At 39.7% G+C, this 72,089-nt stretch overlaps 1 protein-coding gene and 1 long non-coding RNA gene across 2 annotated transcripts; one reads left to right on the top strand and one right to left on the bottom strand.

The window, feature by feature from the left end:
- Positions 1-23,223: 23,223 nt before the first annotated feature.
- Positions 23,224-24,069, bottom strand: LOC114256851 (uncharacterized). Its single transcript, XM_028196537.2, has one exon. It carries the CDS (start codon positions 24,067-24,069, stop codon positions 23,224-23,226), a length of 846 nt encoding a protein of 281 aa, XP_028052338.2.
- A 19,246-nt stretch (positions 24,070-43,315) lies between these two features.
- Positions 43,316-50,376, top strand: LOC145806240 (uncharacterized). Its single transcript, XR_014349168.1, has 2 exons — positions 43,316-43,491; positions 50,148-50,376. It is a non-coding gene; the product is annotated as an uncharacterized LOC145806240 (long non-coding RNA).
- The last annotated feature ends 21,713 nt before the right edge of the window (positions 50,377-72,089 follow it).

Raw genomic sequence — 72,089 nt, 5'->3', positions numbered from 1 at the left:
CATGAAATGCAACTAAGATACAACCTAACATACACGATGCTATGAAATGGCATACACGATGCACGAGGTAACATGGCATACACAATGCGCTAACATACAACCTAGCATACGCAATGCTATGAAATGAAATGGCATCCACAATACAATATGGGCTTACACTAACATGAGTGGACCTCAGCCACACTCACATAAGAGGCCATGAGATGAAAATGAGACACTCGAGATGCGTACACGCATGCATGCAAACCGAGGACCGACCCTAAGGCACGAAATGCCACTCTAACAAGACATGGAAAGGCATGGAATATGGCATACAAGAATGCAAATTTCAGTGCTAAAATATGACTCAAAACAGTCCCGAATCATGGAAACATGGCTCCCGATGCATGAAATGAAACCGAAATACAAAACTAGGCCTATGCATTGGCCTATAGCTATGCAAAACATGCACTATTTGAACATGGAATGTAAAGACATAGTCAAGACAGCCCAAAAATAAGCACATTCGAAGTTCTAAGAAAGGTCAAACAATAAACACAAATAGGGAAAAACCAACATGCAAAAATAGCCCTAAATGTGAGATAAAGAAGCAAGTCACAGCTTCAGGCCTCAAACAGATGAGGGCCCTTCAACAATGTTGAAGAGGGGCCCAAAATATGATATTTTACAGTTTACAACAAACTACAAAAACCAACACAGGTATGGCTAAGCTCTCATGCAATAAATGGGCCAAAAGAGGGACAAAGAAGCAAGTGGTGGTTTCTGGCCTCAAACACAAAGGGGCCCTTCAACAATGTCAAATAGGGGCCCAAAATATTACACTTTACAGTTGATGGCCAGACCCAAAACAGTATGCATGCAAGCCTAAAATACTACGCAAAATAAGGCCAAAAAGAGAGATATAACACAAAGTATATAAAGGATGCCTCAAAAAGTGAAAGACACTTAATGAAACATGAAGAGAGGGTCAAAATAAGACCACTTATAGTTCGGACCAGAGCCCAAAAATAGAAGCAAAAGAGGCTAACAAATCATCCAAAAATATGGCCAAAAGAGAGATATAAAGGCAAGTGATAAATGAAAGCCTCAAACAGAAATGAGCCCTTCAAAAATGTTGAAGAAGGGCTCAAAATAAGCCACTTTTTAGTTCATGACAGAGCTCAAAACAGTTTATAAATAGGCCAAAAATACTATACAAGAAAATGGCATACAAGGGAGATAATGAAGCAAGTGCAACAAGGAGACCTCAAACAGGTAAATACCCTTAAACAAATATGAAAAATAGCTCAAAATAAGCCTAGTTCCAGTTAGGGTCGGAGCCCAAAACAGCAAGAAAGTATGGTTAAGAAAGCATGCAAAATATGGACCAAAAAGGGGGAAATGGAGCTTACCCTTGTAGACCAATCTTTTGGCAATTCTTGGCTTGAGTTTGGTGGCCCTTTAGCTTTGGAGAACAACCTCAAGCTGCTGCAATGGAGGTTGGAGGTATGGTGCTATGGGTTGGTGAAGAAATGGGTGAAGGACTTGAAGGTTTGGAGCTTGGAAGAGAGGGAGAAGAAGGTGTATGTATGCAAAGCTCTTAGGTAATTTTTCCAACCCCTAAACCAGAGCTGGGAGGCTGGTTATATAGGAAAGAGAAGGGGAAAAAGGGGGGAAAATATGGAGGGAAAACAATCCAAGTTTCCCTCCAAAAATGCACCCCCCCGGATACACAATCTAGGGGGAAAAGAGATGCACATTTGGAATGTGCCTGCAGCAAGGAGCATGGCCGGCCGGTTATCTAGGTTGCAGGTGGCCGGCCGGTTACCTCCCATGGCCGGCTGGCCAAGGGTCAAAAGGTTCAATGAGAATTAGTGGTCGGCCACCCCAAAAAGAGAGCCTCTAATGTGTGCACAACACAACCCTGTGGTTAAACACTGGAAATAGTGAACCAGGAGAGAGAATAACCCACTTTTCAAAGGGGTTCAAAAGGTTCAACAATAATTATTGGCCGGCCACCAAATATTGATGGCCTCCCAGATGTGTACATCACAAATATGGGGTTTAGGGTGCAAGAAAATGGCCCAAGGATGGTCAACATTGGTTTTGAAGTGAGGAAAATCGGGCGACAGAGGGCGATGACGGGATAAAGTTGGCTGACAGGAAAATTACTGGCCTCCTGCCCTTCTACGACCTTCTCAGCAATGAAACAGAGGTCCCTGCCAAAAGCAAATCAAAACCGATGCAAAACGAAGGTTCGGGGGCTGAAACGCGCAGCCCGAGGCCCCGAAAACTGGCTGTTAGGCACCGGGAGTGGTGTTCGACCACGAAGTTGGTTTCTCGGGCCACAATGTCCCTCAAAAGGGACCAAACAAGATGTATGCCAAAAGTCGGAGCAAACGGAGGTGGTTAAGCGGTCCCGAACCGAGGTACACGGCCAATGACTCCGAAAAACCGGAAACCGGACTTCAAACGGGCAAAAATGGCCTACGACCACGAAACGTAGCCTACGGCCACTGAGAGATGATCTACGAGACCTCTCCCTCCCTTCGGGAAGAGAAACAGAGAAAACTGAGCTTGGTTCGCAAACCGAGGTAAGACGTGAAAGAGTCCGAAAGTCCGAAAGTCCTAGATTTTGATCTCTAGCCTTACGGATCCCAAGACCCCCATGTTTTTTCATTTTGCAAACCTGATCCCAATTAACAAGATGAACTTTCTTTTTCTCAAGACTGTCACCCCAAAGAAAGTTTCTATTGATTTTATCAATCTCATCACAAACTTTCCTCGGGAGCTCCATAGTTTGCATGGTATAACTGGGCATAGCACTAGTGACAGATTGTATCAGTGTTGCTCTCCCTGCCAAAGACAACATCCCAGATTTCCACCCCACAAGTTTATTCTTCATTGTAGACGTCCCCGAACGCCCCGGGAGGAACGAGTCCCCCGTTCCGTTCGATATTGGGCTCACTACAGCTCAGGACTTTAAAATTGTCACGGTTCGTAATCTGAACCAAAGAGTCCAAATCTGGCAAATCGTTTTGAGAAAACAGATTTTGAAAGAAGTGCCAAACATGGACTGCTTTGCCAGATACAGAGTCGCCACCAAAATATTTTATTTTGGGGAAATTTAGGAAACCCTGACTCGTTGCCTAAGGCCACGTGTCCGTCATCACCAAAGTTGTCTCGGCTCGGGAACTTGGGTACGATTGGGAAAGGTCACTTCGTGAGCACCCCCCGCTCGCCCGATCAAAGATCGGCCTCTACTAACCATGATATCAAGTTTTGAAAACATTGTGTGTTCTTATTCCGGTTATTAGCCTAGATTTACTATGTGATGCGCACAGCATACAAGTATAGACTGGATCGCCTGAATTGGAACAAAACATTTCATGTTTGTTTATTTGAAAATGGTTTGATGGTGCTACTCGCAAGTAGGCTAAGACGTGGATTTGCCACTCTCGGGTGGGCTTAGAAAAACATGATTTTGCCACTATCTAGTGGGCTTAAAACACACATTTGATGAATTGTTCCAATTCAAATAACCCAACCTTCACCCACAGGCATTCAGGCAGTTATATCACATATGCATATAGCCTCATGGTAAGCATGCTATTCATGGCAGTCACTCACACGCATGCAAGGATGCTAAAGCATAAAACTTACCGAGTACTCCAAGCCAAAACATAAGCTAATTAGAAATCCATGCATGATCCTAATTATACAGAAATGCCTAATGCAACACATGCAAAAGTGCAACTATAGCAGGCTCGGCTATTCTAAACATGGCATATGAAATGCTACAGCTAACATGTATTCAACTTGGAATTGAAAATACAATGCAGTTAGTATGATGCGCCGAGCCCGGTGCATGCAAAACGGATGAATGAATGCAAACATGCTATCATACTGTATGCTAATTGAAACACGCCCTAATCTAACCATCATAAGCGGGTAAATAAAAGGGAGAAAGACGTGGGGTTAGAAGACATACATCACACACACGCACACTTATTACAGTTGTGCCCTCGGACGGAGGGTCCGAATAAAATAATATACAGTCCCAAATAAATAGTACAGTCCAAATAAATATTACAGTCCAAATATGTACAAAAATCCTAATTAATTACCAAATTAACTAAGAAAGCTGTAAACTGGCATGCAAGCCAGGGACTGCCTTGACTCTTCTTCAGATGATGGATGATGCATGTCCGGGTCGCCTTTGCACGGAAATCTACTGTGATGCCCCAATTAGCCTCTGTTTTGCAATATTTTTTTGGAAAGCGCGCCAAGCCTCGGAAGACTGCTGATTCTTGATTTGCTGCAACAGAGAGCAGGAAAAGGGCATGGCAATGTATTTTCACAAATGTATGCATGCCTCGATCCTCGTGCCACCAATCACGCATCTCGATGCATAATGGCTGAGGAGTCGAATTGCACGACTCAATATGAAATAAATGCACATATAAACACAACAAAACCTAAACTCCATCATGGATAATCCGGAGTGTCGGTGACTGGGAATTGAGACACGTTCCGTCACTCGAAGTACGAAACGTCCCTCGTTTCCCGTGCTCGGGCTAACTCCTATCCCAAGCACAATGCAATATGCATGACATGCATGAAATGCAACTAAGATACAACATAACATACACAATGCTATGAAGTGGCATACACGATGCACGAGGTAACATGACATACACAATGCGCTAACATACAACCTAGCATACGTAATGCTATGAAATAAAATGGCATACACAATGCATAAATGGACTTACACTAACACAAGTGGACCTTAGTCGCACTCACATGAGAGGCCATGAGATGAAAATGAGACGCTCGAAATGCGTGCACACATGCACGCAAACCAAGGGCCAATCCTAAGGCACAAATGCCACTCTAACAAGACATGGCAAGGCATGGAATGTGGTATACTAACATGCAAATTTCAATATCAAAACATGATGCAAAACAGCCCCGAAACATGGCAATACGACACCCGATACATGGAATGAAACGGAAACACGAAACTAGGCATATGCATTGGCCTATAGCTATACAAAACATGCATTATTTGAATATGAAATGTGAAGAAAGATTCAAGGCAGCCCTAAAACAAGCATGTTTACAGTTTTAAGCAAGGCCAAACAGTGAACACAAATGGGGCTAAGCTAGCACGCGAAAATGGCCCTAAATGTGAGATAAAGAAGCAAGTCACAGCTTCTGACCCCAAACAAGAGAGGGCTCTTTAACAAAGTTGAAGAGGGGCCCAAAACATGATATTTTCAAGTTGGTGGCCAGACCCAAAACAGTGTACAAGAATGATCAAAATACTATGCAAAATAAGGCCAAAAAGAGAGTTATAACACAAAGTATAAAAAGGATGCCTCAAACAGTGAAATACCCTGAATGAAACATTAAGAGGGGGTCAAAATAAGGTCATTTGTAGTTCGGACCAGAGCCCAAAAACAGAAGCATAAGAGGCTAACAAATCATGCAAAAATGGAGCCAAAAGAGAAATATAAAGGCAAGTGGCAAATTGAAGCCACAAACAGTGATGAGCCCTTCAACAATGTTGAAAAAGGGCTCACAATAAGCTTCTTTACAGTTTATGACATGCCTCAAAACAATTTATACATAGGCCAAAAATACTACACAAGAAAATGGCATACAAGGGAGCTAATGAAGCAAGTGTAACAAGGAGGCCTCAAACAGTAAGAGTCCCTTAAACAAACATGAAAAATACCTCAAAATAATGCTATTCCCAGTTAGGGTCGGAGCCCAAAACAACAAGAAAGTATGACTTATAAATAAATCAAGAAAAGGCTAGAAAGGGAAAAAAGGAAGCTCACCCCTGAAGACTATGCCTTGACAGCCTCTTGGCTTGAGTTTGGTGGCTCCTTAGCTCTGGAAAACAGCTTCAAGTGGCTGCAATGGAGGTTGGAGGTATGGTGCTATGGGTTGGTGAAGAAATGGGTGTAGGACTTGAGAGGTTTGAACCTTGGAAGTGTAGAGGGAGAGAGATATAATATGGGAGCTCAAAGGTGATTTTTCTAACCCTTATTACAGAGCTGGGAGGATGGTTATATTGGCAAGAGAGGGGGAAAAAGGGGGGGGGGAAATGGAGCGAAATGAAGCCAAGTTTTCCTCTAAAAGTTGGCCCCCCCGGATACAGAATCTGGAGGGAAAAGGAGGGTGTATCTGCACTGTACTTGATGCAAGGATTCTGGCCGGCCAGTTATCTAGGGTTTAGGTGGCCGGCCGGCTACCTCCCATGGCCGGCCGGCCAAGGGTCAAAAGGTTCAATGAGAATTAGTGGCCGGCCATACAAAAAAGGTAGCCTCTCAGGTGTGCATAACACAATCAAGTGGTTAAAAACTGGAGATAGTGAACCAGGAGGGAGAACAACCCACTTTTCAAAGGGGTTCAAAAGGTTCAAAAGCAATTACTGGCCGGCCACCAAATATTGGTGGCCTTCCAGGTGTGTACATCACAAATATGGGATTTATGGTTCAAGAAAATGGCCCAAGGGTGGTCAACATTGGCTTTGAAGTAAGAAAAAATCGGGCGACGGAGGGCGATGAAGGGATAAAGTTGGCTGACAGAACAATTGTTGGCCTCCCACCCTTCTACGACCTTCTTACCAATGAAACAGAGGTCCCTGCCAAAAATAAACTCAAACCGATGCAAAACGAAGGTTCGGGGGGCGAAACGCGCAGCCCGAGGCCCCGAAAACTGACTGTTAGGCATCGGGAGTGGTGCTCGACCACGAAGTCGGTTTCTCGGGCCACAGTGTCCCTCAAAAGGGAGCAAACAAGATGTATGCCAAAAGCCGAAGAAAACGGAGGTGGTTAAGCAGTCCCGAACCGAGGCACACGGCCAACGGCTCCGAAAAATCGGAAACCGGACTCCAAACGGGCAAAATGGCCTACGACCACGAAACGTAGCCTACGGCCACTGAGAGATGATCTACGAGACCTCTCCCTCCCTTCGGGAAGAGAAAATAGAGAAAATAGAGCCTGATTCGCAAACCGAGGCAAAGCACAAAAGAGTCCGGAAGTCCGGAGGCAAGGCTTGCAGCCGAGACTCTGAAACTTCTGAACGAGCATGATATGCAACATCACCAAGCGCTCAATCGGTGACGTCTGAGTCTTAAGATCGGTCAAAAATGGGGTGTCTACAGTTGCCCCTGTTTGACAGAACTCGAAAGTCACAAGTGACGGGAGTGAATGTCAAAGCCCAGAGACGACCCATTTTTGACAAGGCCGAAGACTTAGACAAACAGGCGAAATAAACAGAGATGTGCCCGCAGACATGCCCGCAGGCAGGGGCAAAATGCAACTGATAATGCAAGAAGCCAAAAGTAACTCAAGGTCATGCAAATGCAGCAAGCTGTAATGGAGCACATATTCACAATAGATGCAACAGTTTTAAGCAAGAATGCAAAGCAACAACTATATGCAGTTAAGAATGTAGAGAATTATTCAATTCTCGTCGCGTCTCACACGGAGAAAATACGATACCTGCGCGATTCGTTTGGTCGCACCAGCTCAAATGAACCGTATATACAATATCGTGCCTGATGGTGCTGGGGATCTCTCGCTTCTTCTTGGTTGAACCACAGGTACTACTTTTCTCCCTGACTATGGTCGCAGCTTTCCCTATTCTCCAACAGGGTGACAGACTAGGTTGGATCAGTATCCAGAATTGAGGTGCATACACATGCTATCTCAATTTATGGGGCTGCCATACAGATTTCAAGCCGAGGATATACCTTTGGGTATTTAAACCAGACTTTAGTCTCGGAAATCCCGAACCTTTGCGTTCTAGGCATAAGCCATTCGAACTCTAGTTTCCACCGTCTCAGTTGGTCTCCTAGGAACTCACCGCAAACACAGGCAGGTGGCTATACCAGACCACTGGAAGTCGTTCGAGCACGACAAACACCAAAGGAATTGCACCTTTAGAGGATTTAAGGTCTCCTAGACCAGAAAGTGCACAAGACGGTGCGAATAAATGCAAGTGCGATGCGCAAAACAACACAAATGATGATGCAAGATTTAAGGTCTCTTTACACCGAAGGATTTAAGGTCTCCTAGACCAGGTGAGTGCACAAGACAGTGCGATACAGGTAAGGTGCGCAAGATAGCGCGAGTAAAATGCATGCACAATGCAAGTAATGGTCACAGCGCCAAATAGTGCGATGAGACGCATGCATAATGCAAGACTTAGCACGCAGCTTACGACATAGCATTCCATTCAGTTGGCACACAGCTCACACCATAACACATTGTTCGTTTGGTCCACCGCTCACAACACAATATTCTGTTCATTTGGCACGCAGCTCGAAACACAACACTCTGTTTAATCTCAGCACACAGCTTTTTTGGGCAGACAGTAGATCTCGGGCGCACAGTGCATTCTTCGGGTACGCAGTTCATTTTTGGGCACACAGCTATTTCTTCGGGCACACAGCTCATTTCCGGGCACACAGCTCGTTTTTTCGGGTACATAGCTCCTTTTTCGGGCACACAGCTCCTTTTCAGGCACACAACTCATTTTCCGGGCACACAGCTCGTTTTCGGGCACACAGCTCTTTTTCAGGCACACAGCTCATTTTTCGGGCACACAGCTCCTTCTTTGGGCACACAGCTCATTTTCCGAGCACACAGCTCATTTTCGGGCACACAGCTCCTTTTCAGGCACACAGCTCATTTTTCGGGCACACAGCTCATTTTCTGAGCACACAGCTCGTTTCTGGGCACACAGCTCCTTTTCAAGCACACAGCTCATTTTTTGGGCACACAACTCCTTCTTTGGGCACACAGCTCATTTCTCGGGCACACAGCTCATTTTTCGGACACACAGCTCCTTTTCAGGCACACAGCTCCTTTTTCGGGCACACAGCTCCTTCTTTGGGCACACAGCTCATTTCCCGAGCACACAGCTTATTTTTCGGGCACACAGCTCCTTCTCCGAGCACACAGCTCATTTCTTCGGTTTGCATTTTTGAACACAAAGCTCAAGCACTTGAATTTCTGAACACGCAGCTCATACTTCTTGTCGTGAACACGCAGCCCACACTTTTTGAAATCTGAACACACAGCTCAAACTTTTGAATTTCTGAACACGCAGCCCAATTTGATTGTGAACACGCAGCACACCCTAATTGAAAGTTGAACACGCAGCCCAAACTCTTGAATTTCTAAACACGCATCCCAATTTGATTGTGAACACGCAGCACATACGGATTGAAATTTGAACACACAGACCAAACTTTTGTCGCGAACATGCAGCCCACATTTTCTTGAAATCTAAACACACAGCTCAAACTCTTGCGGTGAACACGCGGCCCATATTTTCTTGAAATCCGAACATACAGCTCAAACTTGTTGTTGTGAACACACAGCCCACAATTTTTTGAAAGTTGAACACGCAGCCCAAACTTTGAGGTGAACACACAGCACACACTGGTTGAGAGTTGAACATGCAGCTCACTGTCTTTGAAGTCTGAACACGCAGCCCAAATGTTGAGGTGAACACACAGCACACACTAGTTGAGAGTTGAACACGCGGCCCAAACTGTTGAATTTCTGAACACGCAGCCCAAATTTTGAGGTGAACACACAGCACACACTAGTTGAGAGTTGAACACGCAGCTCACTGTCTTTGAAGTCTGAACACGCAGCTCATTTTTTATTGTGAACACACAGCACACACTAGTTGAGAGTTGAACACGCAGCCCAAACTGTTGAATTTCTGAACACGCAACCCATTTTTGATTGTGAACACGCAGCACACACTTGTTGAAAGTTGAACACGCAGCCCATTCACTTTACTTTGAACACGCAGCTCATATGCTTCATGTTGAACACGCAGCTCGCACACTTCAATTCTGAACACACAGTTCATATACTTCATGTTGAACACGCAGCTCACACATTCCTCTTCTGAACACGCAGCTCACACACTTCAATTCTGAACACACAGCTCATATACTTCATGTTGAATACGCAGCTCACACATTCCTCTTCTGAACACACAGCTCATATAGTTCATGTTGAACACGCAGTTCACACACTTCAATACTAAACACACAGCTCATATACTTCATGTTGAACACGCAGTTCACACACTTCAATTCTAAACACACAGCTCATATACTTCAATTCTGAACACACAGCTCATATACTTCATGTTGAACACGCAGCTCACACATTCCTCTTCTGAACACGCAGCTCACACACTTCAATTCTGAACACACAGCTCATATACTTCATGTTGAACACGCAGCTCACACATTCCTCTTCTGAACACGCAGCTCACACACTTCAATTCTGAACACACAGCTCATATACTTCATGATGAACACGCAGCTCACACATTCCTCTTCTGAACACGCAGCTCATATACTTCATGTTGAACACGCAGTTCACACACTTCAATTCTGAACACACAGCTCATATACTTCATGTTGAACACGCAGCTCACACATTTCTCTTCTGAACACGCAGCTCATATACTTCATGTTGAACACGCAGTTCACACACTTCATGTTAAACACGCAACTCACACATTCCTCTTCTGAACACGCAGCTCACACACTTCAATTCTGAACACACAGCTCATATACTTCATGTTGAACACGCAGCTCACACATTCCTCTTCTGAACACGCAGCTCACACACTTCAATTCTGAACACACAGCTCATATACTTCATGTTGAACACGCAGCTCACACATTCCTCTTCTGAACACGCAGCTCATATACTTCATGTTGAACACGCAGTTCACACATTTCAATTCTGAACACACAGCTCATATACTTCATGTTGAACACGCAGCTCACACATTCCTCTTCTGAACACGCAGCTCATATACTTCATGTTGAACACGCAGTTCACACACTTCAATTCTGAACACACAGCTCGTATACTTCATGTTGAACACGCAGCTCATAACATAACACTGCTCAATTTGAACACACGGTTCATAACTCAGTAGTCTTTTAATTTTGAACACGCAGCTCATTCTGACCATACAGGATGCGATGACGGAACTCGCAAGAGTTGAAACAAACTCAGATATCCGACATCTTCCTCTTTTCCTTTTGCTTCGAAGTTTGAAACCTATATAGCTTCAGATGGGTTCTGGCTTTACTATTCCCACATGACTCGGGTTGAACCCTGCGGTTTTTGAAAGAACAAAATCTTGTTTTGCACAAATGTGGAGAACAACATGGCACTTTGAGCACAAGACAATTTTTTGAAATTAAGAAATGCGTTCTTAACTGGGTATTGAGCTTACGACTGAACACAACGAAGAAGACTGGACAATGGAAAAGAAAAGGTAAACAACCTAAACGCATTGAGACACACTCGGAACGACTTAAAGCAAGAATCAAGACAAACAAAATAAAAGACACGACACATAGACGTGTTACAAAGACGAGAGACCTTTCAGTTCGCGAAGAGCCAGTTTCTCCGGGTATTGTTTCCCACCCTTTCTCATTTGTGATTCTCACATCACTCGGCCCTCAGGCTGCGTTTTTGCTGAAAAAGCCCTTTTCCTCACTTTTTCTCTCAGCGCACATCTCTCTATTCTTTAATCTCTCATTTTTTATCCCTCCCCTGGGTGGTTGATGGATGAACAGGAAGTTGCGGGCTCACGCCCAACATAATCAGCTCGCGGCTATTCCTTCGGTGACATCTGTCGATGCGCCGGATGAGGGAATGGAGCATCTCGATCCATTCCAATTCGTGCTTCGCACTCGGCTTGATACCTCACTGCTTGGAGGATGTGAGAGCTTTCTGTCCTTTGTTGTTAACTTCAGTGGCGCCCTTTCTGGCGAATACGGTGCCCTTTCCAACAAGTAGAGTGCCATTTCTGGCAAGTATTTTGACAAAGGGGAGAAGACAAAACACCTGACTCAACTGTGCCCCTAGTTCATCATTTTGACCATTTTTTGCTTTTTTTGCTGTTCTGTTAGAACAATTTTGACCAACATGAGAGTTAGATTAACATGCTTGTTCGATTTTCTGATTTAAAATCATGCAAGTTAGGTTATAAGCACTGAAAATTTTCCTTTTTTGGGTCCAAGAAATGGTCCAGTTTTGAAAAATAGAGTACTTTTCGAGAAGATTAGTCAACCTCAGTAAAAATTCTCAAAAACTATTTTTGCAAACGACCACTGCTCAACGAGCACAGAACCTACTCTTGAGATGCACAACTTCGGACCCATAGCAATGGAAAATTGCCCCTTGTCTGAAGGACACTGCATGGCAACAGAAAGTTGCCCCTTGTTGGAAATGATACTGCGGCGTTTTGAATGGCAATAGAAAGTTGCCCCTTGTTTGGATAGCACCCCAGCGCATTATAGTCAGTCCTCAGAGCAACGAACACAACTAGACTCTCGGATACAGAGAAGACAAAGATGACCAAAACCATCGCATGGACACAATCGAATTTGGAAGTGTTTGTGGCTGGACTTCAGAATGAAGTTGCCTACGTATCCCAAACATGGGAATCAAGCCTTACGTAGTTCGGGGGTTAAGGTACACTCGGGTTTTTAATCTCTCCTTTTGCGCTCTAACTTTTGCCAAGACCGCCCTTCGGGTTTTCAACCTCGTGAGCTTTGTTCTTCTTTTTTATTTTTCTCAATTTTTCTTTTTTTTTTTTTGATATATATATTTTTTTGCATTTTTCTTTTTCTTTTCTTTTTGCATTTTTTGTCTTGCTCTAACTTTTGCCTGGGTCGCCCTTCTGCGTTTTCGGCCCAGCGAGCCTCTCAAGGGTAAAAGTGTAGCTTGGTCCATGTCAAATGGTTCTGAGATCTCAAATCCGTCTAAATCCAAGAGAATGGCTGTTGTTCGTTGATGATGTAGAAGTCTATCCAATGGGGGGCTGAATATGCCCCTAGTGTTGTAGATCGGAACTCAGTTTTTCTTCAGCGATACTTTCTTCTTTCTTCCCCTCTGGGATTTGGCATTCTTACCGATCTTTGTTAGCTTGAGAAACATCCCATTTCTTCAAGCACATCTAACAGTTTTGCCCCTAGTTTGAGGGCTTTTGATCTAGCTTCGCAAGCTTCCTTTGAAAACACTTGATCTTCTTGATCTGACTTTCCTTGCCCCCTAGTCCGAGGGCTGCTTCGAATCTGGCCACGCAGGCCTCACATTATGGTTGACCTTTGAACTTTCTAAGGCCAAGTTTGAGGTTTGAAAGCAAGGGGTCGAGTCTCGAGGCTGAAAGCGATCCTAGGCTGCACAATCTCAAGAGCGATTCCACACAGGTCTTCGCAGGACCGCGCAAAACATTTTTTGAAATCTTTTAAGAAAGCGACCAGTCGCTCGCGCTGAAGACAGTGTAGAACCAATCTTGGATCAAGCCAGGATCCTTCCCAGTACTTACACTAACAAGCATGATTTCATTCATTAAGGGCTTAGCATGCCTCCCTTTCTCTCAATTGATCAAATTTTTGCAAAACCCGAGGAATTCCTTCCTCTTTGTTTTCACCACAGTGTTAGAAATTTTTTTTAAAAATTTAGGTCAATGCAATGAGTTCAAGGCACAGAAAAGACACAGTTCTGGTCAAATACTGCCATCTCAATCAGAACTTCTGGCACAACTGGCACACGGCAGAAGCAAATACAAGAGCGTGAAAATTACCGCTGTTCTATTCAAATTTGTTGGTGTAACTGGCTCCAAGAAAGAACAGACTCAAAGCAAAACGAAAAGACAAACACAAAACAAAATGGTGATGCCCGAGGTACCACCCCCGGAATCACCCGACCTTTGTACAACAGGACTGACTCGATGCAACAAGACAGACCCTTAATCAAGAAGACTAACTCGAGACAATGAGACAGACTCAAAACAAAACTACAGAACCGACTCAACACCCAAGTCAGAAACTACAAAACTAGCATTCGCAAATGCTCAAAATAGTGCGTGCCATACGCCACATCCGAGGTAAACCGCGCGCCTCCCGTAGGTGGTCCAACCCCTGATCACATACTTGCATTATCCTCGAAATCCACCAACCCAGTGGTGACAGACTTTGCCGAGCTTGGAGGGAGGATGACTTCATTGTCAATCAAATCTTGCACTTCGTGGCGAAGACGGAAGTAGTTGTCGGTGCTGTGACCGGTTTGCTGATGGTATGCATAATAGTCAGCTGGGTTGTGTGAGAGAGGGAGGTTCTTTGGTAATGGCTGCGGCTCCAGGGGCTTCAGATGCCCTTTCTTGACGAGGATTTGAAGGGCCTTAGACAAAGGCATGTAGAGGGCATGGAAGACCCTGTGACCTTGGGGCGGATACTTCGAGGCTTGCTGACTTTTGCTGGACGCACTCGAAAAAGGGTCGACAGGTGCCGCCTTGGCTCTCTGATCTTTTCCAGGTGCAGGGCTAGGATTGGAAGGAACTGTTCTGGTACGACGTTCCCTATCTCGATTTTCCCTCTAGCTTAAACTGCTCTCGGCCTGAGTGGGGAAGGTGTCATTCATAGTTTTTACAGCAATAGCGAGCACCTGCTGTTTATTCAATCCTCCGGCTTTCAAAGCCTCAACAGCCCACGGGAGTTGTTCGTAGGGATCGGTGTCCACCTTCATCTTGTTCTTACCACTCGCCTCGGCTTGGTAGAAGGTTTGAGTTTCTACATCAGAGCGGAGCCCCGTTGTTGTCGACATGCCATTGCCGGAACTTGGGATGGCTTCAGGTTGGCTAAGTTCGATTACAATTCGTCCCAGTAGCGAGGCTCCTCCAGTATGAAGTTCCTGGCATACGATGTGGTTGGTGGTAGAGCCGACATTCCGCAGGCTAGATCCGCCACAGATCTTTGAAGGTCACCAATCATTCCCATCAACTCGAATGTGGTGGGCTCACGGGTTTGGCATAACTGGGGTTCCCAGATCGGATGTGCGGCAGGTGACCTGGGTGGGTGTGGCACTTCAACATCGGTATCACCTTGCAATGTGATTCCTTGGTCTGATGCGGCTGCCATAATTTCTTCCGAATTTTGCGTCATCACGGGTTTTGCTGAACTGAACAAAGGTGATGTGACTGGTGACTGACGGATCAGATGGACCAGACTGGTGACTAACGGATCTGAAGAACCGGTGAGCCTTTTTCTGTCTTGCCTCAGCAAAGGAGAACACTGGTTACTCTGAACCGAGTCTCTGAACCCCCCCTGAAAGAGAAAACATGCGGCATCTCAGCCCAATCCCACTAATACAGACATGAGCATAACTAAATAACTGCATTCGACTGCTGATCACTGTTTCTAAAATTGCTGCCCCCCCCCCCAAAAACTGAATCTGATACCCGCAGATATAACTGATTCCCAAAATGCTGAACTGGTGCCCGCAGGCCCTTGATACCTAGAAACACTGAACTGGTGCCCGCAGGCCTGATGCCCAAACTTGTAAACTGATACACGCATTCTTGTAGAGATGCACTCTAAAAGCACATAACAAGAAAATGAGAGCCAAAACACCCCTATGGTGGGGTAGGGTTTCCCTGTCCTATTTTGTCAGGAGCTAGAGTTTCACTACGCACGCAGCGGTTTCAAACAACCTATCGGGTAAGCAACCTGTCCTAGTTTGGAATGGTCACTACGGATTCCAAATATGCACTAGGTCGAATGGTCAAAAGGGTGCCCCGGTAAAATCGGGGTTTGTGTTCCCATACTGTCAGAGCCCACAACCGGTCAGCCTTATGGTCATGCCTTGACAAGACAAGCCTCCGGCAAACCGTTCAGGAATAGCAGATGGCAAACACGGTGTCCTAGGCGCACCAATGCACATGCAATGCAAAGAAACACATAAGTGTAGTAAAAAACAGATATCATGAGTTTGAGTCAAGTTCTCTAAATTCCCAGCAGAGTCGCCAGAAACTGTAGACGTCCCCGAACGCCCCGGGAGGAACGAGTCCCCCGTTTCGTTCGATATTGGGCTCATTACAACTCAGGACTCTAAAATTGTCACGGTTCGTAATCTGAACCAAAGAGTCCAAATCTGGCAAATCGTTTTGAGAAAACAGATTTTGAAAGAAGTGCCAAACATGGACTGCTTTGCCAGATACAGAGTCGCCACCTAAATATTTTATTTTGGGAAAATTTAGGAAACCCTGACTCGTTGCCTAAGGCCACGTGTCCGTCATCACCAAAGTTGCCTCATCTCGGGAACTTGGGTACGATTGGGGAAGGTCACTTCGTGAGCACCCCCGCTCGCCCGATCAAAGATCAGCCTCTACTAACCATGATATCAAGTTTTGAAAACATTGTGTATTCTTATTCCGGTTATTAGCCTAAATTTACTATGTGATGCGCACAGCATACAAGTATAGACTGGATCGCCTGAATTGGAACAAAACATTTCATGTTTGTTTATTTGAAAATGGTTTGATGGTGCTACTCGCAAGTAGGCTAAGACGTGGATTTGCCACTCTCGGGTGGGCTTAGAAAAACATGATTTTGCCACTATCTAGTGGGCTTAAAACACACATTTGATGAATTGTTCCAATTCAAATAACCCAACCTTCACCCACAGGCATTCAGGCAGTTATATCACATAAGCATATAGCCTCATGGTAAGCATGCTATTCATGGCAGTCACTCACACGCATGCAAGGATGCTAAAGCATAAAACTTACCGAGTACTCCAAGCCAAAACATAAGCTAATTAGAAATCCATGCATGATCCTAATTATACAGAAATGCCTAATGCAACACATGCAAAAGTGCAACTATAGCAGGCTCGGCTATTCTAAACATGGCATATGAAATACTACAGCTAACATGTATTCAACTTGGAATTGAAAATACAATGCAGTTAGTATGATGCGCCGAGCCCGGTGCATGCAAAATGGATGAATGAATGCAAACATACTATCATACTGTATGCTAATTGAAACATGCCCTAATCTAACCATCATAAGCGGGTAAATAAAAGGGAGAAAGACGTGGGGTTGGAAGACATACATCACACACACGCACACTTATTACAGTTGTGCCCTCGGACGGAGGGTCTGAATAAAATAATATACAGTCCCAAATAAATAGTACAGTCCAAATATGTACAAAAATCCTAATTAATTATCAAATTAACTAAGAAAGCTGTAAACTGGCATGCAAGCCAGGGACTGCCTTGACTCTTCTTCAGATGATGGATGATGCATGTCCGGGTCGCCTTTGCACGAAAATCTACTGTGATGCCCCAATTAGCCTCTGTTTTGCAATATTTTTTTGGAAAGCGCTCCAAGCCTCGAAAGACTGCTGATTCTTGATTTGCTGCAACAGAGAGCAGGAAAGGGGCATGGCAATGTATTTTCACAAATGTATGCATGTCTCGATCCTCGTGCCACCAATCACGCATCTCGATGCATAATGGCCGAGGAGTCGAATTGCACGACTCAATATGAAATGAATGCACATATAAACACAACAAAACCTAAACTCCATCATGGATAATCCGGAGTGTCGGTGACTGGGAATTGAGACACGTTCCGTCACTCGAAGTACGAAACATCCCTCGTTTCCCGTGCTCGGGCTAACTCCTATCCCAAGCACAATGCAATATGCATGACATGCATGAAATGCAACTAAGATACAACCTAACATACACAATGCTATGAAGTGGCATACACGATGCACGAGGTAACATGGCATACACAATGCGCTAACATACAACCTAGCATACGTAATGCTATGAAATAAAATGGCATACACAATGCATAAATGGACTTACACTAACACAAGTGAACCTCAGCCGCACTCACATGAGAGGCCATGAGATGAAAATGAGACGCTCGAAATGCGTGCACACATGCACGCAAACCGAGGGCCAATCCTAAGGCACAAATGCCACTCTAACAGGACATGGCAAGGCATGGAATGTGGTATACTAACATGCAAATTTCAATAGCAAAACATGATGCAAAACAGCCCCGAAACATGGCAATACGACACCCGATACATGGAATGAAACCGAAACACGAAACTAGGCATATGCATTGGCCTATAGCTATACAAAACATGCATTATTTGAACATGAAATGTGAAGAAAGATTCAAGGCAGACCCAAAACAAGCATGTTTACAGTTTTAAGCAAGGCCAAACAGTGAACACAAATGGGGCTAAGCTAGCACGCGAAAATGGCCCTAAATGTGAGATAAAGAAGCAAGTCACAGCTTCTGACCCCAAACAAGAGAGGGCCCTTCAACAAAGTTGAAGAGAGCCCAAAAAATGATATTTTCTAGTTGGTGGCCAGACCCAAAACAGTGTACAAGAATGCTCAAAATGCTATGCAAAATAAGGCCAAAAAGAGAGTTATAACACAAAGTATAAAAAGGATGCCTCAAACAGTGAAAGACCCTTCATGAAACATTAATAGGGGGTCAAAATAAGGTCATTTGTAGTTTAGACCAGAGCCCAAAAACAAAAGCATAAGAGGCTAACAAATCATGCAAAAATAGAGCCAAAAGAGAAATATAAAGGCAAGTGGCAAATTGAAGCCACAAACAGTGATGAGCCCTTCAACAATGTTGAAGAAAGGCTCACAATAATCTTCTTTACAGTTTATGACATGCCTCAAAACAATTTATACATAGGCCAAAAATACTACACAAGAAAATGATATACAAGGGAGCTAATGAAGCAAGTGCAACAAGGAGGCCTCAAATAGTGAGAGGCCCTTAAACAAACATGAAAAATACCTCAAAATAATTCTATTCCCATTTAGGGTCGGAGCCCAAAACAGCAAGCAAGTATGGCTTATAAATAAATCAAGAAAAGGCTAGAAAAGGGAAAAAGGAAGCTCACCCTTGAAGACTATGCCTTGACAGCCTCTTGGCTTGAGTTTGGTGGCTCCTTAGCTCTGAAAAACAGCTTCAAGTGGCTGCAATGGAGGTTGGAGGTATGGTGCTATGGGTTGGTGAAGAAATGGGTGTAGGACTTGAGAGGTTTGAACCTTGGAAGTGTAGAGGGAGAGAGATATAATATGGGAGCTCAAAGGTGATTTTTCTAACCCTTATTACAGAGCTGGGAGGCTGGTTATATAGGCAAAAGAGGGGGAAAAATGGGGAAAAAAATGGAGGGAAATGAAGCCAAGTTTTCCTCCAAAAGTTGGCCCCCCCGGATACAGAATCTAGGGGGAAAAGGAGGGTGTATCTGCACTGTACTTGATGCAAGGATTCTGGCCGGCCAGTTATCTAGGGTGTAGGTGGCCGGCCGGCTACCTCCCATGGCCGGCCGGCCAAGGGTCAAAAGGTTCAATGAGAATTAGTGGCCGGCCATACCAAAAAGGTAGCCTCTCAGGTGTGCACAACACAATCAAGTGGTTAAAAACTGGAGATAGTGAACCAGGAGGGAGAACAACCCACTTTTCAAAGGGGTTCAAAAGGTTCAAAAGCAATTACTGGCCGGCCACCAAATATTGGTGGCCTTCCAGGTGTGTACATCACAAATATGGGATTTATGGTTCAAGAAAATGGCCCAAGGGTGGTCCGCATTGGCTTTGAAGTAAGAAAAAACGGGCGACGGAGGGCGATGAAGGGATAAAGTTGGCTGACAGAACAATTGTTGGCCTCCCACCCTTCTACGACCTTCTTACCAATGAAACAGAGGTCCCTGCCAAAAATAAACTCAAACCGATGCAAAACGAAGGTTCGGGGGCCGAAACGCGCAGCCCGAGGCCCCGAAAACTGGCTGTTAGGCACCGGGAGTGGTGCTCGACCACGAAGTCGGTTTCTCGGGCCACAGTGTCCCTCAAAAGGGAGAAAACAAGTTGTATGCCAAAATCCGGAGAAAACGGAGGTGGTTAAGCGGTCCCGAATCGAGGCACATGGCCAATGGCTCCGAAAAACCAGAAACCGGACTCCAAACGGGCAAAATGGCCTACGACCACGAAACGTAGCCTACGGACACTGAGAGATGATCTACGAGACCTCTCCCTCCCTTCGGGAAGAGAAAACAGAGAAAATAGAGCCTGGTTCGCAAACTGAGGCAAAGCACAAAAGAGTCCGGAAGTCCGGAGGCAAGGCTTGCAGCCGAGACTCTGAAACTTCTGAACGAGCATGATTTGCAACATCACCAAGTGCTCAATCGGTGACGTCTGAGTCTTAAGGTCGGTCAAAAATGGGGTGTCTACATTCATTTTTTCCAAAATAAACATAAAATGATTTTTGGAGACTCTATTATGCAGCAAAAGGATCCCCAGGTATTTCCCCAAATTACAGGTTAAAGGAATGCCACACATACTACTAAATTGATTAGTTTTTCTTCTGGAAATATTAGGAGACACAAACAAGTGTGACTTATGAAGGTTGACCTTTAATCCCGAAATTTCACTAAACTCGTTCAAGACTTGCAAAATAGTGTTACAATTATGCTCATTTGCTTTGGCGAACAAAATCAGGTCATCCGAAAAAAACAAATGTGATATATTAGGACCATTCTTAGCCAAGCTAAGCCTATTCTAGTGTTTACCTTGCACTTGCTGGCTAATCATGGCTGAGAGTCGTTCCATGCATAACACAAATAGATAGGGGAATAGAGGATCCCCTTGTCTTAAGCCCTTAGCTGGTTTAAACTCTTCAAGGGGCTCACCATTCCACAAAATAGCTGTGTTCACACTAGTGACACAACTCATAATCAGGTTCACCAAATTTTTATCAAAGTGGAATTCATGCAAAGTTTGTTGAAGGAAATTCCAAGAAATGTTATCATAAGCTTTTTCAAGGTCAATTTTAAAAACCATGAAACCCACCTTCCTTTTTTTCTTATTCAAGGTATGAATAGCTTCCTAGGTGATTATGATATTATCATGAGTGGAACATCCCGGAATGAAACTACTCTGATTAGGACTAATAATATCATTCAAGATAGGCCTAATTCTGTTAACAAGGATTTTTGAAATGATTTTGTAAGTGACATTACACAAGCTAATAGGCCTGAATTGTTTCACACTTTCAGGATTAGCAACTTTCGGGATAAGAGCTACAATAGTTCTATTAATCTCAGAAGGGATGCTACAAGAGGAAAAACAATTTTGGACAAAATTAATCACAGATGGGCCCACAATCTTCCAAAAGGTGTGGTAAAAAATGGCTTGGAACCCATCCATCCCTGGGGCCTTAAAGGCTTTAATATTCTTGACAGCCCTCCAAATGTCATCAGCAGAAACATTTCTGTTCATTTCACTTTGGTCCTCAGGCCTGATATGTTTGGTCAGATTACTCCAATGATCAAGGTTAAAAGTGTGAGTATGGGCAAACAGGTTTTGAAAATAATCTTTAACCAAACTTTTTAACTGAGTGGGGTTATCCACCCAAACTCCTTCCTCATTTTTCAAAACTTCAATTTTGGTTTTTCTTCTCTTAATAATGGTAGACATATGAAAAATTTTTCTATTCCGCTCACCTTGAGTAATCCAATTAACACGGGATTTTTGGAACCAAAGTAACTCTTCTTGATATAGGACTCTATTATACTCAGAAGTAAGCTCATTTTCCAGCTGATGTAAATTATGAGAATAGTTCTTGGTTTGGGAAATTTGGATCCCATTAATTCTGCCAAGCAACCAGCGTTTTCGCCTAAAAATGTTACCAAAAATATTTTTGTTTCAGTCCTGCAAGGCAGATGTCATGTAATCCAACTTCCCCAAAAGATTATTATTATGCCTGGGCCAGCTATTATCAACAGTGGCGCTGAAATCATCATGCGATAACCAAGCAGCTTGTAATTTAAAAAGCTTATTTGTAGGACTAGTAGGATGTGTACCTTGAGTATGAAGAAGCAGAGGGGAATGGTCTGAGTAGGTCTGAGGCAAGTTGTGAACATATCCCTCAGGAAATAACGTTCGCCATTCAGTGTTACAAAGAGCACGGTCCAATCTCACCACAGTATTAGCCCACCCTTTCCTATTATTAGTCCAAGTGAGTCTAGGGCCAACACAACCTAAGTCCATGAGGTTGCAGCTGCTGATTCTATCAGAGAATTTTTGGCTCCTTCTTTGACTCTGGTTTAGGCTTTGAGATGGAAAAGTTGTGAAGCTCTTTTTTTCCGCAGAACTTGAGTAATCATTAAAATCCCCTGCTACTAGCCATGGTTCTTGGGTGTGTTGAGCCAAGGTTGCCAAATCATTCCAGAGTTCATCTCTCATTCGAATATTCGGACTAGAATAAACTGCAGATAAAACCCAGTCAGGATAATCTTGTCTTGAAATAGTTGCTGTGATCATCTGGGAAAAAGCATCAAGGACTCTCACATTGGCTTGACTAGGGTTCCAAAGGAACCAAATACCTTCACTTCGTCTAATAGGATCTACATGGGTTGAGGCCGTGAACCCCAGATTGTTGAAAAACATACCCATTGTGTTGAGCTCCACTTTTGTTTCCATGAGAATAATCATGTCTGGTTTATGAAGCCTTACTAATTCCCGCAGGTTCCTCCGAAATCGAGCATTACCAGCACCCCTACAATTCCATATCAGCATATCCATAGACGACATGTTGTGGGTTGGCCAATCCTCTGTCTCAAATAGTCCCAAAATTCTGCGCACAGTCTTCTGGTCTTCCTCCATTGGCTTCGCTGGTTTCACTAGCACCATGTGCCTCACGTTGTGTGAATCTATCTCCCACCATGGTTGAATCAGTAGCTTCACCTCTTCTAACCACCAGTCGATGCCGACGTGGTGATACATTTCTTTCTCTAGTTCTAAGAACATCAGTGCTCTGAATTGGTCCACTCTGTGTTCTGCCATGGGAATGTTCTCTGCCGTTTCCTTCATTAGAGCGTCCCTCCCTTCTGATCGGAAAATCTGGTGGGTGCTGTTGCACTCGGCTATCTGGGGTAGTGGCCGTTGTCAATGGATTGGGACTGTTGTCGAAGGAGGGTGCTGTATTTTCGGGAAAAAATGTAGGGTTTCCTGGAGCAATTGGTTCAAATGAGCTGGGTTGTGGATCTAGTTACTTAGCAATTTCTGGGTTAACACATCCGTTCCTTTCTTTTTCTTTGGGCCCAGCTACAACATCCAAAACTAAGTCTGCCCCGCCCTCTTTCAGGTCTTTACTTGGGCCAATAGGGCCTTGTTTTTGCACATACGAAATGTCTCCTTGAATAGTCTGAGGGCCCATATCATGATCAACATATTTTCCTTAAATTGCTTTCTTTTCGTGGGCTGCACTGGTTTCTCCCTAATCTTGGTCCACCTGTAAACTTTCAAAACGATTGCTCTTATGGACATGGGTCTTCTATTTATGCTTTCCATGAAGGTATTTTCTTCGAGTGGTTGCTATGGTCCACGGCCCATAACCATGAGTTTCTTTATCTGTTGATAACTCATGATCTGTATGCCCATTGGGCTGTGTTTCCTTTAGCCCAGATGCTGCATCCATTTGATTAACGGTCATTTTTTGAGTCATCTTCTCCGATTGGATCACTGAAAATTCAGGGCATTTTTCTTTCCGATGACCAACACGGCCACAAGAAAAACATAGAAGATGTAGATGTTCGTACTCCACAACGTAATTATATCGTCCAATGGTAATATGTGATACAAGCGGTTTGCGTAGATCCATCTCAATACACACCCTTGCATACTTTCCCCGTGCTGCCATGGCAGTATTAATATCTACCTTTAAAGGCTTCCCAAGCACCTTCGCAATGTGATAGAGTACTTTTTCATCATAATACTCAATAGGCAGATTTGGGAACCTCACCCAAATGGCGGTGGTGTCCTCTTCCGCCTCATCAGATTTAAAATCCGGTTGCCATTTTCGAACCGTCACATACCGATCCATCACTATCCATGGGCCCCCAGTGAATACTTTAGCATAATCTTCCATCACTTCGAATTTCACAATGAAGAAGCCATTGCCAATATCTAAAGTTTCAAAACCTGCTTGAAGGTTCCACAGTTTCCGCATCCTGTTTACAAACAAATTATATCCAATATTCTTTCCCAAGAGTCTTACAATGAGACATTTCTTCCATGGTTCTCGGACCCTTTTTAGGAGACCAGCAGGTAGCTTGATGATCGGAATCGATGTGTTTCTTTGATGCTCCGAAACATTTTCTGTTTCATCATCATTGTCCATCTCCTCATCGGAGGAGAAATAGGCAGCCTCGCAGTCAAAGCTTCTTTCTCTCTCAGTCTCATTAAATCAAGATCGTAAGAGGGCTTGCTTGAAAGATCACGGAGCTCCCAGATTAGCTTCCTGACCTTCAAAAATGTTGCCATTGCAGCCATTGACTTCCTCCACCATCTGCTCATCTGGTTTCTCCAAAACACTAGCTTGAGTCTCCAGTAATTTCCCACCATTTGCATCGCTAGATTTCACTTTTTTCTTGCTTCGATCAAGGTGGTCTTGTTCTTTCGACGAAGTTGCGTGGTTGCCTGTTTCAGTTTCAACAGTCATGTTGGTCTTTCTTTCGCTCATGTTGGTTTCAGTTTCAAAGTCTGTTTTGCGTGTGAGATTTTTCACGTCACTGGAGCCCCAACTCTAAAGCTTTCTATCAACACCGAACAACATATACATATAAACAATGATAGGCAATACAAAAAGCTATTGACAAGTTATTTTTTTAATTGTATTTTCTCTTGTATTGATTTTTTTTTTTAAATTGAGTTTCTAAATTCAGTTCAACAAGACAAATAAAAAATTTTAAATTTTTTTAAAAAATTTCCAAAAAGGACAAAAAAATAAGCAAAAAATAGTAGAGTAATTTTAAGCATATTTTGGCTTTTAAATTATTATTATTTTTTTGGCTGTTTAGATTCATCGACAAACTGAAAAAAATAAAAAATTTTGATATAATTTTAAAAAAGAAATCACTAAAACCAAAAAAAAATTGAAAGAATAAATGATTTTTTTAGCCAATAAAGAAATCAGTTCCGATTCGTAACTCGAAATTCGGAGGCTCAAATTTGACTCGACACCAAAACGACGTCGTTTTGGTGTCTCTTTTTTTTCGCCATTTCTGAAGCTAAAGAAGAAGAAAAAGAAGAGAAGAAGAAGAAGAAAAATGCAGACAGATTCACAAGTTGAGTTTCATCAACATCATTACCATCATCATCATCCTCAACAATTTTATTTATTTATTTAATTTTTTTTTTCACATCCAAAATTTGGAATACAAAATTGGTTCCTCTTCTTTGGGTATTTCTGGATTTTTATCATCCAAAATTGGTTCCTCTTCTTTGGGTATTTTCTCGCATCCAGATTTTTTCACATCCAAAATTGGTTCAACAAAAGTACCCAGAAAAGAATCGACACCATCCAGATTTTCTGTGAGAAAATACCCAGAAAAGATGATGAAGAGTAACCAATTTTTCTCACACCAGATTTTCTTCCCTATTTGAGAGCAGCACAGAAAATCTGGAATACCCATTTGGGTATTTCTTCATTTTTCTTCATCAAACCCGAGTTCATCTTCATCATCAAAAACACAGAAATCTTCATCAACGTCAACATCTTCATCAACAACAACGCAGAGATCATCTCCAGATCAAAAAAAAAAAAAAAAACAGATCGGCGTATCGCCGATCAAAAAAAAAAACAGATAAAAAAAACAGAGATCTTCATCATCTTCTTCTTTAGATCATCATCTTCAGATCAACATCATCATCTTGGTTCCTCTTCTTTTCTTCTCCTCCTCTCTTCCTCTTCTTTCTCTCTTCCTCTTTTCTCCTTCTCTCTCTCTTTTTCTGTCTTCTCTCTCTGTGTATTCTGATTCAAAACGCAAGAAAAAGAAAAAGAAAATCAAAATCCAAAACGACGTCGTTTTGGATTTCGAGCCGAATTCGGGCCACCGAATTCGATGCCCGAATTCGAACTACAGATCATTTTTCTAAAGAAATTTTCCAAACACCCCCACATTAGGTCATTTCCTGTTCTATAAACACATTGCACCGATGTGAATGGGCATAAAATACGTGTTAAGAGGATTTCAACCGAAACATCTATTTATAATTTAAAATAATTTTATATTTTATATTAAAATTAGTATAATAAAAAATATATAATATTTTAAAATTCAAAATTACAATAAAAAATATCAAACTTCTTAAACTAGATACCTCATAACTCACGCCGCAGTGTTGCCACACAAATAACATGAAAAATACGTTGGTTGATTGTTCTATGTGTCAATTTAATTGGAATATAATCCTTTTGAAATGATACAAATTCCTAGCCAAACTTTTATTTTGTTGTATTCTATACGTTGATCTTTATTAATTTCAAAAATTTTAATTTATTTTAGCTGTTTAAAAAATTATTATAAACAAATTTATCTATTTTAAATTTTGGTAAGTAATAAATTCATAGAAAAACAATAATTAGATCTATTTTGAGAAGTTGGTTAAAAAATAATTTTTTATTTTTTTTATTTTTTTTTAAAAATATATAAAAAAAATCAAATAATTCAAACAAAAAAAAAAAAAAACTAAAAACTCACTTTTAACAAAAATAGTCTTAATAGAAGTGTGGAGTCGTTGATGAATTGTTGACTGAATACTCCATTATTGATGATAGGTAGACTCTAGAACGACTCAAATCAAAATACTACTAAGGACAAAATGGCACGTGGGCCACTTGGTATTCGTCAAGTTTTGCAGAGTCTTCTGGTTCAGAGTATGTATTGATAAGAATAACAAACGCTTAATCAAGAATCAGACGTGTTTTGGAAAGGAAAAAAGGGGGAAAAAAAAATTTTAATTTTTTATTTATAAAAAAATAAAATAAGTTAAAAAATTTTAAAAATTAATTTTTTATTAACTTTTTGAAATACTACTGAGTGTAAGAATTCTACTTTAACCATTATAAATTTATCTGTGGAATGAAAATGTGGTTGATATTGAATTTTTATATTATAAAATTTATATATAAGATAAATTTAAATTATAAATAATAATTTTATATAATTTTTAAATAATTAAATATAAATTTATAGTATTATTGGTCGAAAAGTCATGTTGAAAAGTCTCATATCATCAAAGGGTTATTAATAATTGAAAAATATGAAAAAAAGATGAATGTTTATGATTGATTAAGGACATCATTAGGACTAATGAATAATTTTTCCAGCCACCACCATTGAATCCATGGTTGGTTGATGACTAACACAACCGTCACACACCAAACGTTTTCAAATCTGTCTATTCATTAAAGAAATAATAAAAAATATATTATAAATTGAATTACCAGTTATTATTACAAAAGATTAATTAAAAATTAATTATTTCATTTAATTATATTTTATTGTAATAAATTAAAAAATTAAAATTAAATTGCACTTTGATTCCTGTATTTTATATTTTAGCTCTTTTTTTTTTCTTACTTTGATTATTTATGTTATAGTTTTTTTTTAATTTACTTTTAAAACTATTTTTTATTTAAAATTAGATAGAATATGTTGCATTAGGAATCACATGATGTAAAATATATTATTATATTTATCCTACACCTCATCCAAACTTAAATTTAAATATAATAATATATTTTTTATACCACGTGACAATCATCTAAATATAGTATCCGTTTGGCAAGAGCTAAACGGGGCTTTTTTGGCTATTTTAGCCACAAAAGACAAAATAGGCTATTTTAGCCACAAAAAATAAAATATCACATCCAACCCATAATCATTACATTTTTCTCTCACAAAAAAGCCAAAAAAGCCAAAAAGCCAAAAAGCCCTTCCCAACCAAACTTTTTAGCCCAGGCTAAAATAGCCAAAAAAGTAAAAAAGCTAAAAAATCAACCCACTTCCCAAACGGAGGCATAATAATATATTTTTTACACGACATGACAGTCAACACGGTATTTGAGAAGGAGATTTATGAGCTGGAATGGGCCATGGTAAAGGCCGGACAAAATGAGGGGCCGAACATGTTTGGGCTGTGATAGCTTGGGCTCATCTGGATAAGGTTTTGTTCAGTAGAGGCCCAAGACCATGTTGGGACTGAGCTACCTGGGCTTATTTATGTAGAAAACCGAGCTACTTGAGTTGCTCGGCTGAGATGATTGCATGCCAGTCTGGATTCCACGGTTCACGCGTTTAGCACGGTAGAAAGGCCTTCGGTTTGCTGGCTCGACCTATCTTGAACTCGGCTTTGCCGGAATGCAACTGAGCTCGGTCGCTCTGGAGCTCGGCGAGTGGAGCACTCGGGTACGCTGCGCAGCGCGGTCGTGAAAGACCGAGGAGGTTCCGCCGGTCTGTCGGGCTCCACCGATATAGCCTGACGGTTTGGTTAGGTGGTGATTACAGGATTTGTGATGACAAATGGGAGAGCAGCACCACGTGTCAAGAGATTAATAAGAGCAGATTTAGGCGCAGAAAGTATATAAGCGTGTCTACGCCCCCCATGTTGGAATGAAACATCATTTGGTGAGAACACCCTAAACATAAAACTCTCTCCTCTCTCTCTAGATCCCTAAGTGTGTGCTAACTTGATCGTCGGAGGGGTTTTCTAGCCACACACCGCTGGGCAGCTCACCGCCGTTGTGTTTGCAGGTCGATCAGATAGACAAGGAGCTTGGACGAATGGAGTACGGGCTTCGCGGAATATTTGCTCCCCGTACAATTGGCGCCATCTGTGGGAATTTGATAGACAAAACCTTGTCTTCCAAGCTCATCTGATCGCCTTCCATGGCGAACAACGATGAGATACCGTTGTCCTCCATCCACAGAGTTACCCCGGAGTCAGCCAGACGGAGAGACGGACTCCCTACCATGCCACCCATGGCGGACATGGAGACTTCCCTAGGAGGACATTCAAGAGACGCGCGGGATAAGCACGGAAAGAGTTTTGGTCACTCTCGGAGCCCAGACGGACACCGGCGGCGGAGAGAATCTCACGCCAGATGTTTGGAGCACAAGTTGCGGGACTAAGACGCCGTTATCCGAAGAATGGCGGCAGAGATGGAAGGTCTCAAGCGGCATGTCAAAGGGAAGGGTGTTGCTGGAGTGGGAGACCACAGTGAGCGCACCTAACCACGCCGTTCAGGTAGTCAGAGCCAGCGGCACACTCCCTCCCTTTCTATTACCAGAAGTTTCAGGGTTGGAGATTCCGACGCACCTGCAGAGAAGTCGAGCGCGTAAGGCAATATCTATCAACCCTCGCGTCCGGCGACGACGTCGAGGTATTCCTACTCCTCGCGCTCCGAGGACTTGCGGGCAGTGTTGAAGGAGCGGGCTCACCAGCGAGAGACTTAGAGGGTGCCGGCGCTCCAGCGACTATCTTACGGGGGTCATGCCAGTGAAGAGGTCATAATGCCACCACCCCGCCCAGCCATGCTTCTCCCTCTAGACACAGATTTGGCGAGGCTGAGCGCCACCCCCTTCTCCCTTGAGATAGAAACCACTCCTCTCCCCGTGGGCTTCCATCAGCCCAAGTTTACGCTCTACGATGGAAAGACCGATCCATACATATATGTAAGCCACTTCCGGTAGGTCATGACCGAACATAGGCGTAATGACGCTTTTATGTGCCTAATCATTTCGTCGAGTTTGGGTGAGCTGGGCTTGAAATGGTTTGAGAGGTTGCCGGAGGGAAGCATCGAAAGGTGGCAACAGTTGATGGAAGCATTTGTGACTCGTTTCAAAACCAACAAAAAAACGCCAAAGGAGGTGGACCACCTTCTCAGTGTCAAAATTGAGCCGAGCGACATACTCAAGGCATACAACTCCAGATACTGGGAAACCTTCAATGAGATTTTAGATTGCCCGATCAACCTGGCAATCACCCAATATAAGCGCGGTCTCCCGGTCGGACATAAGCTGCGGGACTCGCTTACCATGAACCAGCCAACATCTATGGGCCAACTTATGCAGTGCATCAATGAGCACATCCGAGTAGAGGATGATGCGGCGACATCCATCGCGAAAACAACTCCGGTGGTAACAGACAAGAGGTCGGCTGGCAAGGTACACGCGGTCGGACAGGAGACTAACCGTCCAAATGATCGCGCCGAGGAATCTGACCGCGGATCAAATCATCGAAACCGGGGAAAGGTTTGTCGTAATGACCGAGATGAATACTCCCGCGATGACGTAACTGATGCCAACAGAAGGTTGAAAGCACGGACAGGCATCACCACAGTCTTTAAGATTCCAATCTATCGCATACTTAGTGAAATCCGTGATGAGGATTACGTCTGGTTTCCTGCTAAGTTAGGCGACGCACAAAAGGGTTTCAATCCGCAGTACCGCTGCACATATCATCGGAAGTGAGGACACCGGACAGAGGACTGTTTGCCTCTGAAGCAACATTTAGAGGAGTTAGTCGTAGCCAGACACTTGGATCTTTACATTGACGGGGGTGTTAAGGCCGCACATCCCACCCTGGCTGATCAGCATGGACCGGATGACTTGGAGGTGCCCCCTCAAGGAGTGGTTAATGTGATCCACGGCATAGTGGAGCCAGCCCATGTATGCAAGCTCCGAGGGATAATTAAAAAGACAGAACACATGAGGGAAGTGTTGTCGGTCCAGCCTGCAATCAAAAGGGGCAAGACCGAGGAGAAAGACGTGATTAGTTTCTCCACGAGGGACTTAGAGCGCATTCAAACGCCACACAACGACGCCCTAGTGGTCACACTCCACGTCAAAAAATTTGATGTCAAGCGCATCTTGATCAACCAGGGAAGCTCGGTCGAGATCATGTATTACGACGCATTCAAACAACTCAAACTCCGAGATACAGACTTGGCTCCGGCAACTTCTCCACTGGTTAGTTTCAACTCGCAACCGGAGTGGCCTTTGGGAAAGATAATTTTACCGGTCAAAGCCGGATCCGTGATCAAGCAAGTGGAGTTCTAGGTATTGCAGGTGCCGTCTATGTACAATCTGATCCTCAGTAGGGGATGGCTTCACGCTATGTAGGCTGTGGCATCGACCTACCACCAGGTTATGAGATTCCCCTCGGCTATGGGAGAAATTGAGGAAGTTTAGGGCGATCAAGTCATGTTGAAATAATGCTTCGTGGCAGTGAACGGGAACCGAGCTGCCAAAGGTTTCGTCCAAATGATTGAAAGACCAGAAGACCGTAGAGTCCTTGAAGATGTGGGCGCCAAGGTTGAGGACAAAGCTGTTGAGGAGTTGGTAGAAGTGCGGATTGACACTGAAAGCCTGAACAAGTTCTTCTTGCTCGACTCCAGCCTTACCGCCCAAGAAAGGACCGAGATGGTAGAATTCTTGATGGCAAATATCGAAGTCTTCGCATGGCCGCCCTATGACATGCCCGGCACCGACCCGAGCTTTATTTGTCATCACCTCAATGTTTTCCTCGATGCAAGGCCGGTCATTCAGAGAACCAGGAGATCGGCGCTGCACCACGCCGAGGTAGTCGCGGAGGAGGTAAAAAACTTGCTTGAAGCTTGGGCTATTCAGGAAGTGCACTACCCTCAGTGGATTTCAAACACGGTCGTAGTACCCAAGAAGAATGGGAAGTGGCGAGTTTGCGTCGACTACAAGACCGCCAACCGAGCATGCCCTAAAGATAGCTTTCCCCTGCCCAGAATAGACTAGTTGGTGGATCTAATGGCCAGACATAACAGGCTCAGTTTCTTGGATGCCTACCGCGGCTATCATTAGATTGCCATGCATAGCCCCGATCGTGAGATCACCTCTTTCACTACTCCACGGGGACTCTTCTGCTACCGAACCATGCCTTTTGGTTTGAAGAACGCCGGGGCAACTTTCCAAAGGATGGTGACCAAAATGTTTGCTCCTCTGCTAGGCCGGACGATGGAGGTTTATATCGATGACATGGTGGTTAAAAGCCAGCATCAAGCAGACCACTTGTCCGACCTAGCCGAGATGTTTGCTATCCTCAAACAGCACAAGCTACGCCTGAATGCGTCTAAATGTGCCTTTGGCGTGGGATCTGAAAAATTCTTGGGTTTCCTAGTCACAAACCGAGGCATCAAGGCAGACCCCGCACAGATCAGAGCCGTACAAGAATTGAAGCAGCCCAACTCGGCTAAGGACGTGCAGCATCTGGCTGGGATGGCCGCCGCGCTTAACCGATTCATAAGTCGGTCATCAGATCGCTGCCGCCCTTTCTTTCGAGCCTTGAAATCCAAGTTTTCGTGGGACGAGGAGTGTAACCGGGCTCTGGCCGAACTCAAAGAGTATTTGTCTTCTGCACTACTATTGGTAACGCCCAAGTCCGGCGAAGAACTCTACCTTTATTTGGCCGTGTCTCAGCATGCAGTTAGCGCAGTGCTTGTCCGGTCAGCAGGTATCTAACATTTACCCATCTTTTACGTGAGCAAAACCTTACTACCGGCAGAGTCGAGATAGTTGCTGCTGGAAAAACTTACCTTAGCATTGATGATGGCCTCCACGAAATTGGCACACTATTTTCACGCTCACACAATTATCGTTTTGACCGAGTTTCCCCTCAAAGCCTTGTTCGAATGGGCGGACTTCTCCGGTCGAATTCTAAAGTGGGCAGTCGAGTTGGGACAATTCGACGTTAAGTTTCAATCCCGAACGGCCATAAAAGCTCGAACATTGGCCAATTTTGTTGCCGAGTTCTTGCCCGGGATTCACCAAGTATGTTTGGTGGATCTCGCCATGGTAGTCAAGGAGGCTAACGAAGATTCCACTAAAATTGTATAGCAGGGCGGTGTTGGTGACGCGAAACTTGCGCGCCCCGCCATAAAACCTCCAGCCGGCATGTCATCGCAGCCCGGCGATGCAATGACGGACTTGGGCATAACAGACCAACCTGTTGGGTCCAATGCCGCGTCGCTAAGGGGGGAGGAAGTGGAACCGATCAGCATTGAACCTGAAGTCAAACAGCCGAGTGACGATGATCCCATCAACCTTCAAGCCTTCTAGGACCCCTCAGAATGTTGGAAGCTCTTTGTTGGCGAAATGTGGAAACTTTTTGTAGATGGAGCCTCGAACCGTAACGGTGCCGGACTAGGCATAGTCTTGGTCTCGTCAGATGGTCTGACCATTGAGCATTCTATCACCCTCGGATTTCCTGCATCAAACAATGAGGCCGAGTACGAAGCGCTACTGGCCGGACTTAAGAGGGCGCTCCAGGTGCGCGCGTCCGAGTTGATAGTCTACAGCGAGTCCCAACTGGTTGTCAACCAAGTATCTGGAGTCTACGAAGCTAAGGATGGCAGAATGACAAAGTACCAAGTTCTGGTAAGGGACCACATCAAGTGATTTCAGGCGATCAGGGTCTAACAAATTGGACGGGAAGACAACGGCCGCGCGGATGAGCTGGCCGGTCTAGCTTCTATGGTCTACCGAACCTCTCCCAATCCTCTCCTGATTGAGTTTCTTCCAAGGCCTAGTATAGAGGAACCGGAGCAGACAGAAGTACTCTGCACCGAGCTTGGCCCTTCTTGGATGGACCCTATTATCCTCTTCCTGAAAGAGCGGACACTTCCGGCCGATAAAAAGGAAGCGCATAAAGTCCGGGTGAAGTCAGAGCAGTTTTGGCTCTCTCCATCTGGCACTTTATACAAGAAGTCTTTCACCGGTCCTTATCTCAAGTGTGTACACCTAAACTGCGTGGCAGTTTTCCTGTACGAAATTCACGAAGACATATGCGGCAATCACGTAGGGGACAGATCTTTGGCCTACCGCGCTATCTCGCAGGGATATTGGTGGTCGTGCATGCAAGTGGATGCTTAGAAATATGTTCGCAAATGTGAGAAGTGCCAGAAGTTCGCCCACCAAATTCACCAACCGGCAAGAGAACTCCTTCCCCTCACAAGCCCTTAGCCTTTTGCGATGTGGGGACTAGACATAGTGGGACCACTCCCAACGGTACCAGGCAACCGGAAGTTCTTCATTGTCGCTACGGAGAAAGACGTCAACGGTACCAAGTGGGTTGAAGCTAAGCCCCTAGCAACTATCAAGGAGAAAGACGTCAAGCAGTTTTTCTGGCAGAATGTGGTAACGCAGTTTGGCATCCCCAAGATTCTGATCTTCGATAATGGCACCCAATTTGACGGCCGCTTATTCAGAGGGTTTTGTGAAGACTTGAAAATTGAATTCTACAACTCCACCCAGGCTTACCCGCAGTCCAACGGCCAAGCCGAAGCATCATATAAGACCATTCTTGATGGGTTGAAGAAAAGACTTGAGAAGGTCAAAGGAAAATGGGCCGAGGAACTACCAAGTGTCCTCTGGCCATACCTGACGACCCCGAGGCGATCTACCGGGGATACTCCTTTTGCCCTGGCGTACGGCATGGAGGCGGTCATCCCATTGGAAATTGGCATGCTGACCATCCGCAGTGAAAATTTTGAGCCCGAGCTGAATTCTGAAGCAGTCGCCTTGGAATTGGACCTTGCTGAAGAGCGCCGTGAAAAAGTTTTGATTCATGTGGCTACATACCAACAAGAATTGTCCAAGAAGTACAACAAAACCATGCACCCCAGACCGTTTAAAGTTGGCGACTAGGTTTTAAGAAAGGTCATGGGCAACACCTTGGTGCCAGACGAAGGCAAGCTAGGGGCAAACAGGACCCTATAGAATAACCGGTCTGGCGGGCAAAAGGGCATACCACTTGGAAGATTTGGACGGCAAAGGCATACCCCGGCCATGGAATGCAGCCAACCTCAAACTGTACTATTTTTAGTTTTCATAGTTTTTATGTTATTCTTTTGAGCAATGACTTGTTTGCCTTACATTTCAGAATGTAATACTCTTTTTTTCAATATAGTAGAAGTGACTTACCTTTGTTGAAGCAATCTGTTGTTTTCGATGCTTATTTCGTGATTTTAACCGAGATGTTTTATTCCGGTTGATTGAGTTGATGACCTGCTCAACTTTGATAATGAAACCGAGATGTTTTACTCCGGTTGGTTGAGTTGATTTACTCAACTTTTAGATTCTAACCGAGATGTTCTAGTCCAGTTGGTTGAGTTGATGATGTACTCAACTTTTAGATTCCAACCGAGATGTTTTATTCCGGTTGATTGAGTTGATGACTTGCTCAACTTTGATATTGAAACCGAGATGTTTTACTCCGATTGGTTGAGTTGATTTACTCAACTTTTAGATTCCAACCGAGATGTTTTACTCCGGTTGAATAAGTTGATGTTTTACTCAACTTTGTGATTGCAACCGAGATGTTTTACTCGGTTGCATAAGTTGGTAATTTGGTCAAGGGCGAGTTGATGGTTTGTCTAGCCGAGGTCGTTTGCCCGGCTGAAGTTGTTTAGCTTAAACACAGTGCAAACACTTGACGAAAATAGAATTTTTCATTGATGAGGAATAGCATTACAAAAGGTGGGCACTAGCCCGGTTACATTTTCAAACGAAAAAGAAAGAAGACAAAGAAAACTAAACTAAGGGGGAAAGGTCTGTGAATTCATTCCCAGTCGTGGTTGCCTCCAGGTCGACCGTGGTTGTGGTCTCCTGGACACCGGTCTGCTTCTGGCCAGCCTGCTTTGGGCGGTTGTCACCCTCGGCATTTTCCTCGGCGTCTTCCGCTTCTTCTTCCTCGGCGTCTTCCACTTCTTCTTCCTCGGCCTTAGCCTGCAATGCGCTGAAGATGTCATTGGCATATGACACAAGGTACGTCGGCAGGAAGGCAGTTGGGGGAGAGGCAAACACGTCGGTCCCAGATCCTTGGCCGAGTTATTCACAAGCAACCTTCCAGCCCGCCTTGAAGAAGATGTCTTGGGTGGCATGGACTTGTTTTGTGTAGCTCTCCTCGGCCTCCTTGAAATCGGTGTTGTTGGTGTCCTCTAGCTCCTTCTTCCTTGACAGCTTCAACACCTCCAGCTCGGTCCGAATGGCATCCCTTTCTTGCTCGGCGACACCAAGTTGGCCGAGCAACCTGGAGTTGTCAGAATTTGCTATCTCCAACGAAGCCTTGGATCGTCCGAGCTCGGTTTGAAGGTGTTCAACCTGGCTGGCAGCGTTGGTTGCCTTCTGCCATAGTCGGTGGATCTTCTTCATCACCAAGTGTTGTTTCTGGATGGCCTGCAAGAAGAAAAATTTATCAGAGGAAGGAAACCAAGCAAACACTTGGAAAAATTTGGACAAAGTACGCAAAGTTCTTACCCGGGTCTTGGACTTGACCGAGGACTTCACTAGCCGGGTGTCCGGTACGTGGTCGCTGTCGACCACGTCGCTCGGTAGCAGCAAGGCTTTGGTTAGGTCAAAGGCGAGTAGATGCTCCTTATCACCTTTGACCGAGGCAGTCGCCGCGATCTCCTTACCCCGGTGCTTGAGCTGTGGCTTCCATGGTAGTGTTGGGTCAGTTGTCACCGCTGGTTGCTCGGTGTTCAACTCCGCAACTAGCTCGGCAGAGGGGTCAGTTCGTGGCCTTTTTCCAGCCCGGCGGCTTTCTTTGCTTGTCTGCCCGGCAACAGGAGATGCCAGTGCAACTACGGTCCCGCTCGATTGACCGGCAGCCGTTGTGCGGGGTGGTATGATCGGTAGCATGGTGGAAGTAGCAGTGATGAGGTTTTTGATGAGATTTCTTTTGGCCATCTCTTCTGCCTCGGTCAACCGAATAAGTGGCACGTCCGGCAATATGGGATCGGGAGGGGGAGATGGTGCACGGAGGAAGTCTGTGACCTTACTCCGGCGTGGAGCTGAGTACCTGTAGGTTGGCACGTAACCGAGGAGTTCGTGGCAATCCTGGTTGCGGTAGCGAAGCACGGTTCTGATGGTTGCTTCGTTGGGATAATGGTAGTTGGCTTGCAAAGCTTCGATCGTTGCAAAGAGGAAAGGAACAAACCACATTAGTACAAAATGGTTAAGGAAAGTAATCTAACCGAGCAGTTAGCGCGGCTTACATGTTTCACCGAAGTTTTTGCTTATATACCAGCCCGGCACGTCGGCCGTTTCGTAATTACCAGACATCCAGAAAAAGTCGTCATCATGTAAGTCCTTGTCTGGGGTACTGGTCACTATTTTCTCCTTGCCCGGTCTGATCTTTAAGTAGTAGGCAAGCCCATCGCCTGTATGCCCGAGGGTATATTGGCGAAGTATCTCAGCCATTCCTAAGTTGGTGCCTAGCCAGTTGTTTAGCTCGGCGATTCCGTTTATTATGCGGTAGGTGTTGGTTGAGACCTGGTTTGAAGCTAGCCCGGTGCGCCGCAAGAATTCACAAATCAACGGGTTAACCGGGAAGCGGAGGTCACCTTCTATGATGGAAAGCACGGTGAAGGGGCATTGGTCTAATCTGCCCCCACGGGGTCGTGTCCTCGACACCGAGCTCTAGGTGAACGTCGTCCGGGATACCATATTCTTCTCAGAACGCGGCTAAAGCGACCAACGTGTCGACCAGGAAGCGGTAGCGCCCCATGTGTGGCCGGCTGGTTTTAGCGTGGCTGAGGTGGTTTGGCACAAACTCTGGTCTGGTGGCTGCTCGGTCTTTGAAAGCCTCGGTGTTGGTACGTTGTCCCCTTGGACTCTGCAGGAAAAGGAGGGTAAGTGTAAGTGGGAGTGCGGTCGCACAAAACGAGCTTGACTTTAGCTCGGTCAGATGGAGTGCCAGACCACCTCGCTCACCAGGATAAATCCAGAAGCTCGGCCGTTCAAGCGAACCAGATGTTAGCCCGGTCGAGCGATCAAGCCCTCTGCCTACCTCGGTTCGTACAGAAGTTTTTGCAAACTCGCAATTTGCTTGGTTTGGATATTTTTTGGGATCAAAAGAAGACTTGGAGCCTGGTCCGCTCCAGATCTTCATGCGTTCATCATTTAGGCTGAAGAACAGCAAAGGGAACAGGGGTAAAGGTGGGTTTTGGGGAGCTATACCCTAAAATTTATGGTTTTGGTGCCTTAAAACGCGAAATGCCAAAGGGAAAAGCTATTGAGAGATTTGAAGAGCTTACCAGTAAAGAGGCAAGAGCTGGTTCCTCGAACACGAACACGGATGTAACAACCCTCATACTGTTTACTGATTAATGACTGATCGATTACCGATAATCACCGATTACTGTTAAACGGAACTGACAATGACTGATAATGACTGATAACTGACTGAGAACTGAACTGATTAAAGTACTGAACTGACTGGCCAAAATTGAAACTGAATTGAATGAATACATCTGTTTGAATTGCATTTTATCTGTTGACTGTTTGTTTGATCTGTTCGTGTTTTATGTTTAAACTATTAATTGAAGGCCTTATCGGCGGCCGAATTGGAAAAGGGTTAGTGTATTATGATCGTCATATTTAATATGATTTTATGGTATAAGTATCTGAAAACTGATTAGGTATGATTAAATTAGATTAAATCTTGATCAATTGCAGAGTTGGCCTTATTTACCGAACTACCCCTAGTGGACCACTATCTCACACACACACTTGAGCCTTTGCATACATTGGATCAAACATTTCTTTAGCCTATTTGTGAGACCCTTAGCCGACCTTAGAGAGAGAGAGAGACTTGAGGAGTTGAGTTCATCTTGAATTGCTTGAAGAATTGCTTAGAATTTGAAGAGAATTGAAGTGTAGATTGTTAATTTGAGCTCCTAGTCTTCTAATTCAAGACCTAAGGTAGAGTAATTACCCTCTTGTTTATGAATTGAGCTTGTTCTTGCATGATTCATGTCAAATTGAGGAGCTAAGTCTTGTTGTAGTTCATACATGTTGAAATAGAACATAATTCATGCATGCATGTTTGAATTGTTGGATTTTGAGTTGAATTCATGGCAAATTGTCACATGCAAGTCCATAATTTTGTAATGGTCCATGTTTTCATCTTGCTTGTGCATCAATTGGCTCACCAGAGCATGTTTTGAAGCTTGAAAGTTATTTAAAGATCTTGCATGTCATGTTTGAAGATTGTTCTTGAAAATGATTTGAAAATTGGGTTTGAATTAAACACCCTTGGGCTTTGATTTCTCAAAATTGAGCTTTGAACCATGTTATACTATGTGTTTATAAATGTTTTCCAGAAAATGGGCCCAAGAGGATCGGTTTTGATGCATTTGAGTGTGAGTTGGAGCTTGGAGGTGCAATCTGGGATTCCCAGATTTTGCACTTACGCTCGAGCGGGGAAAGTGGCGCTCGAGCGTGGAATCCGAGCATCCAGCATCTCTCTGCACTGTTCTGCAGTCCGCTCGAGCGGAGGATTGGGCGATCGAGCGGAGTCCGGTCTCAAGCTCGAGCGGGCATCGAGCGGAGATTTCACCCATCCAGTACTTTTACAGTACGCTCGAGCGTGTACCTTTGTTGCATTACCGCTCGAGCGGGGAAAACTAAGCTCGAGCGGAACTCTGTTTTTCTGAAAATGCTTTTAAATGTGCATCTTTGCATCCTCATCTCATTCTAGGCATTCTTAGGCCTAGTTGTAGACATCTTGTTGAGGATATAGATGTAGAACACACCGAGGCATTAGGGGTTAAGTTATTATCTTTCCCAGCTGTATGGCTTAGTGTGTTCAATCTGTTAACTGTGTAGGGTTGGCGACTGGGGAGGCACGCTCTAGCATACTGTAGCCCGAACTCTGTGAGTAACGAATGTGTAAAGATATGTTCACAAATGATTATTTTCTGAACAACTGAATTGTACTGTTTTCTGAACTGATTACTGTTAACTGAATGAATGTATGTCCTATATTCTGAACTGTATTGTGGCATCCTTGGCACCTACTGCTTACTGTTACTGTGACAGAATTCTCTGTCGGTTCCCTCGTGGAGCCACTACTGTTTACTGACTGATGGCCATCATTATTGTTCGGTCTTTTAAGACCTACTGTTACTGTTATGCTAATGGATGTACCACATATGACTGTTTACTGTACTGAGCAACTGAAATACTGATTGAAATGAACTGTTTTCATTACTGTAAGGACATTCATTCTAAACCCCTTTACGCTTTATGTTATTCACTGGGCTTTAGCTCACTGCTCATATATATATGTAGGTGTACAGGCACCAGACTGCGGCTAGGAGCGCCAGGGTTACTCCAGTTTTGTCAAGCCAGCCTTTGTGCCTCACTGCGAGGTTCCGAGCCTAACGTGTTAGGGCTTAGGGGTGTTTTACATTTCCCCTTTCTGTACTGTTCCACTGTTTTGTCTAGACTGAATGTTTACCGTACTGTTATCTAGGGTTGAGTCCCTAGTCTGAATGATTGTAAATATTGTGCATACCGTTCTGTACTGTTACGTATAAATGTATGAAAAATCTTTTCATATAGACTGTCGCAGCTCATTAGGCATTGTTTATTTACTGTTTTGGCTTCCGCCAGGCCCTATACTTTGTTTTACTGTGTTACTGTTCAGTAGGCCTTCGGTAATCTCGGATTACTGGCCGGTTACGGTGCTAAACCCATATGAAACGACGTCGTTTTGGTGAGGTTTAATTTCCACCGTTGAATGAATCACTCTAGAGATCACTTGAGGGTTTTCACTTCAGAGGATCCTAACGCATGTTCAACAACCTTATCAAACAAGATTGAGATGTTCAGCAACCTTGGGTGGAGCGTATTTTCCTCTGTATAATAAGGTCTACAGCTCAGAAGAAAAAAAAAACCATCGGAAAATTATTTAAAATTTATAATCAAATTTAAAGATTGATTCATGCCATCATCGTTTTGGGAATTTGGTTATTTTAATTAATTTTTTAATTTTTTAAAAAAAAGATGTATAAAAAAATAGAGAGAATGATGTGATAACTTGGTTTGGGTTTTTGACTATTTTAACCAAAAAGTCACTACCCAATCCCTAAATATGAGAGAGCGTTTGAATTTGGTGGGTTCATTTTGAAACCGATCCCAATGATCCAACCTGTTCACATTTTAGGATTCATTTACTAGAATATATTCTTCAAAAAAATCAAGATGATTAGATATCGATAACTATATGTTTAAATAGCATTTGTATTATAAAAATAGATAGATATTTTTAAAATTGTATCTGTCGTTCATTTTTTTTTGAAAACAAATATAATTCAAATATATAGTTATCAATATCTGATCATATTAATCTTTTACATAAATATTCTACCTAATAAATTTTAAAAGGTAAATGATTTGAATCGCTGAGGTTGGCACAAAATGAATTCACAAAATTCAAATACTCTCTCAAATTATGTACCTTAGATTTGCATTCTAGGCAATTTTTGATTTCCCTTTTCTTTCGGGTACGATATACAAGCAAGAAAATGAAATTTTATATTATTATTTTATATAGAAATATGTGGCTTTGATCCGAATCTATCATTTTAAACACCACATTATTTTTGTGAAATTATATATTTTCCTTCTGTCTTATAACTTCTAAACAGTCATATTAATAAAAATAAGTGGAGCTAATTTGTACATGCAGTCATTGCAGGAATTTTTGGCATTAGCGACGTTTAAAAAATGCCACTATAAGCCTTAAAAACGCTGTTAAGAAAAATGATCCGGACCCCCTTTCCCCCCACCCCCTTTAACCCCCTCTCTTTCTGATTGGTTATTTTTTTTTTATTTTTTTTTTCAATCACCACCCCCCATGTGTATGTGGGGGTGGTGAGTGGAGGGGGTCTCAATCACATCCCCGCCGTTAAAGGCTAAAGTGGCGTTTATAACAAGGGTTGGCCTAGTGGTGTAGGCTTGGGACTTAGGAGTTTGCTCATCTCTAGGTCTCAAGTTCAAAACCTCTTAGGTGCTATCAATCCTTGTGTTGGGCCAGTCCATACGGAGTTTTGCTCTGGCTTTAAATGGGCTCTCTGCTAGTGGACGGTGGGATTGGTCTCCCAGGGATTAGTCGAGGTGCGCGTACGCTGGCTCGGACACCCTGAGTTATCAAAAAAAAAAAGCGGCGTTTATAACTTTCGTCGCAGATACGACCGCTGTCTTAGCTATATGACGTTTATTAAACGTCACTAAGGACTTTAGCCAGCGTTTTTTAAAACGCTGTAAATTCTCATACATCCGTTATGTGAAAACCATCACAGTTAAACGTGACATTTAGTGACGTTTTTCAAAACGCCATCTTTTCTCCTCTTTTTAAAAAAGCACTATATGACAACATTTAGTGACGTTTTTTCAAAAATGCCATCTTTTCTCCTTATTATTTTTTAAAAAAACACCATTGCTATTTATAGAAAGAAAAAATATAAATAACTTTCATTTCTGCAAAATAATGCTTCTAAAAAAAAAAACAAAAAAATCAACAAAATAAGGATTCAATTGTCAAATTGCACTATTAGCTAAATAAGATCAAATCTTAAGGTTAGGCTTAGTTTCTCTATTTTTTTATTTCTTTTTATGATTGATTCCAAAGTCTTTTTGTAGGAACATTGGCCAGCTTGTTCCTTGAAATAAGCATTGTCCCATGAATGAGTTATCTAATATTTTGATGGTTTTATTAACATTTTTTTACGGTATGGTTTGTGGTTAAATATAAACAGGTAGAAAATGTTACAATGTTCTTCTATTGTTTGTTAAATGTAAAATTGTAGCCATCTGGAAGAGGGATTAAACTTGTTTGGTTTATTTTTGTTTCTGTGCTTCTGTATAAAAGTAAAATAAATAAATAAATAAACAAAAAGTTAGCAAATTATAATTATTGCCAATAATAAAGTTAGCAAAAGGTTAGCACATCAATTGCAATCCAGGTTTAAAACTATAATGACCCTTTTTTTTTTTTTAAATAGACAGTGCATAATTTAATTGAACAAATTTTCAGATTTGACTATTGTGTAAATTACGTGCGAAAACAGTTTGGTTTTGTATTTTTTTAAAATAGTTCTCGATATCAGAAAATTATGAAATTTTTATATGTTGTTCACATACGAGTCTAGCACGTTGGGTAAAAATTTCAAAATTAAATGATGAGTATTTATTTTATGAAAATTCACGGACTGATTGGTGTTCAGTTTAATTTAGAGCAGATTTTTGTTATTTAATTTTGAATGTTTAGATCATGATTTGGATAAATTTGTTAGGTCTATTTTGGTATATAATTGGACCATGTTTGGCTTCTAGGTGGGACCCATGACTTAGATTTAATTTAATTTGAGTTTGTTTAGTGACTCATGTTTAACTATTTGGTCCTTTTTAATTATGTGATTGGTAGTAACCACCTTGAGAGTTGTTATTATTTATTATATAGAATTATTATAAATATTTGATAGTTGATTTTATGGTGTGTACCATATGGTGAAAAATCATATATTTTTGTAGTGAATAAAATGAGTATATATTTTGTGGTGTACAAAAATATTATATTTTGTGGTGAGAAAAATTATATCATTTTATAATTTATATTGTAAAATTGGAAAATATTATTTAAAAAAATTATATTTTGGGAAAACTAATTTTTTTCTTTTGAAAAGCCAAACCCACATAGGCCCACACCTCTCTCCTTTTCCCCTCCTTTTTGTTTTTCTCTTTGTTGTACAGAGAGCTCGACTCTCTCATTTTCTCTCCCAGCGCGTATCTCTCCCTCTTTCTTTCTTTATTCTTCATTATTGCTCAATTTTTAAGCTTCAAATGGGAGTTCTTAGAGTAAGATTTTGCAAAAACTTTGTAAATGAAAGTTGGAAAGCTCGTCGTGATCTTTGCAATGGTAGTCTCGAGTTCACGATCGGGTAAGATTTGTCTTCCAGATCTACTCTTCTTCATTATTTGATGTAGGGACTTTCTTCATATTTTTAGATTAAAGTTATGTTAGGGTTATTTTGAGAAAATATATCATTATAAGAGGTATTACATATATATATATATATATATATTCAGATTTTTGTTTGGTAATTTTTGAAAGAAAAATTATGTTGAAATGTTAAGAATGTTGGTATTTTGAGATTGATTTGGGAAAATTATTTTGTGTTGATAATTTTGCAAAGAAATTCAATAGTTGTATGGATTGTCTCTACATCATATTATGATTAGATGATTTATTTTCAGAAATATAAAGCTGAATTTTTTTATCTTTGATTTAGAATTTATTTTTGAAAAAAATAATTTAATGTTGAAGAATATGGAGTAAATGCTTAAGTAGGAATTATAGAGTTGTTTTGGAATTAAAAACTCTAAAAGTGTTATATTCATGATATTTTATAAAAGGTAATATGTTGATGATGATTAAGTTGTGTTCATTTTTATGAAAATAAAAATGTGAAATGTGGACTTTCAAACTCATAACCTTGAAAATATTACTATTTGGCATATTTCATAATTTTTGATGTAAATATCATGTTGGTTAAGTAATTTTAGAAAAAGTTGTGAGATTGTTATTAGTAGAGAATTTGGTAAAAATATTACCTCTTTAAATAACTTGGCATGAAAAATGGTTTTGTTGAAATATAGTTATATTTGAGGCATGAGGCATGCGAAGTTAGGTTTGATATTATTAATTTAAAAATATTTTAATATAACAAACTTACTAATTTAGTGGATTAAATTAGTTTTGGTTAAAAGGTTATGTCTGTTATGGTTAAAAGTGTGTTATTAAGATTATACCATAACTTTTGACATAGTAGGATGTAAATGATAATATTTAATAAGTATGGATTTCCTTTGAGTTATATATATGTTTTTGCAAGATTTAGATGATTTTTGAAATCATCCATTGATTTGTTTTGAAAATTGATTGTTGATTCAAGAAGATAAGAGATTTTTTCTGAAAGTGAGTTTACTTTCTTGTGCCTTTTAAAATCGAAATTAAGGGTTTTGAACTATGAGGATTGAAGAGAAATGTTTTTGGTGACTTTCTTTCAATAAATAAAGATGAGTGGTTTTGGTGAGAAAACCTAGAAATTGGAAATTTTTAAGAAAGATGTTGACAATCTTTGAAGATGTTATATTTATTTTGTGTGTCAAAATAAATGATGTTTGAAAAATTATTTATTTGTTTACATATAAATGATGGTTTTCATGGAATATGAGATTTGTTGAAATTTTAGAAACTATTGTTCAAAATGTTGATATAGTCTTGAAGTGACTAAATGGTTGAGATTACTCTAAGTATGAGAATTATGTTGTCCCATGGATGAATTGAAATAAAAGTATTTCTATTAATCTTGAGAAATTATATTGAAATAAGAAATGAGAATTTTGATCACAATGGAAATATTGTGTGGAAGTATTGAAAGTGGAAGAAATATTGTATTGTATTATTAATCATTGCATTGACATATCAATTCATTTGATAATGATGAACTTTAAAATTTGATTTGAAAACTTTGCATTGAGAAAGGAATGTCGGGAAACAAGTTTTCATAAAATGATTTTGGGGTAAATACGGTGGTAAGTCTTGAAAGGTGGTGTAGATGAATTTGATTAAGTTGGCCTATGTGTCTTTGGTGAAAGACCAGAAAACCGCGCGGATAGGTGTCACGCCTTCCAGTTAATACTAGTAAAAATGACAGATTACAGGTGTCGAGCCTTCCAATTAATACTGGCAAAAATGACAATTTGGTAGTACTTGTATAGTCTACTTGCAAACACCAGCCTAAGGATTACTTGTGTAACAACCCGAAAATTTAAGTTGTCCCTTAAATTTTATTATAAATAAGAAAAATCCTAAATGTTTAATTAAATATTTTGTAAAAGTAAAATAAAATATTAAATGTTATAGATATATGAGAAGTGTAATTGAATTAGGAATTATATATTAAAAAAAAGGAAAAAAAGATAAAAAGAAGAGGTGTATAATTAGTTTAAGATTTGGGACAAAGTAAAATTCAACTTAAAGTGAAGGATTTTAGATAAACATAAAAGATAAGTACGAATTGATGACTTAACGACTAATGAATAGGGATTAGACACGTGGCAGCCGCGTGGCTTGGTGCCCATAGTTGCCTTTCTATATAAGAGGGAATGTGCTCAGGATGTACTGAAGATCAAGAAGGAAAACAAATAAAGAAAGGGAAAAAAATACTGGAAGTCAAGAAGGTTTTTGATAGTGGAAAGAAAGTGTGAGATATTAATTTTAAGGTAAGTTATATTATACCTTGAGTCACCATAATATATTTTACGTATGTTTTGACTTATCATAATTTATTTTATACAAGTTATGTTTTATAAACTATTATAGATTATATTAATATTTCAATTACGTGGATTAATTTCTGAACTCTTTTTGTTAAAATGAAACCCATGGATATGTTTGTTTAAATTTTAAAAAATATTAGACTATGACCTTATAAACAATTATGTTTTGTAAGTACCACCACGAGAGTCCCATGCCTTGGGGGACTTAAATAACCATTGGCCTTTGTTTGGCCACTTTGTGGCCCTCTGTTGTCATGGATCTGTTGACTTCTATTCTGTGCAGAGCAAAGTGCTGCGTGGAGATAAGTGCTACACTATTGTGGGAGCCACCTCTATAATTCGTACGAGTCACCTCTCGAATCCGTATCTTTATTCTGACTGTCACTCCTATGACCTCTGTTTCGTTCTGTTCGGTACCATGGTTATGGTTATTTATTTACATAATCTTAGTTTTGCTACTTAAATGATTATTCGTTCAGACCAAGTGATCTTAAATATTTTAGTTACATAACTATCCATGGTTATTTTGTGTCCTTTATACTCTTGGCATAATATTTTTCATTCTCTCATGTGCTTATAGCTGCTTACCAATTTTCAAGAAATAATGCAATTCAGAAATAGCTTTTGGAAAGCCTTAGATGCGGGGCTACGGAATAGACACACACAACACTTTTATGATATTTTATATGTAAATATCGGCCTTTTTGGTCAATAAATTTTGTAATAAAAATAGAAGCTCCGATGATTATTTTGGTACTCTCACTTAAATATTATTTCCGCTCGCGTTTATTAATTTGTTCAAGAATTGGACGGAGGTAACTTCAGTTATTGGCCATCACGATGCTAACCTCTTGGGTACGGGGAGCGGGTTGTGACAAGTGGTATTAGAGCAATGGTTTATAAAAAATAAATAAATAAATAAAATCATCATTGGAGCATAGGACACGCACACATTTAAGAAGTAGGATAGCGGGCAATTAGTACCTAAATATTATATTTGTTAGTCGATTTAATTATATTATAATTTTGTATGATTTTAATTATATTATAATTATATATATATAAATTAATTAATTAATTTTTTTTGGGTGCATAATTTGTGAAGGATATTAGATATTATTTATATTTGTTATAGCAAAAGAATGAAAAGAAATAGAGGGTGTCGGGCTCAAGCACTAACCAAAATTATAATATAATTAAATACATATAATTTTCAGCTCAGTATTCAAAAAAAAAAAAAAATCATTTCGACTATTTACAAATGGGTTCAAATTCTAAAGATACTAATTTTGAAACTATTTTCTATCAATGGAAGATTCACGGATAAAAGGAATGGAAGTTTATCTCAAATTTCTTCAACTCTTACATATGATTTTGTCATTATATTTTCAGTCGCTTGTTTAATTGTGTTCTTATTTTATTTTTTTTATTTTCAGAAACAAAACTAATGAAAAGTTTTTAAAGTTACCGATTGTTTCTCATTTTGGCCCAAAAAAAAAAAACGTTTTGACAAATAAACAGTGAGTTGTTTTTGGTAAAAAAAAAATTTGAGGTAATATTTTATATCAGATTAATCAGCAAATATATATTTATCAGAGTGCACAACGGATAACTCACACATATGACAAATTTGGAGGACGACATTTTTAAAAGGAGAGAAGATTGTAACAACCCAAAAATTTAAATTGTCCCTTAAATTTTATTATAAGTGAGAAAAATCCTAAATGTTTAATTAAATATTCTGTAAAAGTAAAATAAAATATTAAATGTTATAGATATAAGAGAAGTGTAATTAAATTAGGAATTATGGATTTAAAAAAAAAAGAAAAAAAAAGATAAAAAGAAGAGGTGTATAATTAGTTTAAGATTTGGGCCAAAGTAAAATTCAACTTAAAGTGAAGCATTTTAGATAAACATAAAAGATAAGTATGAATTGATGACTTAATTGCTAATGAATAGGGATTAGACGCGTGGCAGCCGCGTGGCTTGGTGCACATGGTTGCCTTTCTATATAAGGGCGAATATGCTTAGGATGTACTGAAGATCAAGAAGGAAAACAAATAAAGAAAAGAAAAAAAATACTAGAAGTCAAGAAGGTTTTTGATAGTGGAAAGAATGAGTGATGTAATAATTTTAAGGTGAGTTATATTATACCTTGAATCACCATAATATATTTCATGTATGTTTTTAGTTACCATAATTCATTTAATACAAATTATATTTTATAACTTATATTTATATTTTAATTACGTTGATTATTTTTTGAACTCTACTTGCTTAAAATAAAACACATGGATATGTTTGTTTAAATTTTAAAGAATATTTGACTATGACCTTATAAATAATTATGTTTTGTAAGTACTACCACGGGAGTCCCACGTCTTGGGAGACTTAAATAACCATCGGTCTCTGTTTGGTCACTTTATGGCCTTCTGTTGTCATGGATTTATTGACCTCTGTTCTGTGCGGAGCAAAGTGCTGTGTGAAGATAAGTGTTACACTATTGTGGGAGCCACCTCTATAATCCGTACGAGTCACCTCTTGAATCCGTATCTCTGTTTTGACTGTCACTCCCGTGACCTCTTTTCCGTTCTGTTCGGTACCGTGATTATGGTTATTTATTTACATAATCTTAGTTTTGCCACTTAAATGATTATTCGTTCAGACCAAGTGATCTTAAGTATTTTAGTTACATAACTATCCATGGTTATTTTGTATCCCTTATATTCTTAGCATAATATTTCTCACTCTGTTATTTGCTTATAGTTGTTTATCAATTTTCAGGAAACAATGCAATTCAGAAATAGCTTTTGGAAAGTCTTAGATGCGGGTCTGCGGAATAGACACACACAGCACTTTTATGATATTTTATATGTAAATATCGGCATTTTCAGTCAATAAATTTTGTTATAAAAATAGAAACTGCAATGATTATTTTGGTACCCTCACTTAAATATTATTTCTGCTCACGTTTATTAGAATTGGCCAGAGGTAACTTTAGTTACTGGCCATCACTGTGACACCCTAAATGTTTAATTAAATACTACATAAATATTTATAGTTATATATAATTATGATTGCATGTGATGATAAATTATTAAATAAATAAATATATAAATCTAAATTGGCGTTGAATTATCAAATATGAGATTAATTAGGAATTATTATTTAAGGCTAAATTAACACAAATATAAAATTTATAATACAAATTAGAGTTAAAGATAGTAAATAAATAATAACTTAACACCAAAACAAATAAAGAAATGAATAAAAAGAAAAGGAAATGAAAAAAAAAAAATTAAGACACAAGTTGCCCAGCAGGGTTGTCAACCTCGGCCCAAAAAGAATAAATAAGAAAAGCCTAAGCCAATATTGGCCCAAGCTAAACAAAAGCCCAAGTATATATAGATATATATTGGAGAGATTTAGACTTATCCAAATCTGTGGATTGATTCACAATTAAGGCACAAATCTTCTAGCATCATAATGCCTCCATAGGGAGAGGCTACGTGTCATACATCACTGGGCTCAGAAAACAGTATATAAAGGGACTAAGAGTGTTGTGATTAAGAGAAAAACAGAAGGAAAAAAAAAAAACAAAAGGAAAGGGTGGGAAACCGAGAGAAGTATATAAGTTGAGAGTAAGGAAAGGAAGTTCTAATAGTAAAGTAAAGCTAAGGGTTATAATTAAGGTGAGTTATATTACACCTTGATTTACCATTATATGTTTTATGAATGTTTTGAATTACCATAACTTATTTTATATAAGTTATATTTATTAAGTTATATAAATAAAAGTTATGTTTATAAACATTTCAGTTACGTGGATTACTTTCTAAACTCTATTTACTTAAAAGGAAATCCATGGATATGTTTGTTTAAATTTTAGTATATATTTGACTATAACCTTCTAAACAATTATGTTTTGTAAGTATCACCAAGGGAGTCCCACGCCTTGGGGAACTTAAATAGCCACTGGCCTCTGTTTGACCATTTTGTGGTCCTCTGTTTGTCATGGATACATTGACCTCTGTTCTGGCTGTCACTTCTGTAACTTCTGTTCTGTTCTGTTTTATACCGTGGTTATGATTATTTATTTACATGATTTTCTGTATTTTGCCACCTTAAATAAATTGTCATTTTAAATTAAAATATGAAAATGTTTTAGCCTAACTAATTATCCATGGTTGTTTTACACTCTTGGCATAATATTTCTCACTCTGCTGTGTGCTTATAGTTGTTACCCTTTCAGGTGACGAGATGTAAGGGAAATCCATAACCCCACGAAATGGAACCTGCTCATGGACTGTTGTTAAACCACTATTTTATCTTTCTTTTTTTATATTTTTGCTTCCTTTTGTCTCTATTCGAGGCTGGTCACTGAATAATAAAATAATGAAAGCCCTAGAAATGTATTTCTTTTTTTTAAAGTAAAATGTAGTAAAATTTCTGTTTAATTATTTTTATTTTCGCTTGCGCAACTTAATTTGCTACGAATAAGAATAAGTTAGTAAGTCACGATTCCAACTCTAAGCCCCTGGGGTTGGGTCGTGACAATCACGATGCTTAACCCTTGGGTATGGGAAGCGGGTCATGACAAGTGGTATCAGAGCAATGATTTATAAAAAAAAAATAAGTAAATAAATAAAAAAAAATATCATTGTAGCACAGGACACACGCACATTTAATAACTAAGATAGCGGGTAATTAGTATCTAAATATTATATTTTGTTAGTCGATTTAATTATATTATAATTTTATATGATTTTATATATATATATATATATATAAATTTATTTTGTTATTTTTTTTTTGGTGCATAATTTGTGAAGGATATTAGACGTAATTTATATTTGTTATAGCAAAAGAAGGAAAAGAAATAGAGGGTGTCGGTGTCAAGTGCCCACCAAAATTATAATATAATTAAATACATATAATTTTCAGTTCAGTATTCAAAAAAAAAAACAAAAATGATTGCGACCTTTTACTGTTAGGTTTTATTCTTGGCAACACCGTTTGACAAAACTCCTTTCAGTTGTATTTGTTTTTGCACCTTTTATTTCAGTGAGGCTATGAGTTTATTAGATGCGAATCCAACCCGAATCATGCCTTTGTCAATTTCCATGGATCAAAATAGAGGTTGTAATAGGATCAAGTTTTCTAGATTTTCCAATTTTGAACGTCCCGCTCGAGCGGGAAAAGTGACGCTCGAGCGGGAATTGCAAGCTCACAGCATCTCTGCTTCGCCTTAAAAAGTACTAGATGGTGTGATTCGACGCTCGAGCGTGGGGACGTCCGCTCGAGCGTGAAGCTTATATGAATCACACAATTTTGAAGCCTCCGCTCGAGCGGGAATTACCACGCTCGAGCGGACCGCGCAAACACAGATTCTTGGATTTCTATAAGGAATTGGTTTTCTTCCAAAACTAGGATTACTTTGGTTTTCTATAAGTAGTTGGGTTTCTCCCAAAACTTGGACAAGTCCTCCAGATCTTCTTTTTGGATTCTAAGATTTATATCTGGGGATTTTTTTACTAGTTTTCTTTGATGTTTTCATTGAGTATTCAACTCATGGTTTAAGAAGCATACATCAAAGGTTTGTTTGTTTATTCTACACAAAAGAGAGAGTTGTTCTTCGGTAGATTTTGAAGAATTCGAGCCTGAAGCTTTGGTGGATTCCGGAGTGGCTCATCGTCAAGACAATTCCGAGGTGAAGACGGGGTTGGAAGAGGCACATAGAGGTTGGTTTAATTCGAGCGTGGATTCGCTAGGTAATTGAGAGTATACCTGTGAAATTCTTTTATATCTTCTTAGTGGATTGTTTTGTGGCTGTTGCCCGTGGTTTTTTTATCACAATTGGAGATGTCCAATTGTGGTTTTTCCACGTAAAATCGTTGTGTCGATTTGTCTTGATTGTTTGATTGGGATTGTTATATATTGCTTAAAATTGATACATAATCATAACTCAACATCTAGGGGATTTCTAGATTTTTCAATTGGTATCAGAGCGGGTTGCTCATTTGTGTTTTAAAACTTTTGAGCCAGATCTTGTTTGATTTGTGATAATGGATTTAATTCGTGAGGGAAATTCTATGGTTTGACCACCCCTACTTGACGGATCCAATTATTCTTTTTGGAAAGCTCAGATGAGATCGTTTTTGAAATCTATAGATGAAAAAGTTTGGCAATCGGTCATGAATGGGTGGACCGAACCAACAATTACCGTTGATGGAGTAACGTTCCCCAAACCAATTGAAAAGTGGGACACAATTGATTACCAAAATAGTAACTGGAATAGTAAAGCTATCAATTCTCTCTTTTACGCTGTCACACTTGAAGAGTTTAGTCGAATTTGTAATAGTGAAGTCGCAAAAAAGGCTTGGGATATCTTACAAACTATTCATGAGGGCACTCCTTCGGTGAAACGCTCAAAACTTCAAAGGCTCACATCTAGTTTCGAAAACCTTTCAATGAAAGATAGTGAGACCTTTGATGAATTTTATGCGAAATTGAGTGACATTATAATTCCAGCTTCAAGTTAGGTGAAAAAATACCAGAATCCAAAGTTGTGGGAAAAATTTTGAGATCCTTGCCCGATCGGTTCCAACCAAAAGTTACGGCTATTGAGGAGGCTCAAGATGTTGACAACCTCAAGCTAGATCAGTTGGTTGGAAATCTCCAAACTTATGAGACACATAGGAATTTCAAAAAAAAATAAAAAGATATTGCTTTTAATAGTGCTCATAGAGTTGGAGAGGATTCTGATGAGGATTGTGAGATAGATTCCAAGATTACGGCTGCTTTTGTTAAACAATTTAAAAAATCTTTTTTGAAAAAAAATCCTAATCTTTTGGAATCTACTCATTCTCATAAATTTAAAGGCAAAGATAAACTCAAAATTAATTCTATAGCCAAGAAGGAGAAAAGAAAGATACAAGGGAACTCTGAAAGACTCCAATGCTATGAATGCCAAGAATTTGGCCACTTTGCTCAAGAATGCCCCACTCGGTTGAGGAAGAAGAAAGCCCTCGCCATCACTTGGGATGATGAATCAGAATCTGATGAAGATGAAAGTGACAATGAAGATCAAGGCGAAGTGGGACATAAATAATTCCTTGCTTTCATGGTGGCTTCTGAAACTGAAGGACGAACAGAGTATCCGAAGAGCCCAGTTGAGAATGCCACTGATGATGAATCCTCAGGAAGTGATGATGAAGAGCTTTATGAAAAGTTGTATAAGGAATCTCTTAAGCTATCCAAATTGAATGACAAACTCACTATGAAACTCACAGCATGTGAAAGTGAGAATGTCAAACTAAAGGAGGAGATTTCCGAGACTAGGATTGATGCCATCAAGATAGCTAATGATCGACAAAAACTCTTGACTTGTGAGACAGAGAGGAATGAGCTACAGCAAATCTATGCAACATATGAAGAAAAAATTAAAACTCTCGAGATGTCTCAAGTTGCTTTGGAAGAACTAATGATCAAGAAAGAGGAAGAACTCAAGTGTGCTATGGCTACCATTGGTCTTTGGAACACAGGATCAAAGACTTTGGACAATATCATTGGGTCTCAACAAATTTGTTCGAACAAAAGTGGCATTGGATTTGGTGATAAGAAAGAGCAAAAACAGAGTGCTTCCACATCTCATGATACAAGAACTCAAGGAAAGGGAGAAAAAAAATTCAACATAAGGATGGACTTCTCAAACTTCCTAGAGTTGGTAAGGTAAAAGAAAAGAAGGTACACCCTGTTTTTATTTGTCATCATTGTGGTCTGCATGGTCATATTCGCCCTTATTGTTATAAGTTGCATGGGAGAGTGTCTCATAAAGATGGAAGAAATTCTAACATCTCATGGGGTAAAAGACACTTCATTGGTCGTAAGGAGGTTAAGGGTCATAATAAACCTTGCTATTTTGATTTGCTTGAGAACAAACATGAACAGAGGTTATGTTTACCTAGACCTAGAGATAGGATGTTGGAAACCAAGTCGAGATGGGTTCCCATTGAAAGCAAAGGGAACCACAACGTCAAGACACCATCCAAGAACCGCAATGCTCACAACTTTGTTCGTACTAAAGCGGTTTGGGTGAGAAAACTTGACTTGTGTTAATTTGCTTTGTCGTTTTAGTTTTTGGATTTTTGTGTGTTGTTTTTAATAAAAAAAATGTGTGCTTGTTCGTTTTTTTTTTTGCTTTGGTTAAAGAACAAAAAAATAAAAATAAATAAAAAACCAAAAAGATTTTCTTTGTATGGTTTTGCAAGCTTGAAATTTTTTAGTGGTCCTTGGTACATATTGAAATTGATGAGAATATCCATTACATGTTAATATATGTGTGCTTTCTGTGATCATTACTCATTTTGGAGTGCGTGTTTTTTGATTAGTATGTCTCATTCTGTACACACTCTTGGATTAGAAAATTTTGGAGTCTTCCGCCTTAGTGATTTTTTTTTTCTCTATGGACTTCTGTCATTGATCTTTTGCGTTTCTAGAGGAATTGACCTATATTAGCATATCATGGGTGATGTTGAGTCTCTTAACCACCTACCATCTTTTTGTATCTCCATGGCTTTCCCCTCGATTCTTTGTGGTCCAGCCATGAGGAAAAGGCTACCTCAGAGTCACCAACCAGGCCATCCTTATTATATCCATGCTTCTCTGGTTCGGTTTCCATACTCTTGAGCGTGTCAGCCGCCAGTGAGTGTGCAAAAGAAAAAGAAAAAGAAAAAGAAAGAGTAGAAGAAAAAATATGCAAAAGAAAGAAAAAATGTGCAAAAGAAAGAAAAGAAAAAAAAAAGATTCATTGATTGAGGGCGAGCCTCCGCCTTTACTCACCAAATACCCCTTGATTCCTAGTGGTTTGAGTTTCCTGTATTGTGCTTAGATTCTCTTGACAGAGGTCTAACTTTCAGATCACTACTAGGATTGAATCTAGTGTTTGTCGAACTCCAAGAGTCACACACACACTTTTATCATGGGATCTATGCTTTTCACATAATGCATCACTTTCTTTCATGAGGAATCTTCTACAGACTGTGCACATTGTGTTTACTAGTAATTGTGCTTCTTGGATAGTCTTGTGTGTTTTAAGGTACTAATCTGAAATTCCTTACTTGCTCCACCATAATTTTTGTCGTTTTCTTCTTGTTCACTGTTTTCAGTGTTTGTGGTTGCTTTTAGTGAGGGAGAGTTTGGTTCATCTTGACTTGGGTTAGTTTATGATCTTGCTTTTGTTGATTGAGAGTTGTTTTTCATGAGTCTTAGTTTTCATCTATTCATGTTTTCCATCTCATGTTTCAAGATAATTGTGTCATATGTCTATTGCTTTTTCATATACTCTTGTGGGACTAATAGTTGTTTTGGAGATTGTGGCACTAATAACTGTTTTGCAGATCAAGACCTTGAGAAAGAAGTTGGGTTTTGTTGGCTATAATGGGTTGGGGTGTTTAGAATTTTATTTGTTAGGTGTGTTTTGTCACGGCATTGCCAAAAGGGGAGATTGTTAGGTTTTATTCTTGGCAACCCCGTTTGACAGAACTCCTTTTAGTTGTATTTATTTTCGGACCTTTTATTTCAGTGAGGCTATGAGTTTGTTAGATGCGAATCCAACCCGAATCGTGCCTTTGTCAATTTCCATGGATCAAAACTGAGGTTGTAATAGGATCAAGTTTTCCAAATTTTCCAATTTTGGACATCCTACTCGAGCGAAGAAAGTGACACTCGAGCGGGGATTGCAAGCTCACAGCATCTCTGCTTCGCCTGAAAAAGTACTGGATGGTGTGATTCGACGCAAGAGCGTGGGGACGTCCGCTCGAGCGTGAAGCCTATATGAATCACACAATTTTGAAGCCTCCGCTCGAGCGAGAATTACCACGCTCGAGCGGACCGCGCGAACACAGATTCTTGGATTTCTATAAGGAATTGGTTTTCTTTCAAAACTATGATTACTTTGGTTTTCTATAAGTAGTTGGGTTTCTCTCAAAACTTGGACAAGTCCTCCAGATCTTCTTTTTGGATTCTAAGGTTTATATCTGGGGATTTTTTGCTAGTTTTCTTTGATGTTTTCATTGAGTATTCAACTCATGGTTTAAGAAGCATACATCAAAGGTTTGTTTGTTTATTCTACACAAAAGAGAGAGTTATTCTTCGGTGGATTCTGAAAAATTTGAGCCTGAAGCTTTGGTGGATTCCGGAGTGGCTCATCGTCAAGACAATTCCGAGGTGAAGACGGGGTTGGAAGAGGCACATAGAGGTTGGTTTAATTCGAGCGTGGATTCGCTAGGTAATTGAGAGTATACCTGTGAAATTCTTTTATATCTTCTTAGTGGATTGTTTTGTGGCTGTTGCCCGTGGTTTTTTTTATCACAATTGGAGATGTCCAATTGTGGTTTTTCCACGTAAAATCGTTGTGTCGATTTGTCTTGATTGTTTGATTGGGATTGTTATATATTGCTTAAAATTGATACATAATCACAAATCAACATCTAGGAGATTTCTAGATTTTTCATTTACAAATGGATTCAAATTCTAAAGATACTAATTTTGAAACTATTTCCTATAAAGGGAAGATTCAAGCATAAAAGGAATGGAAGTTCATCTCAAATTCCTTCAACTCTTACATATGATTTTGTCATTTCATTTCCAATCGCTTGCTTAATCGTGTTCTTATTTTATTTTTTTATTTTCAGAAGCAAAACTAATGAAAAGTTTTTAAAGTCACCGATTGTTTCTCAATTTGCCCCCCCCCCAAAAAAAAAGCTTTGACAAATAAACAGTGAGTTGTTTTTGGTAAAAAAAAAAATTGAGGTAATATTTTATATCAGATTAATCACCAAATATATATTTATCAGAGTGCGCAGCGGATAACTCACACATATGACAAATTTCGAGGACGGAATTTTTAAAAGGAGAGAAGATTGTAACAACCCCAAAATTTAAGTTGTCCTTTAAATTTTATTATAAATGATAAAAATCCTAAATGTTTAATTAAATATTCTGTAAAAGTAAAATAAAATATTAAATGTTGTAGATATATGAGAAGTGTAATTAAATTAGGAATTATATATTAAAAAAAAAGAAAAAAAAGAAAAAAAAAAGAGGTGTATGATTAGTTTAAGATTTGGGGCAAAGTAAAATTCAACTTAAAGTGAAACATTTTAAATAAACATAAAAGATAAGTATGAATTGATGACTTAATGGCTAATGAATAGGGATTAGACGCGTGGCAGCCGCGTGACTTAGTGCCCACAGTTGCCTTTCTATATAAGGAGGAATGTGCTCAGGATGTACTGAAGATCAAGAAGGAAAACAAATAAAGAAAGGTAAAAAAATACTGGAAGTCAAGAAGGTTTTTGATAGTGGAAAGAAAGAGTGAGGTATTAATTTTAAGGTGAGTTATATTATGCCTTGAGTCACTATAATATATTTTACGTATGTTTTTAGTTACCATAAATCATTTAATACAAGTTATATTTTATAACTTATATTTATATTTTAATTACGTTGATTATTTTCTGAACTCTACTTGCTTAAAATTAAACCCATGGATATGTTTGTTTAAATTTTAAAGAACATTTGACTATGACCTTATAAATAATTATGTTTTGTACGTACTATAGCGATCCTGGTTATCCCTTTAGTGTTCTGTTGTTTTCCGGACGCGGTTCCGTGAAGTTGGTAGTTGTACCTATCGTGTTGTCAACCTTTAAACTCTTTTGTTTGATTTTTAGAATGTGTTGGGCTTGGTTGTTACAGGTTGGTAGAGTTTTATCTCCCATTGTTGTTGTCCAGCTTTTGACTGGTCCGCTCAAGCGGGTCTTCTTGCGCTTGAGCGGGGTTTTCACAGTTTCAGTATTTCGTGCCTCTGCAAAACTTCTGCAGATGTGTTTTCTACACTCGATCTGGTTTCTTGTGCTCGAGCGGGTCGCGCTCGAGCGGGATTGTTAGCGCTCGAGCGGGTAGTACTTTTTGGTGTAAGTTCTGGGAGGGCGAAATCTACGCTCGAGCGGACTGGTTTTCGCACTCGAGCGGATGTACTTTATTCTTGTGTCTTGGCGCTCGAGCGGGCCTTCTTGCGCTCGAGCGTACCTAGTTTTTGTCCTTGACGCTCGAGCGTTGTGTTCTCCGCTCGAGCGGGAGAGTCGTATATCAGTTGGCAGCTAGGTTATTTTAAATCACTTTTTACATTTCTTTTCTCTCTCTTACTTTCCCAAAACCGATTTTTGAGAGCTCCTCACTCTAAAACCTAACTTCTCTATAGGGTTTGATCTAGTAGGAGTGTTTTCCTTAGCTTGAGCCTTTGTAAGAAGTGTGTTGATCATTGAGGGCTACATTTTGATCCGAGAAATTTGGTGTTTGGAGCACTTCCGAGTTTAGCTCTTCTTCTCCTTGGGTTCTACATTTGAGGTAGGGATTTCCTTGTTCTTTTTCAATACTTCGTCTATAGATAGACATGTGGTAATTTTGTATTGCATGAAAATCATATCCATGTTGGATTTGTTTGAAATCATGAGAAGGAACCTAGGGTTCGGTGTTTGAAAAATGGTTATGTTATCATTGATGGCTGTTTTGGGCTAATTGGAGTGTAAATTAGCATGTTGTAGTTGATAGAAGAAAAAGCCTTAAATTATATTTTGATTGATAAATTAAAATGGATGGTAGTTAACCTATGTTGGAAATCTCTATTATTATTGTGAGTTGGGTGAAGGTGTTAATGCCTAAGGGATTAACCATGATTGTGGAATGGGTTTGAAATGAAGATAATGGACTAATATGAGTTATCGCTTTATTATCCACGGATTTGGTTTTGCGACAACAAAAGGGACGGAGTTGGTTTTGTGAAAACAAAAGGAAACGAAACTTGTTTTGTAAAATGGGAAAAGTATTTTTTGAAATACGAATGAAAATTGGATTGTTGTTTCTTGAGTGTTGAACACACACATGTGAAGGATTGTAGCTTTAACTACCATTTTAATGTTGTTGTTGGGTTTGTGGTCTCATAGTAATTGAGTCTTTAATAGATGTACTAAATATTTGCATCTAGAGGTTTTATCCTTGGTCATCGGTGGAGGATGACACGGTTGTGTTGAATTGTTGTGTATGCATTATACCATTGTTGATGGAACATCGTATGTGATGAAGTATTGAGATACATTATATATGTATGCTTGCTCGGGAGGAGGTAGTTATGTGTTTATATACTTTAACACATTGCTTGTATCTTGATGGTTTGTGTATATGTGTTATACATGTTGATTATGCCCTGTTATGTTGGGTTGGTGGTGTTATACTTTGCGCTAAAAATCAGAGGTACCGTGACCTTCCAGCTAGCGCCTGGAGAACTGACTGCACTGAGAATATAAGGCACCATACCCTTCCAGCAAGCGCCTGGTAAACTGGCATGTTGTTGTGAGAGGTGTATCTTTGACTTACTACGCACATAGCTAGTAAAGCAAAGTTTTGTTGTTGATATTTCAGTGTGTTTCTGGGAATATCATGGATTGTGTCGGTTACAGTTTTGGAGGGCCGAGTTGCCTCGTTGGTTTATCTTATGCATGTTGGTGAGTTGTTATCTCCCTTTTTATAATGGTGCATGTCTAGATTTGATTGTACCGGGAAGAAGCCAAAATGTCATTTTTGTCTTTTGGAATGAATGAAGGAGAACGGATATTTTAAGGAGATATATGTTTTGAAAAGGCATATCTGTGTATGTTAGGAAAATGGAAGAGAGTAGTGGGCTTAGTGAATTTGTTTCCTAAGGTAATGTTAATGTTATGAAAGATTGGGAACGGGGATTAATGAAAAGAAAAGAAAATTGAATCGCCTATGGCGTTGATTGAAATGGTTGTTTTCAAGAAAAGTTCATACTTATGTATATTCTGTATAAACTGTCACATGACTATTCTAGTATGAGATTGGGTATTCATGATCATAGCTATCTGTATGTTGTTATTGTTGAGGGCCATGTTGAGATCCCTACTGGACTATATGTTCATCCCACGTTGTTGAAATTTTTTCAGGTGTTGAGCTGAATGTGCTGTAAGATTTGGTTCTTCTGATTTGTTGGCCACGGGGCGTCTCTTATATGGGCGGAATGCCATATGTGTAAAAGGGTTGCACCATTCTTCTTGATTTGTTGTTAATGATGTAAGCCCAAGGCAATTTATTTATTATACTCATGTTGTATTTACTTGCATACGAATGAGAGCAATGCTATTCACTTCTACGAGTTGAATATACGAGTTTATTTCCGCATGTTATCTCTGAAATGGAATTAAGTAAATGAAATTGGTAATACTTCGAGTAATAAAATGTGGGATGTGACAACTTGGTATCAGAGCGAGCCGGGTTTGAATACTTTGGGCTTGTGGGAAGTGGTTTTTTACCACAGTGGGTTTACTATGTATAGTGAGGACGTTGCATATAGATATCATGAAAATTAGGACTTCTGTGTTGCATTTATGTGAGCATGGGATTCAGTTTCTCGGATAGTATTCATAGCCAGTGAACTTGCTTTGAGGTCCTTTTGGAAACACGCCTGATCAACGTGGTTTCTAATAGGAATTCCTTGAGAGTTCCGGGATGAGTGGCTATCTTTGTGGACTTGATTCGATTATGTGTTTACATGTTTAGATGATTATATGCAATAGAGATGTATATTTTTTGACTAAGTGAGTCTTGTGACTTAGTAGTGGAGTGTGCCTCGGAGAAGGCTATTGTGTTGTGCACTAAGCGTGGTGTTTGCTTTTGTGCTTTATAGGATGTCTACACGAGGAAGTAGAGGACGGTTGAGTGGTAGGAGTATCGGTAGGGGTACAACAGTCCCTTTAGCACCCGCCGTTGTAGCATCGGCTGTCGGCGAGGATGTCGCACGTGAGATTGTGAGAGCAGTGCAAGATGCCCTAGCTCGCACTGAGGGTGGCAGTGGGCATGCTCTCAAGCTTACTAAGGAGTTTTTCCGCTCCGGCCCACTAGAGTTCGTGGGGGAGGCTAAACCGTCGGAGGCAGAGAGTTGGTTGGAGCAGATTACCAAGACTCTTGATATGCTCAGGGTCGAAGAGGAGGAGTTGAGGGTTTCTTTGGCGACTTTTCAATTGAAAAGCGATGCGAGTTATTGGTGGAAATATGCTAAGAATACCGTAGGTAGCACGTGGGTTGCTTTTACCGAGGCCTTTTGGGCCAAATATTTCCCTTCTTCTGCTCGAGAAAGGTTGAGGGATCAGTTTTTGGAGTTGCGTCAGGATGATACTCCTGTGGCACAGTTTGAGATGCGGTTTACTAGTTTGTCGAGGTTTGCTCCAGAGTTGGTGGAAACAGAGGAGCGTCGTTGTTATGAGTTTGAAAGGCGGTTGTGTTTCGATATTCGGGAGAAGGTAGCTGGATCCTTTTGGAAGGATTATTATAATTTAGTCGAGGCAGCGGCCCATGTGGAGGCCATGGTTGTGAGTGATGGTCGGGATCGGGAAGAGACCATCTCGGTAAGTCCTTCGAATTCTAAGCGCTCTAGGCTCAGTAAGGGGTGGAGGTGGAAACATGCTCAGTCAGGGGTTAATTCCTTTCCTTCGCCAGGGGTTTCGGACCCATCTGTTGGGGGGTCCGGGGAGGTGCAGGTTTCAGGCCAGTCGTAGAATAGAGGGTCTGGTGGTTGTTTTGTTTGTGGTCAGCTGGGCCATGGTAGATGTTTTTCTCCTTTGCGTGTAAATGCTTCGGGTGTTTCAAAACCCAGTCAAACTCAGTTGTACCCGTCCAGTTAAGGGCGCTATCGGTACCAGAAACGGGCAGGCCAGGCTTCGAGAGCCTCGCAAGGGGCAACTTATTAGCTAGCCTTGTATTATTACCCTGGAGGGGAACTTTTGTGTTGTTGACCGGTGATGTATTATATGAATCATTTTGTGGTTGACCGGTGTACTGTGGGATGCTGAGGCACCATATTTATGTATCGCATACGTATGCATAGTGTTGTTTGTTTAATCCTCATATATTAGGGAGTATGTATGGAATTTCGAAACCCCTATAATGTCTATTGAGAAGTTGTTAATAGGATCATTAATCCTGATGTTGTTGCTTGCTTGGTACCTGTATATTGATTAGTGTTCTGGGCTTTGCTAGTTAAGGAGTCCGTGATGACCCCATCGGTTGTATAGGGGTAGTGTTCGTATTGTGATTGGCTATCAGTTGTTGGGTACAGTCTGTGAGTGGACTCTGGCAGCATTCTTAAGAGGAAGAACAGGTTGTGTTCTAGGATAACGAGATTAGCGTCGGTCAAATTGTCCTTCGTGATTGGGTTGTTGTAATTGAGGTTTACCAAGTTGGTTTTCGGTCGAGGAGATGAGCAGGTTTGCTATGTAGCCATGGGGGGGGGAGATAGTAATTCCCTTAGACACAGTGTTGATGTGGTTTGATTTTAGGAGATCCGTTGAGATTCCATAATTTGGGGGTTTGTGTGGGGAACTCCGTGTTTGGGGTTAGTGGCACTTCAGTGTGTGATTTACTGAGAGTGGTGGTTTGTTGAGTTGATTAGTCAGCTTTTGGTATGGGGTTTTGGGTTGACATCTGTCACGTTGAGGTTAGTCCCATTCGTTGTAGACTGTATGTTGATTAGGGAAAACTGAAACTAATCGAACATGTTATGTCATTGAATCTGACGGTTGGAGTAACACATCAAGTTTTGTATTGATTGATTGAACTTGTATATGTTAATTGGTTATATACATTGTTGCGTGTGGGAGATATGTTTGATTTGATATAGCACTAAAATGTATATCGTTATCAATTGTGAAGTATAGAAGTGTTTCTATGTTATAGTGATACAGCACCAAAATGTGTATCATTTGTGTATTAAGGAGGTATTGTTGATGTGAGATGTGGTCTCCTTTAATTGTTGGCCAGGTTCTGAGCCGTGTATATGATTTTAAATTGGTTAAGTGAAGGAAGGTGGAACGAAATTACAAAATCATGAATTTCTTATGCCTTGTGTGTTGATAGCACAATTGTTATTTCTATTAACTATCATTATAGAAATGTTATGTTTTGTGTTGGTTTTGGCCTCACTGTGTGAGTGATGGTTGTTGATAGTATTTTTCTTTGGAAAGAAATGGAAAACAAAATTTTCTAGTGGTTGGGCCATCTAAAGGCGTTGTTGAGAAATTTATTTAATTCAAGGGTTTTGAGAAATTCCAAATGAATCTTTTTGGCAAATAAACTGTGGATGGTTCTGTGTTTTGGATAACACCGTATTTGTGAAAAATGTTTACAAAACTTTTGAGTTTCGCATGGAAAATGCAAGGTTTATTTCGGAATGTCAACATTGAAAATTTGACTATCTTTGTGAAATGTCTCATGAAAAAGAAAATGTTTTCCTTATATTAATGCAAAAGACTTGCTTTGCTTACCCTTTTATCGGAAATAATGGTTGTTGAGTAGTGACTTAGCTTGAGGCGCTAGTCAGATGTTGGTAAGCTGTTTCGAAAGGGTTGGTTTTACTGTAGCTTTTGTGTCTACAGTGTTGTCGTTTGGAACGCGTTTCTTTGGTTAGTCTCTTCCTTGGTAAGAGTGAATCGAAGGTTTGTAGGGAGAATAGTTCCTCTCCTAGTACTTGGGTGTTGGTGTTGTGCGATCAATTGGCCTTGTGTTTTGGCATATCCTTAATTTCGGGGACGAAATTCTTTAAGGGGGGCAGGTTATAGCGATCCCGGTTATCCCTTTACTGTTCTGTTGTTTTCCGGACGCGGTTCCGTGAAGTTGGTAGTTGTACCTATCGTGTTGTCAACCTTTAAACTCTTTTGTTTGAGTTTTAGAATGTGTTGGGCTTGGTTGTTACAGGTTGGTAGAGCTTTAGCTCCCATTGTTGTTGTCCAGTTTTTGACTGGTCCGCTCGAGCAGGTCTTCTTGCGCTCGAGCGGGGTTTTCACAGTTTCAGTATTTCGTGCCTCTGCAAAACTTCTGCAGATGTGTTTTCTACGCTCGAGCTGGTTTCTTGTGCTCGAGCGGGTCGCACTCGAGCGGGATTGTTAGCGCTCGAGCGGGTAGTACTTTTTGGTGTAAGTTCTGGGAGGGCAAAATCTACGCTCGAGCGGACTGGTTTTCGCGCTCGAGCGGATGTACTTTATTCTTGTGTCTTGGCGCTCGAGCGGGCCTTTTTGCGCTCGAGCATACCTAGTTTTTGTCCTTGACGCTCGAGCGTTGTGTTCTCCGCTCGAGCAGGAGAGTCGTATATCAGTTGGCAGTTAGGCTATTTTAAATCACTTTTTACATTTCCTTTCTCTCTCTTACTTTCCCAAAACCGATTTTTGAGAGCTCCTCACTCTAAAACCTAACTTCTCTCTAGGGTTTGATCTAGTAGGAGTGTTTTCCTCACCTTGAGCCTTTGTAAGAAGTGTGTTGATCATTGAGGGCTACATTTTGATCCGAAAAATTTGGTGTTTGGAGCACTTCCGAGTTTAGCTCTTCTTCTCCTTGGGTTCTACATTTGAGGTAGGGATTTCCTTGTTCTTTTTCAATACTTCGTCTATAGATAGACATGTGGTAATTTTGTATTGCATGAAAATCATATCCATGTTGGATTTGTTTGAAATCATGAGAAGGAACCCAGGGTTCGGTGTTTGAAAAATGGTTATGTTATCATTGATGGTTGTTTTGGGCTAATTGGAGTGTAAATTAGCATGTTGTAGTTGATAGAAAAAAAGTCCTAAATTATATTTTGATTGATAAATTAAAATGGATGGTAGTTAACCTATGTTGGAAATCTCTATTATTATTGTGAGTTGGGTGAAGGTGTTAATGCCTAAGGGATTAACCATGATTGTGGAATGGGTTTGAAATGAAGATAATGGAATAATATGAGTTATGGCTTTATTATCCACGGATTTGGTTTGGCGACAACAAAAGGGACGGAGTTGGTTTTGTGAAACCAAAAGCAAACGGAACTTGTTTTGTAAAATGGGAAAAGTATTTTTTGAAATACGAATGAAAATTGGATTGTTGTTTCTTGAGTGTTGAACACACACATGTGAAGGATTGTAGCTTTAACTACCATGTTAATGTTGTTGTTGGGTTTGTGGTCTCATAGTAATTGAGTCTTTAATATTTGCATTAAATATTTGCATCTAGAAGTTTTGTCCTTGGTCATCGGTGGAGGATGACACGGTTGTGTTGAATTGTTGTGTATGCATTATACCATTGTTGATGGAACATCGTATGTGATGAAGTGTTAAGATACATTATATATGTATGCTTGCTCGAGAGGAGGTAGTTATGTGTTCATATACTTTAACACATTGCTTGTATATTGATGGTTTGTGTATATGTGTTATACATGTTGATTATGCCCTGTTATGTTGGGTTGGTGGTGTTATACTTTGCGCTAAAAATCAGAGGTACCGTGACCTTCCAGCTAGCGCCTGGAGAACTGACTGCATTGAGAATATAAGGCACCATACCCTTCCAGCTAGCGCCTGGTAAACTGGCATGTTGTTGTGAGAGGTGTATTTTTGGCTTACTGCGCACATAGCTAGTAGAGCAAAGTTTTGTTGTTGATATTTCAGTGTGTGTCTGGGAATATCATGGATTGTGTCGGTTACAGTTTTGGAGGGCCGAGTTGCCTCGTTGGTTTATCTTATGCATGTTGGTGAGTTGTTATCTCCCTTTTTATAATGGTGCATGTCTAGATTTGATTGTACCAGGAAGAAGCCAAAATGTCATTTTTGTCTTTTGGAATGAATGAAGGAGAACAGATATTTTAAGGAGATATATGTTTTGAAAAGGCATATCTGTGTATGTTAGGAAAATGGAAGAGAGTAGTGGGCTTAGTGAATTTGTTTCCTAAGGTAATGTTAATGTTATGAAAGATTGGGAACGGGGATTAATGAAAAGAAAAGAAAATTGAATCGCCTATGGCGTTGATTGAAATGGTTGTTTTCAAGAAAAGTTCATACTTATGTATATTCTGTATAAACTGTCACATTACTATTCTAGTATGAGATTGGGTATTCATGATCATAGCTATCTGTATGTTGTTATTGTTGAGGGCCATGTTGAGATCCCTACTGGACTATATGTTCATCCCACGTTGTTGAAATTTTTTTTGGTGTTGAACTGAATGTGCTGCAAGGTTTGGATCTTCTGATTTGTTGGCCACGGGGCCTCTCTTATATGGGCGGAATGCCATATGTGTAAAAGGGTTGTACCCTTCTTCTTGATTTGTTGTTAATGATGTAAGCCCAAGGGCAATTTATTTATTATACTCATGTTGTATTTACTTGCATACGAATGAGAGCAATGTTTTTCACTTCTACGAGTTGAATATACGAGTTTATTTCGGCATGTTATCTCTGAAATGGAATTAAGTAAATGAAATTGGTAATACTTCGAGTAATAAAATGTGGGGTGTGACAACTTGGTATCAGAGCGAGTCGGGTTTGAATATTTTGGGAAGATTCACGGATAAAAGGAATAGAAGTTCATCTCAAATTCCTTCAACTCTCACATATGATTTTGTCATTTCATTTTCAGTCGCTTGTTTAATTGTGTTCTTATTTTATTTTTTATTTTTAAAAACAAAACTAATGAAAAGTTTTTAAAGTCACCAATTGTTTCTCTTTTTGGGCCCCCAAAAAAAAAAGTTTTGACAAATAAACAATGAGTTGTTTTTGGTAAAAAAAATTTGAGCTAATATTTTATATCAGATTAATCACCAAATATATATTTATCAGAGTGCGTAGCGGATAACTCACACATATGACAAATTTCGAGGACAAAATTTTTAAAAGGAGAGAAGATCGTATCAACCCGAAAATTTAAGTTGTCCCTTTAATTTTATTATAAATGAGAAAAATCCTAAATGTTTAATTAAACATTCTATAAAAGTAAAATAAAATATTAAATGTTATAGATATATAAGAAGTGTAATTAAATTAGGAATTATACATTAAAAAAACATAGAAAAAAAGATAAAAAAAGAAGGGGTGTGTAATTAGTTTAAGATTTGAGGCAAAGTAAAATTCAACTTAAAGTGAAGCATTTTAGGTAAACATAAAAGATAAGTATGAATTGATGACTTAATGGTTAATGAATAGGGATTAGACGTATGACAGCCGCTTGGCTTGGTGCTCACGGTTGCCTTTCTATATAAGGGGGAATATGCTTAGGATGTACTGAAGATCAAGAAGTAAAATAAATAAAGAAAAGGAAAAAATTACTGGAAGTCAAGAAGGTTTTTGATAGTGGAAAGAAAGAATGAGATATTAATTTTAAGGTGAGTTATATTATACCTTGAGTCACAATAATATATTTTACGTATGTTTTTAGTTATCATAATTCATTTAATACAAGATATATTTTATAACTTATATTTATATTTTAATTATGTTGATTATTTTCTGAACTCTACTTGCTTAAAAAGAAACCCATGGATATGTTTGTTTAAATTTTAAAGAATATTTGACTATGACCTTATAAATAATTATGTTTTGTAAGTACCACCATGGGAGTCCCACATCTTGGGGGACTTAAGTAACCATCGGCCTCTGTTTGGTCACTTTATGGCCCTCTGTTGTCATGGATCTATTGACCTCTGTTCTGTGCGGAGCAAAATGCTGTGCGGAGCTAAGTGCTACACTATTGTGGGAGCCACCTTTATAATCCGTATGAGTCACCTCTTGAATCTGTATCTCTGTTCTTACTGTCACTCTTGTAACCTCTGTTCCGTTTTATTCGGTACTGTGGTTATGGTTATTTATTTACATAATCTCAATTTTGCTACTTAAATGATTATTCGTTCAGACCAAGTGATCTTAAATATTTTAGTTACATAATTATCCATGGTTATTTTGTGTCCCTTATACTCTTGGCATAATATGTCTCACTCTGCTATGTACTTGTAGCTATTTACCAATTTTTAGGAAACAATGCAATTCAGAAATAGCTTTTGGAAAGTCTTAGATACGGAGCTGCGGAATAGACACACACATCACTTTTATGATATTTTATATGTAAATATCGGCCTTTTTGATCAATGAATTTTGTAATAAAAATAGAAGCTCCGATGATTATTTTGGCACACTCACTTAAATATTATATCCACTCACGTTAATTAATTTGTTCAAGAATTGGCCGGAGATAACTTCAGTTACTGGCCATCACGATGCTTAACCTTTGGGTACGGGGAGCGGGTCGTGATAACTTGAGTCGTATTTACCATCTTGCAATTTTATTAAAATTGTTGGATTAATGTGTTTTCAAATTGGCATTGTGCGTAAGATTTTCAAAAGATGAGAAAAATATTTTGAGAATGACATGGCATATGCATTCATCTCATAAGACTGTATAAAATGGATTTGTTGATTTGTTTAATTATTTGATTCAATTGATAATGAGATAATTGAATGAATTGAAAAGGATATCATGTTGCTATTGAAACATGTTTATTTATTTAAGTTAACTTGTTGTGGTTAATTAAATGAATTGGATTTAAGAGATTATGTAATAAAATCATATGATTTTGACATGACATGATTTCCCGTATTTGTATGAATATTTTGGTACCCGCATATCTTCTAATATTTTAATATGAGATTATTTGGTGAGTTAGTGGTTGCTCACCCCTTGCCTGTACGCGTGTACAAGGAATGTTTTTCGGATTTGAAAATCAAACTATAGGATTTATCATTTCATAAGTGTAATGTAGTGAGGGATTGTACTACTTCATTTGTTGTTTGACTGAGTGCTATTTTTTTTGTAAAGAGTAGTGTCCTCTCTTTTGTTGTAAGCCTCAGGGCATTTCTTTTATTTGTATGTAAATGTCATTGTTGTATAACGAGAGGGAATATGTATATTTAATTATTCATCATTTCATCAAAGGATGAAATATTATTTGTAAATGGACTTAATTAATGAATATTGGTAATGTTATTCGAGTAATAAAATACGGAGCGTGACAAAAACTCTCACCTCCACCACCTGCAAGCACCCACATTCAAAAAAACTTCACGTTCATCACATAAATATTTACTCATAAGAGAGATTACAGACAGTTCGAGTATGGAGAGCACCACTTGAACTTGTTAAAAGGTTAAAAAAAAATGTTACTAATGCAAGAACACATTAATTATGTAGAAACAATAAATATTAAAATGAAGTAGTTGTTTCACCACCGACCAACTATTCATTATTACTTGTGAAGATCAATTCTGTCTTCATAGAGGCACTAACAATGCAACTATATAATTAGAATAGCCTAATAATGTATTTAGCAAACTAATAAAGTAAATTCTTAGTATTTTGCAACATATAAAGGGAATGGAAGGCTATATCACCATGAGAAGGCAAGCAAAGAGATCCTTGAGCAGCCAATAATTCATATAGTTGTTAATGATAGATTTTTAAAATAGATACGTTTCATTAAAAATGACGTGTTTTATTAGAAAATATATGGGATTATTTACAGAAATGAATGGTGTATTACCTCCATTGAGCTACTGTAACTTGTAGGCGACACGGGTTGTAGTGCATGGCCATTTCTTTCAACATGGAGATGGTGTTGAATCGATGACATTGCAACATGTCTTCTCAGACTACTTGGGCTTGATGATTGGAACAAGAAAAGGGTAAAAGATCAATACTAACTGAGAATGACCATCATAATCTGTATGAAGTTCAGGGTGGCATTCAGGAGGAAGTTGCCTTCCAGCTAAAATTTCTTCATTTGGAGAGAACATACATGCCTCGGTAGATATCAATTCAAGAAAACAATACAATCTAATTTTTGCCCTTTCAAAATGAGGCATATATCAGAGATCAATTCTTCAAACTAGCAAAATAAATATTGATTTATTACTGAAAGTTGTTCCTCATTATTGATTTCAACTAGTTCATACTATGATGATCCAAACAAAAATTAATGAGTAGGACAATAAAGAAAGAACAAAGCATATAGACAATGAGATGAGGGTTTGTATGTGTTTTATGTTGTGTGAACATATGATAGTGAAGCAGAGCATAAAATGTGTACCTACTTACTTGTCTCCTTCACCCCTAAGGTTTGTGATATTTCGAGAGAGAATGTAATTTGTAAAGCATTCAATTTTATACACTCAAATGAGGGTTTGTATGTGTTTTATGTTGTGGCTTGTGGGGTCGATCCACGTGTTGGCAAAAGTGATGCATTATTTATTCATTTATTTATTTGAGGTTTTTGATGGTTTCTAACCATTTCACTACTTGTCTTTATGTATATTGTCTCTAGGAACTCAGAGTGATTTCTATTGGGATATGACAAGCTAGAGCTAGTTGTTTCATGGACCTATTGGTTATAATATTATAGTTATGATTTAAAAGTTGTTTGATAAAATCTCATGTGATATTTAGTTATAACTTAATTTTTATTTTATTTTTTAGTTATGACTCTCATAGTATTAAGTAATGTCATTTATGAAAATCAAACTCATAAATTGCATAACTTGCATAGGTAGGGTTTCCCTTGAAGTATACTTGTATGTATATAAATGAAAGAGTAAATTACATTGACATTTTCTGAAGTTTGAAGATATTGCACTATTTCATAATTTTAACATAATTACATTGTTTTTATAAATTATTATTGAATGAATTAAAGAGGCCTCAGACAATGTTGGGTTACCAAGTACTAGTCACTACCCAAAAAAAAAAAAAAAAAAAAAAAAAAAAAATCTTTTCATTTTTTAAATCTTGGGAAAAATGAAAAATAAATAAAAAAATAAAAAGTTGGGAAAATTCCTTGTGTTTATGAAATTTTGGGTTTTATTTCAACATGCTGCCAAGCTTATTGCTAATAATGATATAATTATTCAACACATTGACAGTCCAAAAATCAAACTTCATCATTAAATTGTTTTGTATATTCCATTTCCTACAATACAATTACCGGTATGTTTTCGTGTTCTCAATAATGTAATAAATATATATAGGTATATGACTTACTCATGCCTCTGTAGTTTCATGTATGCAAAAAAGGTGGCCATAGGTGGCAAGGGTCGAAGGTGAAGGAGAGGGACGGGGAGAGGAATAGAGGTGGCCGATAGTGGTAGTAGGATCACAGATGATGATGGAAAGAGAGTAATAAAACAGGTAAGAAAATCATAGAATACTGTATGAGTGTTGCAAGAGACTTACTTCTTATAATTGAAAGCAAGACTAGACTTGCTAGTCGTTGCTTTTCAGCAACAGTAGTTGTAACACTGCCAGTTGTGGGACTGTTATCCATCTGCACAACAGAAAAAATTAATAATAATAATAAGAAGAAAAAAAAAGCACACTGAGGAAAGGAATGCTTGGAATCACAATAGAATGCTTTGGAGTTATCAATGCAACAATGCCCCACTCTTTTTGTTCTCCCATTAGAAGTTACCAAACCAACAATACCTTTTTCTTTTCAAATTCACAACCCTAAGATGGAAAATGAGAGAGGAAGCAAAGAAGGTGCAGAAAACCTCCATTCATCGATATAAGTGAATCAACCAGTTACACCAATGCACAACCAGATACTTTGTTAAAAATTGAGTAGTATACAATGTCATGAATGCAAAATACAATCCTATGATACAATCATTGGCAAGAACTCAAAAGACTCAAAAGTCAAATGAATAAGGACTGTTTGGTATGTAAATAAATGGGATTGAGATGTCCATAAAGAAAATTTTAGGCACATTTATCTTGTATAATTAGCAGACAATAGCCATAGAATCCTAGAGAGTTCAGAATCTCACCATGAATGAGAGAAGGCCAGTAAGTATGCTACATTTAAGACATACAAACCCTAGTCAGCATCAGACGCTAGATTAAATGGTTACAAACAATGACATCTGCGCAAAAAGTAAAGACTTGCATTCTTTTGTAATGAACACAATATCAAATAATGGCAAAAACCAGGTATGTAGCAACATAATGCATTGTTGCATGAAATGAGAAGTCTCTATGAGAAAATATTTTCAGTGAACCCCAAATAAATTTTGCATACTATGCTTTTGATAATTTGATTTAATGACCCGCCAAAAATAATCACATCATAAGGGAAACCCACAAGAATGGATTTTGAGAAACAAGGGGGGGAAATTCTACATATTGTATATTCAACGGCTAGAGAAATACCCATTCCCTAAGTACAGCTGTGAGTTGTTGCACAAGACCCCATCTATTATCCCTCTTGGGTATCTCCGTC

Source organism: Camellia sinensis, chromosome 13 (genome assembly GCF_055761805.1).
Source record: "Camellia sinensis isolate YWXY chromosome 13, ASM5576180v1, whole genome shotgun sequence".
Classification (NCBI taxonomy): domain Eukaryota; kingdom Viridiplantae; phylum Streptophyta; class Magnoliopsida; order Ericales; family Theaceae; genus Camellia; species Camellia sinensis.
The sequence above is the reverse complement of the archived record's forward strand: the minus strand, read 5'-3'. Positions and strand labels throughout refer to the sequence as shown.

Bases quoted from the DNA above. Each gene is read 5' to 3' on its own strand.
- LOC114256851 (XM_028196537.2), bottom strand. From the start codon at position 24,069: ATGGACAATGATGATGAAACAGAAAATGTTTCGGAGCATCAAAGAAAC.